This window comes from Polyodon spathula, chromosome 20, assembly GCF_017654505.1.
Source record: "Polyodon spathula isolate WHYD16114869_AA chromosome 20, ASM1765450v1, whole genome shotgun sequence".
NCBI lineage: Eukaryota > Metazoa > Chordata > Actinopteri > Acipenseriformes > Polyodontidae > Polyodon > Polyodon spathula.
The window spans coordinates 26,791,551-26,845,942 of NC_054553.1; the positions used below are offsets into that span (position 1 = coordinate 26,791,551).

Consider the following 54,392-nt stretch of genomic DNA (forward strand, 5'->3'; position numbering starts at 1 on the left):
GTTAGTGGGGTGTCTCTTTCAGTTTCATATGGCATACATACTTTCAGTATAAAGTTGCAATATGTAACAGTGCTTTATTAAAGGCTGAATACATATTTAGTTTAATCTATTTTGTGAGGTTATGCATTAAAGGGTTTGCTCTCCTATCCTAGAATCAACAACTGATTTAGAAATCTGTTGAAAGTTGGAAATTGTGTGGTTTCATTAATCTTCATTACAGAAAACTTTCAAATTTATTGTACTCATATTTCAGGTATTCTTTCTCAGGGTAAAAAAACAACAAAAAGAAAGACAACCACAACCCTAGAGCACTCTGTATGCTTTTGGAATAGTTAAAAGTTGCTTTTAAGCAACAATTAAAAAATCTTTGTCTGCAATTTAAGTCATGTGCTTTTTGTAAACCAAAGTAGTGTCTATGGCTCATGAGCACTTTAGCCACGTCCCTAAAATAAAATTATACGAGCTTCTATTTCACTGTGTATATTTATTTAAAGAATGATATATTTTTTTCCACGGAATGCACAGATTGCACATATTTAAATATAATCATATTTAAGTACCTAATCTACAAAGATGTATATTGTAATGGAATATATTTAACTACGCTGTAGTGTTCCATTAATGTTTGTTTTTACTGGGAGTGTGTGTGTGTGTGGAGTCTGTAGTTGTTATGAATGGCAATATCCAGGACTGCAGACGTCTGAGATTGCAATGCAGAAAGTGTAAGCAGGAATTGTTTAATCATGAGAGCCTGACAGAAATTACACTCTGAGATTTGACAAAGTTACATATTACTCCAGTGCACTTTGCATCATTACAATAATAATAATAATAAATAATAATAATAATAATAATAATGTTACTGCTAGAGTATGAATTGAGATCAAAGCAGTCACTACAGGCATGCTGTGTATCTCTACAGGTGTTTTATATAGAATACTGAATGTCAGTAAAGTTGAATTCTCAGAATTTAAAACACCATTCAGAAATGATACAGAATATACAGTTACCCACAAACCATGGGGAGCCCAAGCATATATTGACGGTGTTAGTTTGCTACTCAATAAAGTGGCTTAAAACGCCTGAAACATTATTTTCCTGTGTTGGGGCAGTATTGCCATTGTTTTTGTTTTTTATTTTTAAACTGTTCTAATTACTTGTAAAAACAAGTATATCTCAGACTGGGTCCCTCTGTGTTCTGTTTATTTACTGATTTATTTTATTTCTTCCTCTTATCTATCAGGGCAGGATACATTGTATAATGTTCTACTGGAGCTCATTCACGTCACAGATGCACTTAATGAGATTGGGGGTAATATAATTTAGCTGAGCTGACCTGGGAAATCTGCAGAGCTCCTGTGATATCCTGAGGCATGAGTACCCAGTGAGGTGGTTACATTCTGCACACATGTTTGCAAGTTTTATCTGTTGGTTATGATAAATGCATATTGACTTTTGAAGTAAAAGTGATCTCTTTTCAAGCTTGGTCCTGCTTTTGTTCCAGTTTTGCAGCAGGAACTGTCCTGCTGTGTCTGCTCAACTAAGCTTTGGTTCCAAACTGGAAACTCCCAGGCCCAAGTGCTGCTCTACATATTGGGCTGACAGACAGACAGACAGTCATTCAATTCCTAATCCAAATGTTTACACTGGGGGTTTTTTATGGAAGCATTTGTTTATATATATATATATATATATATATATCTATATATATATATATATATCATATATATATATATATATATATATATATAATATATATATATATGTGTGTGTGTGAACTTAACAACAAGTCACTGAGGACATATATATTATTTAGTTTCAATAGACAAATATTAATGAATTAATGTTTTGTTTTTTTTTAAAACTAAGTAACTTTAATCTGGTACACATAAATGTAGAGAACTTCAGTATTTTTTATTGCTTATTTTGTTTCAATACAATAAAATCCATTTAGAATTTATATTGTTTCTTAAACTAAACAATTTCAACTTGCTTCACATAAATGTACATTATGATAAGTATTCATTATTTCTACAAAATATTGCTCTCGAGTCATGCTCTTAATTACAAGGTCATTATTGCCAGTGTTGTAATTGCCACTGTGTGGGTGATGTTGCCATGGAGACATGCTCAGTTCCTGCTTAGGAGTGTGAAGCGGTGCAGAGATTTATAAAGTTTTTGTTGAGGTTGTGTTCCGAGCTGCTTTATCATTTAATGGCTCAAGCATTTCAAAAGGGGTTCAAAAAGCGACAAAAATAATGAGATGGCACTGCTTTGTCCTTTCTGGGTTACCTCTGCGGTAAATATAATTGCTTTCTAGTCTCAATTGGAGAATAAATAGTGAACCACATTTTAACACACGCTACCTATTTCCTTCAGTGATTAAAAATTTAGCACTAAATTGTGTTAATCCAAGCTTCAGTACATGCCTCCAATAAATTTGAAAAACAATATTTTAAAAAATGAATTGTGCTTAACTGAAATTTACTTGTGATTACTTCTCCTCAGAAAAATTGAAAACTGGTTTTCATAACATGTTTTCATACATGCACAGCGTGGTGTAAAAGGTAGATGCAGAGTTTTTGCTCAAGCTAAGTGTTGTGAATTACTACCCATAATGTTTTTCGTTCATTGTTAATACAGTATCAATGAAAAGGTAGAACTTGTACTCTGACACCAAATTCGGTTCCATTATATACGTCGATATTGTATATGGTTTTCCTTTTTGTGATCGTTCTGTTTCTTATTTTCTTTTTTTATGGTCATCAAGATTCCATGAGTGACTTCGCCAGATTTTTTTTTTCCTTTTGCATGGAAAAGACCACCCATTGGGATTGGCGGGGGCAGAGTCCCTGAGCAACGTCTGAATAGAATAATAAGAGGGCTCTCCTTGGAAACTGCCCACAGAAAAGGCCGTGGAATAAAATCGCATTTCCAACACTCAGCGATTTGTTTATATGTAAGATGGCCAGTTCCTATTGTTCTACTCATCTATGCTATTTTATAGTCTTTCATATACAGTCATCCTGTGGCTGGATCAGATCCCTTTCAAAACTGTGTTCTTTTATATCTAGTAGTCAGTGGAACCTGGCTAAAACCGCAGGTTTAGTCAAAAGTGTGAGGTTTTCATGATTTATAGTAGGGATGCTTTATTTGTGAAGTCGTTTCCTTCTGGGGCTGAGACCTCTGTTTAGAATGAAAACACAGTGGTGTACAACCCAGAAGGTAAAGTACGTCAGTGTCACAAAGGACCGATGTGATGGAATAATATTACAGATCCGTAACCCTGAGGTTTCATAAGGGGCTGCCAAAAGGTGATTGAATCAAATGTGTTTAGATCACGGTACAGTCACAAAAGATCTCAGTACGATCATACATCTTTAAGAGTCTTCTTGCACTTATTCAAAGAAAAAAAATAAACATTGAAGTATTTGGGATGTTCTTGACAAATGAGTCCATCATCAGCTAAAATGCCATAGATTCCAGTGACTCTTATTTTTAATATTCTACTGTGCATTGCATTTAAATCTTTGAGCTCTTGCTTGCACCTTGCAGAACTGTGCTGGGACAGTGCATGGGGATTTCACAGGAGATGGTCCCGTGTCAGTACATGTGAGTGAACACCTGGACTTGCTGCTTCCCCATGGAAGTATATGGGTGCAAATGTGAACCAGAGCTGACCTCTCCCTAGCGCAGGAGGTGGCCAGGGGGGAGTAGGACTGGAACGGATACTGATTGGCGGAGAACATGGGGTGAGTTACAACAATGTAGAGGGCTGTGGGGTATTTAAAGGACTGCCTGCATGCTGTTTGGGGTGGGATATAGTAGGAGTACATGAGAATCTGTGTATTACTGTTGTGCTGCCAAAAAAGAGACCTGCTATTTGAATCACTGACCTGCTTCAAACTCTTCATTTGTCATGCTTTGTTACAATATACATACCTTTAAAACATAATATGTGAAAATAATAATTTTGTGTATGAGGCTGTTGCTCTACAGACCTTGTCTTAGCCAGATAGAGAGACACGAACAGTGCAGAAAAGCCTACATTCTGACAAATAATGTGTAAACAGAGACATATTAAACTATACAATAGGTGAGCATTCAGCAAACATATACAGTGGGCATGATGCAATTTTTGTATAATTAATTCTTGGAAGCTTGCAGAAGTTATAGGCTAAGTTATATTTCATTTAGGAAGCAGCAACACATCTATCAGTTTATTTGAATCCAGAAATCATATAACATTTTCATCAGATCATAACTCTAGGAGACTACTGTTATTTTGCCCAGAACAATAAAATAAGTTGTGATTGCTTTTTCAGATGTCTTTGAGCTCCTAATTGAAATAATCTCTCTCTCTCTCTCTCTCTCTCTCTCTCTCTCTCTCTCTCTCTCTCTCTCTCTCTCTCTCTCTCTCTCTCTCTCTCTCTCTCTCTCTCGTCTCTCTCTCTCTCTCTCTCTCATGATTTTGAGAAGGTGTTTAGCTGGAGAGAGACCAGAGAAAACTGAACTTTGGGAACTGAAGCCAAGAACAAAACAATTCCAGACACAAAATGATTTCTTTGTACCTGGATATCAGTTGAAAAGGGATGAACTTCAATAGTTTTTAGACGCGTTGTTTAATGTAAAGTTCTTGGTTTTGGTTTGGTTCACTTTGCTTTGTTACATTTTGCTATGCTTCTACTATGAGAAACTTGTATAAGGGTACGACAGCATGTAGTTACTTTATGGCATGTTTGGTCTGTGTTGTTTCTGTGTCTACTCTCTAAAAGTTTCTTTTTCGCTGTGAGTCGGGTTTGCATAGTGAGATGTTCCTTTGAAAAGAGAATTCAGGAAATGAAGTCATATGGGTTACAGTACGGTTCTGGTTGTTGGTTTGCTCTTGTAAAGCACGGAAACGTGACTGAAACACTGTCAGCATGATATAATGTATGTTACTATAATACACGCAAGCAGAGTGCAGGATCAGGTCCAACATACTGTTAGCAGCCCAGTATAGTACAACAGGCATTTGGATCAACTGTGAACGTGTAGCTTTTTAAAATAACAATGGCACATCACCAGTTTCAGCTGAAAGAATATTTTAACTCAGATTATTATTGTTTGTTTATTTTGTCTGTTCGTAACATCTGCAGCTAGTTGGCCCCTGGTGCTCTGTGCTGGCCAAGGCCTGTGTCGTTTGGCACATGGGTGGGAGAAGTTGGAAGCCTTCGTTGAGTGTAGTGATTGATGGCTGACATTTACACAGATGCTGTGACTCAACAGGCCTGCACCTCACGATTTTTTCGACTGTTCCCTGTGTTCTAAAGTGAACATCAGCTGCTGGCATTGGGTTGCAGACACAGCAACACCACTCACTTATATACAGCTCTGTGGAGCTGCCTGCACTATCATGAGGGAGTGGCGACCCATTTAAACGATGTCTATTTAAACCAGATTTGTCATAATCATCTCTAAATAGTCTTGATTAGAAATCATTATTCATTATTAAAGCCAATCAAAAGGTCACATGGCCAAAAGAGAGTTATTTGAACTATTGATGGCTGATAGAAAAAGGGAATTTCTAGTACTGTCTTTTATTTATTGGAAGGAACTGAATGTATTGTAAAATTGCATTTTTGTGAGATTTGGTAGTTGGTAGGTAGGGTGCTATATATTATCAAATTATCGTGATGGAAACCCTTTTATGACCAGGCTGCAAAATGTACTATATATTGTATTTATATACAAGAAAACCTGATTAGAAAGTAGTACAAAATGGCCAACTTTTTACTGTCAAAATGCCGTTTATAGAAAAGGCATTTTGGATTTTATGATATAATACATTTTGCATGTGATATTTTAAGTATAAAAGTATCATTTTATATACACATCTTTGTGCTGTAGAAAATTCAGATATTGTCTTCCTTCTTTTGATTCTTCATATTGAAGACTGCAATTTGACATAATCCTGTAAGGGCATTTAATCAATTTATTTGTATTTTTCCAGCACGAATAAAGATGATAGAGGTCTTTTCACTGAATGCATAATCAAGGTGGTCAAAAGAGGGGCTGGAATGAAAGTTCCACAATTAATGTATCTCACCTGTGATTCTCTTCCCTTCCACAGACAGCATGTTGACCGCTTCTTATATTGAACGCTTTATCCCTTGGGTCTCTCAGCTTATCCAATTCCATACCTTTTTCAAATATACGTATTTCCAAATGTTACAAGAAATAAATAAATGAAGGAAACAGCTTCAGTGAGGAATGCAAATAATTCTACCTGCTAGAAACTACTAATAATAAACATACCACTCTTGTGATGTGAAGTTCAATGTCTCAGTAGTCTGTCCAAATTGTTTCTTATTAGTTTTGTAAAAATAACTGAATAGGGCTCTTTATCTTAAGAAATGGACATCACAGTTGAAACATTGCAACAAGGAAACAAATAGTAAAATTGTAGTAGAATTTATAGAATTTATAGGTTAATATGCAATAGTTGTTTCTGGCTTGTACCACATTAGCTATGTGGTGGTAGATGCATTTTGAGTATGGCCTTTGGAGTGTTTCCAACCATATTTTGAATATGCTTGCAAGCCTATGATTGCATTTACATTACTGATGATGAAATATAACAAGCTTGAACTTTGCTTAAAGTTAATCTAGATGCTTAGATTTGATAAATAGTTTCATGCCAGAAAAGGGAAAATGTTTCAAAGCAATATTATACATCCACATAGAAGCATCAAAGGATAGCTGGTGATCTCATACATTAATCTCTGTATTAAACTACATTAATATAATGCCACAGGTTGTATTCTGATTGTTGTCTGGCATGCTGTGCCCCCAAGTTCGGAATCTTGAAAGAATGCTGGCAAAGCTTATTGAGGTGAACCTGAAAATACAGTGCAGTTTTTGAATGGGTTCAAAACATGTGTATTGTATCTAGAAATTGCCGAAATGAACTGTTTTAATCATTTTTGAGAGTCTTAATAAATCTCAGTATATTATAGCCCCATTCAAAAGATACTACGGTCTTTTTAACTGATCGAAGTAGCGGATCTAAACACCACTTTTGTTTTAATCATTTAATCAGGAACACGTCCATAGATAGGCAGCATGGTGGCGTGGTGGTCAGCGCTGCTGCCTCACAGCCCCAGGGTCATGGGTTCGATACCAGCCTAGGGGTCTGTCTCTGTGGAGTTTGTAAGTCCTACCTGTGTTCGCATGGGTTTTCTCCGGGTTCTCCAGTTTCCTCCCACAGTCCAAAGACATGCTGTTCAGGTTGATTGGTCACTCTAAATTGCCCTGTGAGTGTTCATGGTGCCCTGCAATGGACTGGCTTCCCAGGGTGTAGTCGCGCCATGTGTCTACCTGGTTAGGGTCCAGCTCACCACGACCCTGTGAAAAGATTAAGCAGTTAATGATAATGAATGGATGTCCTGAGATGCACCATTGAATGTTAGGTTTTCGACACAAAGGGACTTACTTTATCACTGCTTATATCAACTGAAGAGACTCCACTACCCCTGGAAAAAATAAAGCAAGTTAGGACAGGCAGTAGCAGTTTGTTAGGAAGTCTATGGGATTTGAACAGATTGCTGCCATGTGTAATCGGGCAGAGGTTGAGTATAAACCAGCAGCCAAGCACACAGCAAGCTAGCGTCTTGCAGGTTATAATGCTTTCAACATCATCTCAGAAATTTCCATGAAAAGGACAGCATTGTAATTTCGGAAGGAGCTCCTGTTTCCTTTCTGTCCTGATTTGACATAAACTCTACAGTGCTGTGTGCAGATATCTTTATATTGGGGAACTGTGTGCCTATCTTGCAATATAGGTATATAGAAAAGTATTTGCTTTTCATGTAAGTAGCAGTATTCTATAAACCATTAGCATTTTGCCTTTGGAATCAAACTAGAAATATACAACTTTAAATCTATTTTACTTGTCATTTTTCATTCAAATGTTTTTTTTATTTTTTTTTAATTGGACTAGTAGCTATTTTTGATGAGTGTTTAATTTTGTGAAATTTATCATCCAGAAAAGTGGAAGACTAATATCACTAGCTAATGTATGATATATTGAGTGTGGTGTGATTATTATCAAATCCTCCCCATTATGGACCAGTCTTGCATTTGTTCTCCTTCTGTTTCTTTTTTGGGGGAGATAGAGGGAGGGTGCTGAGTACTGGGGTTAATGGAGACCAACAGATGTGTTACTAAAGCCTCTTCCTCTCTGGGGTAGTACATTAATCCACCATTTCATTTAACTTCAAATTACAAATGTCATTTTTAATTAACAACATAAAAAATAGATCCAGTATCCTAGCTATAAACAGCAGGGCAAGGCAGTTAAAGCTTAAAAAGAAAGTGCCTTGGGCTGTTTGGTGCATCTAAGGAAGCTACTGCTGTCTATAGAATGTCTTCTAGTGCACAAACGGCAGCAGGGTTCTGCTATGGTATTCTCATTATAATACAGCAACACAGAGGAGAAAATGCAGTGTAGGCATATGAGTGGCTTGCCAACTAATATAAAAGAATAAGGCTGGCACCTAACCTGCATTAAAATGGTCTAGGATTTGCACTTTTTTTGTATAAAGTTATGCTCGCTACTGCAATAACCACACACACACACACAAAAAGTTTTTTTAAATACTTTTTGTCTTTTATTGAAAACAATATAATACAAAAGATAAGCTTTTTAAGACAATGATTTGTTAAAACTCCTAAAAAAAAAAACAAAAAAAAAAAACATGTTTTGTTTCAGTTGCATTAAAAAAAAAAAAAAAAAAAAAAAAGTTGTAAAAATCAGTACTGGGATATATAATAGAGAAAAGAAATAGAACTTTAAAAAAAAAAGAAGTATGCTGTCTTTTATAAAGAGAAGTCTTTACAACGCAGCCACGGCTTGATCAGAGTTAAAAAACAAAGCTGAAGCAGGAAAAATAAATGCAAATCAGTGATACACTACATTTGCAACTGCTGTTTTTAAGAAGTAAAAAGACCTTTTCCAGTTGTTGTTGTTTTTTTTTAAATTTTAATCGTTTAATTACAATTAAAACACATCTGTACACAGCTAGATACAAGACTTTAAAATATTTTTTTTTAATAACAGAAACATTTAAAATGATAAATAAACAATGGTTACAATTTGCACCATATTAAAACAACAAGAATACCCTTTCCATCAACAGTCTTTTTTATATATACCTAGGGTATGTATTACATTTTTAATTAGTTGTATACCGCTGTATATTAAAACAAACACAATACAAATATTTACTTTAAAATAAAATTAATGCTAATAAATAACTTTAAATGGGTTAGGAATAGGGAGGGGAATACTAAAGTAACTTTGTTGTGACCTGATGGAACTTAATGGGTTAAAGATCACTTCCTGTGCCTGTTTAGCATGTGCTGTCAAACAGGAAGTAATATATCAGCTGTGGCTTCTTGGTGTAGGGCTGGTGTGGTGTGGATGTCAATCTAGTAAAACATGGAAATTTAATCTTGCTCCTGGATGCATGGTCCATAGGCACTAGTGGTGCAAAGACAGTCTTGCAGAAAGAAAAAAAAAACAACTTATAATTTTTTTAAGTAATGTAGTAAGGCCCAAGGATGCAAAAACTGTCTTTTCATTTTTTTTAACCATTTCATTGATAACTGGCACCTTTTTTTGTTTGTTTTTTTATCACTAGAACACTATCCAGCATTTTCTTTACAATTTGTTTTCGCTACAAAAAGTTACAAAAGCACAATATATTATTGCGAGACAGAGTAAAAAAAAAAAAGTTTTTTTTTTTCTGTACAAAAATATGTTTGTCAGCAAAAAAAAAAAAAAAAAAAGGCTATAGCAGACTGTACTACCACAAGTGGTTTATATAGCTGATTTGAAAAAAAATAAGAGCGTCTTTCATTTCTCTACAAACATGTATAAACCCCCCCCCCCCAAAAAAAAAGAATGAAACATACACAGTACATACTAAAAAATATTTAGAATTAATAAGTCCTCACAGAGGATTTCTCTTTTAATTATGGCTAAAAAATACAATGAATTATAAGTCCAACAAAAAAAGGCACTGATTGAACCATTCCAACTCTTCAAAGACTGTTCATCTGCCTTTTTAATGATCAAAGCCCAGCTCTTGTTCACTGTTACGAGTTGTTCATTCTCAGATCTGCATTGACACTGAATGAATCCTGGCACACTGGCTCTACAGTAACAGTTTCTGAGATGTATGGGGTTGGCCTCTCTCACAACAGTCACTGCATTCGGTCTGAATGGTTCCTAAGGCCTGGTGAGCTGTGTGTAGACAGGTTGCTCCCAGTGCTGAGGACTGTGGGTCTGGGGGATGGAAGGGACCCCGGTAGGGTCTGCAATGGGGGTGTACATGGGCCTCTGGGCCGGGCTCATGTAGGTGAAGGTGGAGTACAGACCTGAGCCCTGGCTTGCTGCATGGCTGTAGTAGGAGTTGGCTCCCTGGTGTTCTGAATAGTCATACTGGGAGCGTGTGATGGTAGGATATGCAGAGCTGTAGTGCTGCAGGTTGAAGGAGCCGTAGTTGATTGGTTGCGGGGAGTGCTGCTGTTCATTGTAGTGGCTCGGGCTCAGCTGCTCCGTCTTGATGTGTGTTGTCCTCTGCTGCCCCTGTTCGCTGCTGAGGGTGGGCAGGGAGTGCTGCTGCTGCTGCTGCTTGGTCATCCAAGCGTGCCCTGCGGTGCTTGCTGATTGGGCGACTGAGGTGCTGCTGATGCCGTAGCTGCCAGTGTAAGTGACCTGGCCACTCTGGCCGTGAGCCATGTTGGTGACTGGAGCACCTGGGTGACCGTTGGGTGGGAGGTACTGGTCGAACTCGTTCACATCGAATGTCTCAATGTTGGATATGACATCGCTGCTCAGCTCCCCAATGTCCACATCTCTGAAGTCAATGTGGGGCTGCCTGCCACCACCTTCCTGCAGGGGGCGCCCTTCCCGCTTCAGATCTGCTTTTCCAGGCTGCATATCTGTTTTGGGAGTTGTGGGCGGAGTTGGCGGACCTTGGGACTGGCCTAATGAAAAGACAACAACAACAACAAAAAAGTTAGTTGAAATATCAAGATATTTTTGGGAAATTAAACAAATATTAAAAAATAAAAAACACAGTTATATTAGATATGCCTAAATATTTTCATTAAAAGAAAAAAAAAAAAAAACACTAAAAGCGTAGTGCTATTATGCAGTAATTTCCACTGTAGGTTTGTTTTGAATAGATAGGAAGTACAGGTGTTATGTTTGCAGTACTGCTCATAAACTCTATACCGGAGGTGCTGTGCCGCTACTTTTTTTTTTTTTTAATTGAAATTTGAAGGTTGTTATGATTATTTGCAAGACATTTGTAGTGAAACAGAATTGTTAATTATTCGTCCGCTGTCTCACCTGAATGCTCGCCGGGGGAATTCACCTCGCTCATGCTGGACGCGGAGTGAGGGGAATCAGCCTGTTGCAGCGCTTTGAAGATCGCAGTGGGTGAGATGTGAGTTTGCTCAGATCCGTCTTCAGCCTCATTCTGCCCGTTCTTCACAGACTTCCTTCTCCGGGGCTGGTACTTGTAGTCGGGGTGGTCTTTCTTGTGCTGTACCCTCAGTCTCTCTGCCTCTTCAACGAAGGGACGCTTTTCTCCTTCATTGAGCAATCTATGCAGATGAAAGAAAAATGAAAAGTTAAAGCACTGATTAGAAATACACTTTACTTGCATACTATAAGGCAAATCAATTTTCGGTTTTGCAACGTTAGATTCCGAGTGGTGCGTTCTATGACTACTAATGTAGTACATGCAAATTTTGCAAAAAAAAAAAAAAAAAAAAAAAAGGACCTCAGGAAATATCTTGACATTGTGATAGAGCTAACATATAAAACTGCACTAAGAATGTTATTAATGCCAACTTATTTTTCCTCAAAGTAAAAACATTGTAAAACAATACAAAGTGCGTAAATGCGTATCCAGAAATACTGTTAGTTTCTCATAAAGACGTCTAGTTAATGCAAATGTACTAAAAGTTTGTATATCTATCGGAAGTTGCAATATAATGCAATCACATACTCAGCAATAACCAATATACAAGATATCGCAACAGTTGCGCATATATATATATATATATATATATATATATATATATATATATATATATATATATATATATATATATATATATATATATATATAATATATTATCTAACATTACTGCAAAGTATAGTGTTCAATCCTAGGTAGCAAATATATAACAGAAAAAAAAAAAAAAAAAAAAAAAAAAAAAAAAAACATTTTTATATGAAATGTCAAGCTGTAGTCTATACCTAGTATTGTATCAATGATTAATGCAAGCAAAATAAAAAAGAAACCTCACCTCCAAAGTTTCCCGAGTGTTTTGCTGAGCTCTGCGTTGTGAAGATGCGGGTACTGGTCTGCGAGCTTTCTCCTGGCAGCTTGCGCCCACACCATGAACGCGTTCATTGGTCTCTTAACGTGGGGCTTGTTTTTGCTGCTTCCGTTCACCCGCACGGGCATGGGCACCAGGGTCCAGTCATAGCCCTTCAGCACCTGGGAAACCGCATCCCTGATGCAGACGGGGAATTTGTCATCATCGCCCTCTTTTTTGAAGTCCGGCATCTGACTGTCCGGCCCCAACAAGTTATTCTCTGACGGTCTGGTGTTCTCAGCATCGGAGCCAGATCCGGACGGGCACGGGGACCCCGCAGAATCCTCGGACATGCTCGGGCTGGGGGCGTCTGAAAGACATTTCTCCTGGTCCTCTGTCATCTTCATGAAGGGATCGAGTAGATTCATAAGAAAATCGGGAATCGACGAAACTGAGTAGAAAAAAAAAAGTTAGCCTGATTTGGCTAAATGGTAAAATCTCGAGCTGAGTGGAGATACTAAAACGTTGCAAAACTGTGTTTGCTCAGGCAAATAAAGCTGTCAAAGTCCCTTGTTGAGCTGTAAAATAACAAAGATTTTCTTCTAAACACCCGCAAATAAAGTTCTTGTACATCAAATATTGAAATATCGTTGAATTGCATGTGCCTTTTTTGAGGCAAATCATGTGCGATTCAGTTTTCTTTAAAAGTGCAAGTTACTCTTGCAAAAAAAAAAGAGAAAATGTTCCTTTTATTTTTATTTCCAGGTTCTGTTATGGAGCTGTCAAGACTGAACTGCTTTGACTGTCTGCCTAATTCTGTTCCGCACTTTTAAACGAATCTGGAGAAACTACAGGGGGGCTTGGCGCGTCGCTGATTGGACAGGGGGCGGGGAAGGAATCTGATCTTATTTAGAACGAACAAAAAAATAAATAAAAAAATCTGAAGCCAAATTTGCCCGAGGATATTCTACCTTTTTTAAAGGGACAGTTTTTTTTTTTTTGTTTGTTTGTTTGTTTAACTCGAGAAATACAAAGTTTTTAAATGTAGGCTACTACTTTTTTTCTTTTAAATCTGTTCATTATGTTACATTTGCTCTGACAGTAAATGCGATATATTGTACACTGTTTTGATGCTACTCGTATTATTATTATTATTATTTATTATTATTATTATTATTATTATTATTATTATTATTATTATTATTACAGGCATTAGACTTACACTGTGCATATTTTAGTTAGTACGTATATGGGACTTTTTCGATGAGACATATTGAAGCAGTTCAGTAATATATTAACACAGTCTGAACTGATTCAGGACAGTCAACATTTCGTGTTATTTTACACGTGTGTTTTAAAATATGCAATCCGGTTATGTCTATTTTGAAATGGCTTTCAGCTTTGAGTTTTCTCTCTGATTAGTTCACTTTTCCATAGCTTGTATGTAATCAGGAAGGCGCGCTCGGTGGTTCTCGGAGTCATCTGCACACGCTGGTACGTTAAACCCATTAATGTAATTCAACTGATTTGATTGCTCCTCGCTTATGCGTCGTATTTATATCGTATATATTGTTGTCTTAGTTTTCACTGTTTTCAATACCTGTACATGTTTAAGCAGAAAACGTTTTGTTGCAATTTAATTAATCAAGTTAGTTTAGTTAGTAGCAAAATAAAACCAGCTTCAGCTTCGTGTTAAAATAAATCAAACTTTACTTTTATGCCCATAGGGGGCGACAACAGCCCAAAAACTCAAATAAAATGCTGCACCGGTCTTCGGTGTTTTTATCAGCACAGTTGGCCTCTACAGCCTGGCGAGGAGACATTCTGGTGACTTGCTGAAAAAAAACAAACATTTGCCTGTATTAGAATGGCATACTGTATATAACTGTTTGCAATTAATAAAACGCGTTGAGGGTCATGTATGAGCAAAAATAAATAAATAATAATAATAATTCTATTTAAGAACGTACAAAAAATCGAATTTATTATTATTATTATTATTATTATTATTATTATTATTATTATTATTATTATTATTAACAGTTGTATAGTATGTCACAAACACAACCTTCCTATAAGCCTATATGGTTTCTATAGTATGCATTATGCAGTAAAACAGCACATTGAAATACTTTATGCCTGTAATTCCTTTAACGAGGTTTTAAACGTGATATAAAACAACAACAGCAAAATCATGTTATGGATGTGGAATATAATATTGAAATGTTCTTTTTATCAATTATTATGTTCACAATCTGATATGGGAAAACATATTTTAAAAAACCTTAGAAACAGAACCTGATTTAAAAAAAATGCATTAGTTAACAAATTATGTGATCTTACAGATGTCTACTGCATTAGGCTAAAATTGAAACAAAAGCTATGCTTTAAAATGATCTATATAATAATAATAATAATAATAATAATAATAATAATAATAATAATAATAATAATAATAATAATAATAACATGTGTGTGAGGTATATTGAAAGTTAGATTAACATAAATATGTAAACCCTCCAATAAAAGCATAGAATACCACCGAGAACAGTGCAGATTCGGTAGGATTTATTTTCCGTAACCATAAAATAAACAGTATGTTCAGTTTCATAAATATTGGTTCAGAAAATATTTATCAAACCACAGAAAGAGAGCTACACATCAAAACATAAATAAATAAATAAATAACAAAAAAATCAAAACTAGCTCAGCTAATTTGCACATTGTTTACAAGAAAGCTTAAAAGTCAATTAGCTTCTTTATAGAAGATTAATGGGGCCCGTCATCTAAAGTCATCAAAATAGTTTAGGAGCCCAGAACAAATACACATCTTTTTTTTTTTTTTTTTTTTTTTTGGAAGAAAACAAAGACACAGAGGTTCTTGAAACTTGAATCGATTACAGGCATATATTTTTTTCTGCAAGTTCCTTATAAACGATTGGGCGTTTATATACAAATATTTGTGCTCCATGCATGTGTTCTGCGATGAAATAGGCTATATTGAACCTGCACTGTTGTGTTTGTTACAGTGTCACTGCAGCGACTCCAGGTGAGGGAGGAATAGTCAAAAGTACACGAGTTGGTAAAAGCTCGATCGGTGTGGTGAGAAAAGAAAGGGGAATGTTTGTTTCCCAGACTTCATTCGGGTGTTTCATTATATCTTGGCAAAGACGCTGGGGTGTTTTAAATTGATCTGAAAGTGGCTGATCCGTACCACCACTCGGGTCATTAAAAAAGTAGCTTTTGTGTACCAAGGTTATGGAAACCAAACATCTAACAGTGCATAGGTGTCTATATACTGTATATTGTAAACTATAGGGCCTATATAAAACTCACAGGAGGGTAATCCATCCTCGTTTAGGTGCGTGTGTGTGTGTGTGTGTGTGTGTGTGTGTGTGTGTGTGTGTGTGTGTGTGTGTGTGTGTGTGTGTGTGTGTGTGTGCGCGCCTTGAGGGAGATTCTTTCAAAAACTCAAGGCAATCCGTGAACAAAAACATCACGGTAGATATATATATTATATATAAGATATATATATATATATATATATATATATATATATATATATATATATATATATATTATATAATTATCCATACCCCATTGTGTTACGTTTGTCATAATATATGTAGATATGTATCCAATACTCGTATCACATAAATAAACCATATTATTATTCAGGCAAAAGTCACGGGAGGCTCCACGTGTGTCACTAAATTTGTGGAATTTATTGGTAGAATAAAATAATATTCAGCACTCTATTAGATTATAATTAGACCAGTATTTCTAAGAATAGCATGCAATGGCCATCAATTGCGACACATCAGAAAGACATATCTGCAATCTTCTCTTTTTTAATTGCTGCATAATGCTTTTAAATTGCTTTTTTAAAATCGCGTTTAGACATCTGTCAAATGCCATGCCTTCTGTGTGTGCTTAGCTGCCCAACAAGATTTTTTTTTTTAAATAGTCCAAGGTATTGTATCATATATTTCACTAAACGTTTGCTGCAGTGCAACGTTTGCACATAAAAACAAAACTGTATGCGAGAGACAGATTAAGAGAGAGACTAAATCAACGAATAAGACACACCCATAAATCTGACAAAAAGGTGTTGTTCATTCAAGTTTTTAAACATGTATTCATTATAACCTCAGATCAAATTGCTGTTTACATTTTCTTTATAGTTCTCTAGGACTATTTAAATTTAAAGCATGTTCAATTTATGTATGCAGCTAACCTGCACTTTTATTGTCCGACTATGCATGTCGATGGTATCCTGTTGAAGATGTGTTGTTTATAGTGACTGGATGCATGCTTTCATCTATATTAAACAAATCCATGGTGCTAACTGCAGACCTCTATTTTCATGTAATGCACTCCAATCTTTAAATAGCTGAAACGTGTTTAATAATAATAATAATAATAATAATAATAATAATAATAATAATAATAATAATAATAATAATAAAAACAAGCAGAATAAAAAATGAAGATTACTAATTGGGGCGAAAGGATTTTCTCTATACCTGCTAATATTACCAAATGTTTAAACTTGTCAGCAATCTGACTTTACTGAAACCCATCGTCTTTTCTGTTTTTTTTTTTTTTTCTTTCAGCCAATAGGTCAACTAAAATGATTAAATAGTTAGGCTAGGTAGACTAGGAGGAGCGCTTTACACATGTATTGTATTTGAATAATATTTTCAAGTTATTCTTGCAGCGGCTGGCGGCCCCAGCATCCACTAGCATTAAACGAATTTATAAAGCCTATAGATTGCTTCAGTCCAGTTATGGTATTTGGTTAATTTGAGGCTAATTTATCAAATTGTGTTTCCCTGAAAATTTAAAGTAGCATCAGAATATTTCCCAGCAAATAATCCCAATTTACTGTTATTAAACAAGGAATACTGAAATATGAGACGCGATGAGAGACACGTTTTAGTATTGTTGCAGTTTTCATCAGCATTTAAGGGCGAGTAAAGATTCGATTTTTATTGACTCAATTTAAAAAAAAAAAAAAAAACATTTTGCTGATTTCAAATAACTGTTCATGCTGAGTAGAATAATAATTATATTTAGTTATATTTCTGTTAAAGCCTCCTTCATATTCAACATTTCCCTTCATATCTTTCAAAAGAATAACGAAATAGCCCCACATATAGTTTCTAAACAGTCCCGAGTCCTAGTTTCAATGTAAACATATATAAAATAAAACTTTAGGACATGTGCACACTGCAGATTTCACCTTGTAATTGTTTACTAGTCCCCAGTCCTTGTTCAGAACGGGACAATGAGTGCTTTGTTATCGGAAAGCCCCACACTGGATTAAACACAGGAACCAAAACTGAATCTTAGCTTCGGCTCCAGGTACACAGTCCAAGGGTCAAATGCATAAACTCAAAGCTTATAGAAATAAAACAAATATCATCACCACCAATATACTCTGATAACTTCTAGTTTTACGAAAGGCAACTGCTGGACACAATCTTTCATGATAACATTACGATTTTTAAAGGTCGGTTTGCTGTAAATTGTGACAAATCTCTAAATTATAAACTGTACCATTTTATTACTGAGTGTTTATTTTTTTCTGTACCTGTGTTCTATTTATAATGTGTGGTATATTTGTTGTAAAAGTTTCTCTATTGTTTAACTTGTGTTTTCGTATTTATGGTTTCGATTTTAGGACTCTTTCTCCGCTAAATTAATAATAATAATAATATAATAATAATAATAATAATAATAATAATTTGCAATATACTGTACGATAATAACACGTTGTATTCATTGTTATTTTACCTAACAAATTTTGAAGCAGAGACCTGTTTAAAACCTTCATGAATCGTTTGTTAGGATGTTATGATGTATTTTAAACTGATAACTTATTATAACACATTAACAAATACATAAACAGTTGTTATTGGTGGATTACTTTTGAATTCCTGAATTTACTTATAATTATTATAAAAAACACTCAGGTATAGATAACCGCGTTTTGAAGGGCGAATTAAATGTTTTTAAAGACCGATGGTGACCATCACTGTATTGGCATAACCGTTTGTACTATTTCTTTTTTCTTTTTTTTTTTTTTTTTTTTTTTTTAAAGAAAGGGGTCGAGTTACATTTTCCAGCTCTGTGTGATGAGAAACCAGCAGCATCGAACAGTTTCAGCTGAAAATAAAACTTCCATTCTCTACCTGTGCAGCCCCTCTGTTATGCAGTTCCTCGCTAATGTATGTAGTGTGTAATTGTTTATTTGTGTTAGTAAAGTTGTGGAAATTTAATTGTAGGGGTAATGTGGGCAGCATGTGTGCTTTCCTAGCTACCTGAACTTTCACTTCTAATAGCTTGCAGATGTTCCAAAGTCATTTTCCCTAGAAGCCAGCATACTGCCCCATTTCTGCAAGGGGAAATTCAAACTTCTGGAACTTGCAAAATTGTTTGTTTGTGTTGTGTCAAACTCTCCAAATGCTGAATCAGTCAGTAATCCTATCTCTTAGTCAGGTTAATTAGAGCTCTGATTTATTTTTTAAAAATACATCGCCCTATCCTGAGCTTGATTTCGGCTTGCCCCTGCGTTGGGAGTTTATTTACATTGGGCATATGTATTTAAGATATTCATATGCTAACCACTTGAGTATAAACACAGCTAGAAAATGTTCAGCTTTTGTCAAGAGTATCTTCGTCGTTAAACAGACCACGCTATAGGATAATAGCAACATATGCAGTTTATTTATTCAGGTTCATAAATGGGAACTCTTTTAAATATGACACAGATATCTATTCTCTTTAAACGTAACCGAATCCCAAAATAAAGGGTTATATTTGTGAATATTATATGTGATATATATATATATATATATATATATATATATATATATATATATATATATATATATATTCGGTGTTATATAGTATACACAAATCATAGTTCATTTGTAGCCTAGTAATCATTCGGGGGAAAAAAAAAATAACAAAAACAAAACAAAAAATCATCAACAACATATATTATAGGCCTATAGTCTATTGGAAGAAGACAGCAACACAGTTTTTTTCCCCAGACACGCGCATAAGCACATACAAAACCGTTCTGGTAACAGATCTCTATCCATGCTGCGTGCTGCATACAGGAAGGAGACAGATGATCTATGGAATGTAACACGAGCGCAATGAAACTAATCTATACCAACAATAATATGTACCTAGTTCATAATATAGTGTTGATAGACGATATACCTCGCAGGATAGGCTATGTTTTAACTTTTGCAGATTGGCTAGTTTTTAGTTACTTGAGTGGGCGAACTGAATCGTGGCTTTAAACACATTCATTTACCTACATACGTTATGTTTTATGAAATTACTTTAGATACACCTATCGGGCGTCCCCGCACCCCCCCCCCCCCCCCCCCCCCCCCAAGAAAAAAATGAATTAAATTTTAAAAAAAATCACACAAAAGGTATCTTTGCAATCGCGTGATATTTTTGCCAACATTAACAATGTAATAATAATGCTTAAAAAAAACCTAAACCAATCGATACAAAAAAAAAAAAAAACGCAATGTGTTTGTGGTGTGTTGAGCAATCTCCACAGGACTAAAAAGAGAGTCGATATATTGATAAAGGTAATTGTTTTATTACTCACACATAAAGCAGTTACTGTCATGGTCCCATTCACAGTAGCTGTCGTTTTTTATTTATTTATTTATTTATTTATTTATTTAATTTTTTTATATAGTGGTCTAATCTCAAGGTGACAAGGTGAATCTCCAGAATATTACTAATGCTATGTAAATGTCTTACTCCAGTCCATGCCCTACAAGCTATTTTATTTTAGTTGTATTACTAAAACATACCTGGAATGTGTATGTAAATGTATCTATAGATGCACACATCCATGTACTGCACAACAAATGGCCAAGTTGGATGTTGATAAAAGAAGATTAGTAGAGATTGTGATTGATATAACACAGGTTTTAAATGATTGATTCATTCTTACTCCAACCTTATCCTAGCATATCCTCCACATATCTGATTGTTATGAAAGACTAAGCCCAGTACCTAGATCTGTACAAGCACCTGAGGTTTTGAGATGTAAATCACGCTCAATCAGGCCTCCTGCAGAGTCTTACAGACACCACAGCAGCCTACCCAAATCAAAGCACACCGGAGAGGAGAGCAGAGCAGAGCTTTGGCTGAAAGAGCTATGTATTCATAGCCACAGAGTTCTTGAAGTCATAAGAAGCAATACTACATGTTTAAACACTTACCCACCATTTGTTTTTGTTCTTTGACTTGCTTCTGCCAAAAAAAGACTGTCCAGCCTTTGCCTATAAATCAAGAGAGCCATATTGTGGATCTCAATAAGGTACGTACAGCGCTGGCCAAAAGTTTAGCATCACCTAAAATTTTAGGATTGAGACATAATAAAAAATATAAAAAATAAAATATTTTATTTAACATCGTGTAATCAAATAAACTACAAAATGATATTGCAAATGTCTACCGGAGGTCATAATAGTAGTACAGTATTTCATGTTAGATTTCGAAATGTCAGTTTTTTGTTAAGCATATGGAAAACTACAAAGCGGTATGCAATTCAATATGTTAATGTAACATTATTCAGCAGGTTTGATTTGACTTTATGAAGCAAAATGAGTTAATTCTAGGGTGATACAAAACTTTTGGCCATAGCTGTACAGCTCTGGAGTAGAGTATTCCACATATTCAGTATGAAACGTTTAGGAGGTTTCCATTTTTGGTGTATGCTTTGATTTTTAACCAACACCGGCCCTTGTAACTAGTACTGTTTAATTTGTATTATAGACTGCTCAGGATCTTTCAGCCAATCAGAGTGCACTTATTGCCTTCTGTATTCCACGACATCACAGAAAAACCCTATTCATGACATCAGCCGTGCCACTTTCATCTTTTACTGTGCTGTATTCTCCATGCTACCTTTTAAAATGTCATACCTGAGGCTCCTCTTGGAATTCCATTCAACTGCAGAGTCCATTCAAAACAGTGGCGTCACAATCAGCCAAGTACCTCTACCTAACTGTATTCTCTTCGTCAATCTTTTCCCTCTTTTCAATAAAAATGACAACGGACTAAATAAATAAATAAATAAATAAAAATCAATGAAATTGAAATGGACTAAATAAAGTTATTAGTGATTAGAAAACAATTCTAGCTGGATCTTTTAGATTTTTAAGATATCGAAACTTTATTATGAAAAGCTCCTTCAACCTTTATCTTCTCTTCTGCTGCATGCACTTTTGATATGCATAAAATGTTTCTTATCGGTAAAGAGGGACCGGTGCACCAGAATCCCTGGAGAAAACTTCGCCCTGATGGTAAAATCATCACTGTCATATGAATACACACCAGTGTAAGTTGTGGGTAATGCCAGGAGTCAAATACATTAGTACAGAGTCTGTAGATGTAATGGAGTGCCGTGCTTGCTGCCCCAGTAGCTTTGTTTTCAATACAGCTTCCCTCCCGAGGTATAGTTTAATTTGCCTTCCCCTGCTCTCTCTAGAGGTTATGACCCAGCACATTAATTAACATCAGAGCTTGATTAGCTTGTCAGCTCTACCTGTAATTATAGCTTTCAGTTTTAGTTACTGACTGGGAAAGGGTCCTCAGAGCTTACTGAATATTTCGATCTCCCTTATTTTAATATTACAATCTGCACATGTTATGCAACCCCTCTATAAAAAGACTGTAAGAATGGTGGTTCCTAAGACTAAAGTTATAATACATATATATGGTGAAAAAGTAGGGTGATACCAATTTAAATAATATCCAGGTCAGGTCATCTTTCATAAGATCAGATTTCATTTTCATGACCACCCACATTTCTGGTTTGATTTGGATTTTATTTGACTTTTACCTGTGTCAAAATTCGAATATTGGGATCTGCTGTCAGTGTACATCAGCTGAGTGAAAAACAAGCATCTGTCACAAAGTTCATAAAATTTTTGTTGGGTTGCTTTACACATATTTATATGTTTCTGCTCCTGAGACATGCAACGTTCCATTTCTGGACTGTTTCTAGACCTGGACCCCAAATAAAAAATAATAATAATAAAAAAAAACCAAAAGATAATATGAAAACACAGTGCCAGCATCCCGATATATAAGCATAGGATGCACTTCCACAGTGAAATTAACTCTTTTGTCTTAGTAAAAATAATTTTATGTTGCAACAAAGCTGGAAACTATATTGATCATGTGAAAAAAAGTAATAACACAGGCATATATTTGTTGTGAATGTAGGTTGTCAAAAAGCACTCTGTGTTTTGACTTGTTCAGCAACCATGCGACAAAGCAAAATTGATTAAAGAAAAAACAACAACAACAACAACAACAACAACATCTGATTAACTTCTCGTGTCAAACTTTTCATGGTTGATTTGTAATAAAAGTTCAGTTAGGAATTCTTGCATGTTGGATTAAGATTTGGTTCACTTTGAAACAATTCATGTCAGATTGATTTTGAATACAAGCTCAGCTTCAAATTGGGATTTTTGCTTTTTGTACTACGTTTTAATTATTTAATGAATAGGATAAAGCAAAGGCGGAATACTGCATGCACGAGACGAACAGGCACATGTAATTCTACTTGTATTCACAATTTCATCTTATTGACTTACTACAAGAGTTTATCGTTCATTTTGATTGTCCTTTCGCTATAACAGACCCCTCAATATAACGAACGAACGGCTCAGACTGTATTATAAGTTCGTTATAATAAGGGTGTACATGTACTACTGAAATGGAGCTGCGGATCACATTTAAATGTATTCTTTATAAAGAACATAATGAAAATGTTTAATTATGTTCTTTATAAAGAATACATTTGCTAGCCCCACATCCTTTGATCTTTTTAAGTATTGTAAATTGTATTCTATTATTTCATCCTTTCTATAGTGATCAGAGTCTAAGCAAAGACTGATGCAGATTCTCAGGGCTTTAACAGAAATGTGGGATGTTGTAGTCAAGCTATTTAGAACACATAGCTGTTTGCAGGCTAAACAATTGATTTTATTTGTACTTTCCCAGATTAAGGCAATTTTGTAGTTTATTACAGCCTTGGCAGACAACACTGTAAATAAAATGGGGTCTACCATGACGGGAGCAGTGCATTGCTGGGGGAGCCGCGGACCCTGTGATGGTGTTTGCGTGCTGGACACCTGCCCAGAGACCCAGGGCTTGGGAAACTTCTCAGCTCGACTTCGAACTGCGGCGTAAAAATTCAAGACAAACACTGGGAGTAAACTGCTAAATCATGTCTTAGAACCCTCCTCCCAGCTCGGATTCCACTCTGAAATGTTTGAGCAGAGCATTTTTGTGAGTGCGTGCAGTTTTAAATTAGCCCATTAACGATACGCAAGGATACTTCACTCAGACTGGAATCATCTTAAACATACAATAACATTGCAATGCAATATAAAGTAGAGGAGGCTTGACTTGCACCATGACTCCCTGTCCTCATGTGGTGCATATCAGCTTGTATTCAGCACTTGGTTGTATATTTCATATGACAGATTGTGGTTTAAGCAGAAACTGCTATCTGAATCTGGGTTGTGATGCAATTTCAATGCAATACGAGCCATGGAATTTTGGATGGTTCGACTGATATCAATAAGGCTACAAGAACCTCTGATATAGCTGGATAGCTTTTGCTCATGTTTACAAGTGGTTATTTCTTTTCACAAGTTTCTTACCAGTTTATTGAGCAATAAACCAATATTTATTACGGACTGGTACAGCCAAAGGATCAATCAATAACTGATCATTTCTTCTTTAAGTCTAGTATGAAACTGAGAAACAAATTAGCACTAAAGATGCCAAATTTTAATAGTTACATCTTTTGTTTTATATATATATATATATATATATATATATATATATATATATATATATAAATATATATATATATATATATATATATATTCTTTCCTAAGATTTAGGCCAACATAAATCTTTTTGAAAAAGGAACAAAATAAACTGTTAATAAACATATATTAATATTATATTAATAAAAAATAAAGAAAAATTGTCACTCAGAAAAATGTTGCTCTGGCATGTAGAAATCTGATCCTTTGAGTTCATATATGAGACTGGTTTACTTTTTTTTCTTGATCATTTTAGCTAAAGATGGGATTTCCAAAGACTACTCAGTGTGGACACCTTATTTGCCTAACACTGACACTGTGCCTAGACATGGGCTACTTAGGACAAAGCAATCATGTTACAGGAAACTTGAGTGGACAGCTGTGTGGGATTCAAATAACAGAGGAGAAGGTAAAAACACCTGCTGGATCAGTGGGGGTAATGTAAAGACCCACCTCGTAGCAGTAGCAGCTAGACAGTCCATACATTACACTGCCCTTCAGAAGCTGACAAGCTCTACTCCCCCCACCACCCCATCCTATCTCCAGCAGGGTGAAGTTATTTCAGACCACATTGAGAATCCTGACAAAGCAGGGCTAGACCATCTCTCAGATGATACAAGTGATGACAAAAGCAGTGTGAGAGAATGCACAGGTTTGGATTGCTGGGAACTGCAATCACTTGTTTGATTAGCCCCTGTGAAGAATGAGAGGAATTCTCTGGAGTCTACAGCGCTGTGATAAATGACACGCTGGCTAAACAGTGAGAGCCCAGATTTACACCTGTCTGACACTTTCACTGACACCAGCGAGCTTCCCAGAGCGCAGGGAGGGGGGCAGTGGATCACAGCTGGCACTTGATGGATTTATTTATTTATTTTTAATATTAATTAATGCTGCTTTAGATAAAATTGAAATTATGTTAGGTAAGACAAAATAAAACTGCCACTTTTTATTAATAATAATAATAATAATAATAATAATAATAATAATAATAATAATAAATAGCTTTTTCACAGTTTATAGTTACAACAGTAACAACAATAGTAATAATAATAATAATATACTTGCAGATAAATATATGTATTTATTGAATATTATTTTTATATTGTATATGTAAGAGGGGTTGGACTGTACTCAATGCAGCATATTAATGCTCTGTCCCTCACATGACTGACTAATTTGTAATGCAAATATCTGGCATGTATTCTATAATAAATACAAGCTGCATCTTCTTGTTGCAAGTCATCTGGTTGTCATCCACAAAGCTTATCTTCAGCATACAAGGGGTTAAAGATCCCCTGACTGTGCTGTCGAAGCTGGAGTGATTTATTGCACTGATTGGGGTGTTTGCCTGGCCTGATCCGAGCGTTTGGGCACGGGCTCCTGTAGACACATGGTATTTAGTTCTGGGTAAGGCAAGGCTGACTTAATATTATAGCTTTCTCACTCAAAACCAGGACAGTTCCCACTGCACAGTGCAAGAAAAAAAAAAAAGTTTACTTTCTGTTATATTTACCTAAGTTTATTATAATACACTATTTACCAACTTCACGCTGAATCTCAGTTATGAATTCTCACCTTTGCTGCCAGCATCACATTCCAGAGTCAAAAATAATATTTTTCAATAATTAACACCTGAAAGGGGATTTGAGTCATCCTTTGATATTAAATATTTAAACATAACTGAAAACATCCAAGTAGATAAACGTTTCAGCTAGTTCCTTAAGTGATTTGTACATTGTCAGCATTGCTGTGGAATAATTTAGTTCTATAGGATCAAAGAGGCACCACAATCCAGTATAGCCTGCAGTGCCCCACCTAGTTTACACTTAATTTCCAATGGGGTGCAATAAAACATGGACTTCTTTATCTCCCTCTTTTATGGCCAGTGAAAGGTTTGGAGTAATTGCTTTGTGTGCTTTCTTTTTTTTTTCTTTTTGAAGAAAGTTGTGCAGCGCATTAGTCATAGCCTTATCAGTTTTGTTGTTCTACCAGACCGAAACACCTTTTGTGCAGCTTTCCTGTGCACTGATGGAGTGTCAGTGGAAAAGGAAATGTACATTGACCTCACATGTACATAATGTACATTGACCCCCATGTTCAGATGCTGAGCATTACCAAGGGAGCAGGACATTGACCTGGTTTTGATTTTGTCGGTTACCTGAAAGGCTTTCCAAGGTATGGTTTTACAAGATAGGCCGCTTTATAGACCCAGTTTTCTTGTTTTATAGATGTAAACACTGAAATGGTTTTGTATTCTCAGAGTCCTTTTAGTTTATCAGATCACACCATATACAATAAAGCAGTTGATATGAAGTGAGTTTGGGAAATTATTGTTTTGGTGCTTGATATGTTAACAATTTAATGTGTAATTCTTAGTAAATGTGTTGTGCTTATAATACATGGAACCTGTGAGTATTTGGTATCTTTGATATATTTATATATAACTAAAGAACTTTCACACCTTTCCGCTAAACTACTCAAATGTCACTAATTACATTACTTATTAGGGTAGTTTGTTTACCATTTTCTACTAGCAAACAAAATGTTTAGAAAGGAAAACAGCCTCCAGAATAATAAAATGACTCTGCCATTTGAGAGAACGATCGCTGTGTTGTTTATGGTCACCGGTATGAATGGGTCCTAACAAGAGGTGTCCTTGGACATGTGCTTAATAAAGTACATCTCCATCTGTGTGCCGAATTAGATTGTGATGAATAGGAACAATTCCCAAAGCCCTATAAGAGATCGGCATTATTGCTTCGGTCATTTCACCTGTTTTACTCACTTGTTAATGCTGGCTATGCTCACCTGCTGAGGAAATGCCTGTTTGCTGTAAGGACAGCAACTGTGTGTTCTGTCACTTATGCATGTAGAAACAACAGAGCCAGCATTCAAACAACTGGTAGAAGCAGTCTTGAGTATATTGAGATGTCTTTCCAAATGCCATTTTAGTTTATGCAGTAGAAGAAGCTTTTATTTATTTATTTATTTATTTATTTATTTTTCATCAATCATCAAAACAAATGATTGTTTTTGACTCCACCTTTTGCATGTGTTCAGATACAGAATCAGAAAAGAACATTTTGTACTGTTCGCCTGGTTATAATTATTATTATACTTTTTAATTTTTTAAAATTTTTTTTTTTACCAGGAGCAAGTGCAAACACGTTTTGTATAAAAACATTTTAGCTTGTACTATATTGTTTTTCTTACCTGTCCTGACCTTTTTAAAGCTGATATACTTGCATTAGCCACCTGCACAAAGAGCAGCAATTAAGCAGAATTATTTGACCTTTTAATGGAATGTATGTTTAGTGCATATATACTAAGGGGATTACATGCTTAAATTTTAAGCTAAAGCTTCTGACCTGTAAGGATTTTTAATGGCTTTTTAATGATACAGTATATCAATCAATTGAATGTGAGGTAATGGAACCCTTTCATTCTGACACACCTTTATTAGCCCTTTAAAAACATTCGGTTTTTTTTTTCCATGTTATTTGAGTCTATTCGTATTTCAAATTGCAAATGATTTATGGGCATACTAAGAAGATACTCAGTAATAAATTTAGACACAAGAGAAGTCTTAGCATGTAAATTGATAAAGAGATTTTATTACCAAGTTTCTTCTTACTACGCTATATTTTATGACTGAGTGTTTAAACATATTGATAAATTACAAATGAAGTGGGAGGCAACGTATTACTTCTAGTGCCATGACCATTTTGTAGTTTGCTTTACTGTATAATATCAATAAAGGTAGTTTCCTGTGTGTATGTTTCTATGTTTTTTACTGCGCCTTTACTTAGCTTATATTATTCTTTGCTTATATTATGCATTTTTTCCATGGTTATACCTTTGGTAGTATAACACATTTATATTGTGTAGCAATACAACACTATCCAATTTGCAATTACACCATGATGTTCTACAGAACAATGAACACTTTGTGAAATGCCATTTTCACCTGGTGAGGGGGGGCGTATGTGGTTTTGAAAGCATCTTTTTTGATGTTATATAACTTGTTCTTGGACAGGTATCAATGTCAGCAGTTGTCACTAAAGTCAACCTTAAACTTTACTGCAAATGCATTTTATGACAATAATTCTTATATCAATATATCATATATTGTGTAATAACCAGAATAATGTTGTTCTGGAACATTTTTAAATGTATTCCTGTTAGAACAAGGAATCTGGGCAAGTCCAATCTGATTTAAGACACACACACACACACACACACACACACACACACACACACACACACACACACACACACACACACACACACACACACACACACACACACACACATATATATATATATATATATATATATAGCGCTTCAGTCTATAATGTGACAAAGGTAAATCAAAGTCAAAAAGTAGATTTAACGAAGTGTCTATCTTTTACCATTTTCTTACATATACTCTTACACATACTGTTGCCCTGTGCTATATATGGTTGTCTTTTAAAAACACAAAAAAAAATGGTTGTGATTTCAAACACTTAAAGAATTGCAACTTACTGGCAATAGTAAAAAAAAAAACATATATACGAAATGCCTAATTCTGCTGAGACAGTCTGATTTGGTCCTTGTTGGTGCTAACTGCAGTAAAAAAGTAACTACAGTCAGCACCATATAATCTCCCCACTTCCCCATTTATCTATTGACAGGTTCAGTCTCTCAACTTGAGGGTTCTGAGAACCTGCCCCTTTAATTTCAGCTGACGTCATCTTATTTTCAAATTACCCGTTCTCTATGTAAGACATCACACTGACCACTTTTTTTGGTAGTCATACAGTGAAACCAAAGTTTCTAAATATAGCCTGCTGCATCATATTGACGTATGTTTATTCACTGTACAACACTTCCTTCTTCAGTTAACTATTTGTTCCTCTTTTTTTTAAAAAAACTATCACAACATTAAGGTGAAATAATAACTTTTTATTTTTATTTTTTAATAATTTTTAGACTTTTCCTTAAGAAACTAAATGACAACATATCAACATGCTATAAAAAGTGTGTGTCAAGGTGTGTCACGGATTACACACAGAAATCCAGATTTGACAATTTTTTTTATGTGAGGTGGACTCTATTTTATGTTTTTTTTTTTTTTTAATAAAAAGAGGACTTCTCTTTACCATATTTCCACTTGTTTGTCTTTGTCATTTCTGCCATTTTAATCCCTGCCTCAAAGCTCATTAATTCATGGCTGTTAAAAAGGTTTATTATTTTTGCAAAGTCACAGTGATACCTGGAAATGCCAGGATAATGAAGCAGTGTTGACATCCAGACCACTTACTCGTTGCATGTTTTTCTAAGATTACATTTTTTTCCTGAATGACTACAAGCCTAGGATTTTTTTTTCTTCCTTCTGACAGCTTGTTTTGAACAAGAACATCAAAATTTTTTCTGGTTGCAGGTGAAGTAAACTTGTTTTTGGTTTGCCTTGCCTCACCCTCACCACAAAGTGAAATGTACAAAGGAATTAAAAATAAAATGACTTGCAATTCCTTTATTAGGACATATGTACTTTGTAGCTTTAAAGATATTTCAGTAGATTATGACAAACTCTCATAACTTAAAATGGAATTATTTGAATGTGCATGTGATATGCAAATATTGTCTCCAGTGATTTAAAGGGGAGCTCTGAGCAATGCCTAACCCACTAGACCATTCCTCTTAGAAAACTTTACACAATCTGTTATCTTGAAGAAAGTCTTTCTGAAATCCATCCTTTTATATTCTTAATATAAGGTAGGGAGAAGAAAGTGTTTTGAGAATATTTTGTCTGTTACTTATGCCCTGTTTCAATTAACTAACAGTTGTTAATATCATCCCATACAATGGCAGTTCAACTGTACAGTTTATGTATAATCGTACACTCCTCATTGTAGGTCCTCCACAAGCTTTCAATGATCCTGTAGTATTGTTTCAGCTCCCTTTTTTCATACAGCTAGGGGGATCTCCTTTTAACCAGTAATTTGTGTGAAACATTCTTAGCCCTGCCAGCCTGCCATTGTATATAGTTTCTTTCATAGATAACTCATCAAGACGAAGAAGGAAAGTCAGACTGAAGAGTATATTAAGTAGATTAGTTTAAGTAAAACTATACAAACCAAAAAAAAAAAAAAAACCAAAACAAGTAGACAAATAATTTTCTTTATTTTACTCTTATTTATAATAAAATAATATTCTGTAATTTATCTTATTTTAGCAAGTCACTTTTTAATTATGTAAACTATCAAGAGGTATGGGGGTCCTTTACCAAATAAAACTGTCACTATTGTATTAAAGACCTCATGGAGCACTGTAGCCATGTCGGTTCAGGTGGAGCATTCCTACGATTACCCTCTAAAGGCTTCCTTTTGAGACACTCACCACTATCACCGTAGTCACTCTACTTACAGGTAATGCCCACTGCCTTAGACATCGAGGACATTTAAACAACATGCTTTACTCCAGATCTTAGTTCTAACACGTGGCAAATATCGATTTACTCAGATTATACTATACTTAGTTAGAAATTGTAGGTTAGGTCCTGCTATCATTGCTTCCTCAACTTCTTATATCTGTATTAATATGATAAAAATATGATAAAAATCCAGCTAAGAATTCCATGCAAGGGTTCCTTTTGTAAAATAAGATTAAGATTAATTAAGATTAAATTAAAACTTGAAATAAAATGTAGCTCTGTCTTGTTCGCTCTTGGCAATAAGTTGCCTGGGCGATCTGCAGTTAATAAAGCGGTCTGTTTTCTCAGTGCCTAGTCTTCAGCTTGCAGCTTGCACATTGAACATTGTAAAAGTGATGAGAATTGCTGTTTACCCTTCTCAGCATTAACCTTCCACCTGGAACATAAGCTAACCAGAGGAAAGCAATATTTAAAAAAACCTGTAGGAGGTCAGAACACTCTGCTTGTTTATACTAATTCATGTTTTTAATGTTTAAAAATTGCAGGACTTTGTTGTAGTATGAATATTTTGTAGCATGCATAATAATAATAATAATAATAATAATAATAATAATAATAATAATAATAATAATAATAATAATAATAATAGAAAATACATACCAGAGCCCTATTTCTGAAACTTTTAGACTGTTTTAAAGATTTTTATAAAAATGTCTTTATAAACATTCCCTATTGTTAAATGTTGCTTTGAAAAATTAGAATAAATATATTGACCTTTCTAAACTAAACAGTTTAAAATGGGATTTAAAAAAACCTCAACAAAACTGTCCTTGTGGACAGGCCCCATAGCTATAAAACAAATTCAGTGTGCCCTACTCACAAAACTTTGAGGACGGCTAGTTTTATAATGTTAAAAATACTTTATTCCTGAAGATTTGCCTTTTTTTATTGAAGTTGTTAGAAATAGGGAATTTTGAGTCAGTCTGCCATAATGCACACTATATTAATGAATACTATTGTTATATTTTGTGATAAGGGCAGTTAACCTTCTAGTGTGAGACTGAGGGGGGATAAGTGGGCATTAAACTCCTAATAATTGCTTGAGCTAAAACCACATACTTACATCACTTTCTTTCATTGCGTTAAATTAAATTACCACAGCATGTAATGCAATAGGGAGTACAATTTATAACAATGGTGCTGTAGGATACAGTACTAGTTTAGGTGTTTTACAGGGAGGGATACTCCAAAAATGGAAAAGGAAACCAAATGCACTAGAAAAATACGTAAAATTTGAATATGATGTACCAAAATTATACCATTGAGTGGACTGGATATGACAAGAGCTGATTGAAAGCCATGTTGTCTGTGAAAGCCGCAGCCAAGCTTGATATAAATATATTATGAACCCACGCAAGCTGAAACATCTAAACCTTGTCAAAAGAATAAAACAAAACCGGACAAGCTTGGGTAGAGACCAATTCCTTATTAAAAGGCCGCCTGTTTTACGGATACATCAAGTAAGAAGTCCCTCTACCTTGGCTACCAAGTATATTGTATCCAATAATATTGCCTTCATTATAAAGCTTATCTAGTTTTAACACCCAATATCCAAGACTGCTGGTTTGTCAGTCCTACAGTTAACTATATGAGAGAATGTCAGCTTCTGAAGTATAATATTTAAAGCAAAAGATTGTAACTTTTTAATTCAGAAATACCGTATTTAAGAGCAAAGTAAATAAAAATTAAAAACTCTTCCGATTGTGTTAAAATCCTACCTGATTGATATTTACTTGTCTGATTGTTATTTAGAGCATCATATGTTGGTATATATGGGTATATACGTTGGTATATACATTTGTCCGTCAAACTGTATGTACATTTCTGGAGGAGGATCTGGGTAACGCACTTGAAATAACATTGAAGAATTGTGTTTGCATATGTGTAGGTATATCAGATGTATGGCGGGGAAACAACCTTTTTCTTTGTAAGTAACAATGTGAATGAAGAGACAGGCTGCAGCCTGGATTAAGTGCAGTGTGAATATAATGTACAGTACTGAAAGGGCAGCTAGAGCATACTTGTCCCCAGCTATCCTGTATTCAGATCAGGTTCAGCACAGCGGGGTGGCGTCCTAATTGGAGCAGCCCAGTAGTTATGGCCTGGAGCCCCCGGACCCCCGCTTCTACCTTCTAACGTTACACGAAGGAAATTGTCCTCCCCGATTTCCTGAGATCCAATATTTGAACAGCGTGTGTATGATTTCAGTGGGAGGAAAGAGAGTGTAATTCAATCAACTTTATTAGATTTTCTTTGGGATTTGTGTCCTCTACATGTCTGTTGACTTTCTTCATAGCACTTAGATATGAGATTACAGTTTACTTTTTAGTCTTTTTTTTCTTTGCCAAACAATAACTTTTGGTCAATTCTGAAAAATAATGAATATAAAAACATTCCCACTAATATATGCTGTGTATGCACTACCCTCTCACAAGTATTGTGCTACTGTGGTTTTGTATACATTTACACAAACATTTATATGGAAGAAGCTTAGTAAAAGATTACTAAAAAAATCACAGTGGGTACAATTTGCAAAGTTTTGCACCAGTATAAATTTGCATAATTTTTATTAGTGTCCAAAAAATGGGATCCATATACAATAACCAAAGCATTTTAGATACATTTTTTAAGCTTTATGTTGGCACAAAACTATACCCTAATTGAAAAGAGCAATCTGAGAAGAAAGAGGCAAATCAGCCCCGTCCAGCGCTATGTAAATATCATGAAACAAGTCAACACATGAAATATGTAGTTACAGTATAGAAGTCACTGATTGACTCCAAAGAGTTCTTACGCATTAAGGAAAAGCACACATGTTTGTTTTTGTTATCAGTTATAAGCAGTCATTTTTTTTTTCCTGGATCTTGATCACCTTCAGCGCCTCAGGTATGCAGACAGGAGTACCAGAGCTCATTCAGGCAGACAGAAGTAATGGAGTTCATTCAGGAATGCATTCTGTTCGTACTGGAAAACAAGGCAGTGTGACAAACACCAGTGACTGAGTGGGTTATCAGGAAGTAGTGCCCTGCTTATACTACTGCTGAGGCCTATAATTAAACATATAGAATTACCCTTGTCGTATTTATAAACACACTGACATGCTCTTGACCTTCTCTCTAACCTTCTTAAAATGTTTAGTTTTTTTATAAATGACCCAATAAAGGCATTTTGAAGAAGCGCGCCTGTTCATTAAGAAGATGCATGAGTTCCATTTCCTGGGGTATTATTTACTGTAATTGCAGGGAGTGAATGTCACCATCAGTGTAAAGCCACTTCAGGTAAGTTCTGGCCCTGCTTGAATACCTTGTGATATGACTCAGAGAAATGTTTGTTCACTAATTTGTGTTTAGCGTAGGAGCTGTGGACAATAGAGAAGGATCCCTCTTAATAATGCCAACTATTTTTAAAAGGTCAGGCAGAATATGCACTCAATACTGTCTAATACAGCATTTTGAGATGCTTGACTACCCTCTCCCCTGTTTGTTGTACTGAAGATCTTTTTTTTTTTTTTTCTTATAGATTTATCAGACACAGTACTATACAGGTTACCACTTCCTGTGCTTTAGGTCATCTCCTTGCAGTTAGACCATAGGAATCACCTGGCCTTTAATTAATAATTATAAAACAACATCATCTGCTTTAAAGAAAAACTAAATAAATAAATACCACAATCATGCTTCAAGAACAGGGGCTTGACGTGTGCAGTGTTATAATGTAAAATGGTCTTTATTTTTCACTCAGTGAGACAAGTATCCACAACCCAGCCTTGCCAGTTTTGTTGAGATGTGACCTCACCTCAATAATAACCCCTTAACAGAGGTTCTAACTGACAAAATCAGACTGTTGTTGCAAAACCCACTTCGTTGATTTTGAAAAAGGGTTCTTATGGGTTAGTGTTTGGGTTAGGGTCAGATCATCAACAACAACGGCATAAAAAAGTGAGCTCAACGATGCACTGTGAACTGATGTTTAACCACAAAAACAAAAACAAATTATTTATACTTCTGCTCACATACAGTACAGATATGTTATCAAACTGCGATGTGAGTTGAGAGTAAAGGAAAGGAAACTGCAGTTGAAGTTACAGTTGAATTGGATTTCTGCTCTATGGCGGAAAGCTGTCACACGTTAGGTGAGGGTCCAAGTAAAATTAAGGAAGAAAAGAAAAAAGCTATATTGGAATCACAGGTCAAATTCTCCTGGGTCATTACTGAAGCGCGTGTGAGAGGCAGGGAGGAAAGAACAGTTCGGAAGTTTTCTCTGCAGTAATTGATTACCAGGAGGAAGGAAGGATGTATCAGAGAAGGAGAGCCCTTAGAGCTTAAAAATTTACAGTTTGAAGTGAAATCTGGTGAAAGAAAACGCCAGGGTAATGGAAATTGAGTAGACTGCGTGTCAAAAACCTCAGCTTAACCCTTTTCAATGAATAGTTCTTTAATGAGTTGAGCTGAAAAGAAGGAACAACCAATCCTCACTCACATAACTATGTTTGATTTAATAATCTGTGCTTTTGATGCAATTTTTAGCAAAGAACCTTGAAAGTCAGTTTTTGGGGGGGCTAGTTTGAGAGTTAGTTAATGCCCTGCCCTTTCACCTGGGTTCGTGTAAGGTTATATAGGTCCTGGACTGTGAGTGATTGTTAAAGTCAGTATTATCCACAACACCCCCCTTACCCCCCACCCCAAAAAAATTTGCTGATACCACGGTTTAAAACTTGCTTGATTTAGCCTAATTAATGCATAGTTTATTAACCCTTCCTAAAATATCCTCAACTGAGACTTTGTGGGGGGCAGTGAGATTTGTGACCCCACATTACGGCAATCCAAGCGAGCCCACTGATCTGTTTACTGACCACATTACACCACAACACCAAGACCACAATCAATGGTCACACCACCAAGTAATGGATGGGTATGGATTCATCTTGAGCTGGGTATTACTAGGCAGTGTGGTAAGCTGCCTGTGCAGTGACTTGAAAACGCATAGTAGAAGTGTTCATGCGACAACATTTCACTTCTAAGCTTTAAAAATAAGGGTTTACATCCAGTCCAATGTCACTTAACTGAATAAACAAGCACTAATAAATGTAACTTTGTTTCCAAACAGATTTTGTGGTGCCTCACACAGAAGTAAAATATGCCCACTATAGGGTCACAAGTTGTTACAATAAAATATCATTTCAAACCCTTACGGAAAATAAGATGATTTAAATAATTATAGTATACTCTTCCCAGAAATCCTCTTTCATGAATAATTTCTTTATAAATACATTTTCACTCAATTCATTATGTGTTACCATTCATCTCATAATGTAAATGCTTAAATAACAGTGCCTTTGTAGATATAATATTGTTTATTTCAATTCAGGCTGTAGCATTTTTGGTACCCGGATAAAAGCCTTCAAGGGGTCTGACCCAATATTTATTTTCAAATTAATTGGCAAAACCGGCCAGTTCTCAGAAAATGGAAATGAAAGCTAAAATGTATATATATATATATATATATATATATATATATATATATATATATATATATTATTTATATTTTTCCTTTTTCATTTGTGGTTTATTAGCATCCTCCTCTCTCAGTTTGCCAGTAAATAAAATAAAAGCATCTCCTCAGTGCGTGCCAACTGATTTTATCCCTTCAGGAGAGATGCTCGCTTTCATGTAAAGCTGCTCTTTGCCATTTTAATACATTTTGAATTGACATGAATCAAAATAGGTAACTATATAACTTAATGAAATCAACTATCAACATCTTCAATTATAAAAGTTTAATCTTCTAATCTTTAGTCTAATCTTTATTAATATATTACTAATATATTATGGGAAGAGGGCAACCAGTCGATCTGGTGTTTTAAACTTCTGGTGGGAATACAGAACAATCAGCATTTGTAATTAAAAATAAATAAATGTTTACACCTGATTTAAATGTCTAACCAAACAAAATGGCATGTAAATGTATATATATATATCCTTTTCCTTTATACCTGACTTTTTTCTCCTTATGTTATAAAATATTATCATATATATATATATATATATATATATATATATATATATTATAATATATATATATATATATATATTTTATAACATATAAGTAACATAAGGAGAAAAAAAGTTTTTCAGTCCATATTTCCTTTTCCTGGAAGTTATGGGCTTTTTATATCCCCTTCAGTGAGGAATAAATAAAATGCTCATTCCGAGTGCCAAATAATTTAAATAAAGGGCTAATCAGACCAGTCAACCAACTCTCGGCAATGCTTTTGAAGGTTAACTCTATCTCAGTCCTATTCGTTTGCCTTGTTAAAGTACCTTGACCTCCTCATTCCTTTATTTCAGCACTGCTCCCCATTCCCTGAGCTGATATCTGAGACGGTATTACATTGGTTTGATTTGCAGAATTTATGTATTTCTCGAGCTACTTAGAGCTGCTTGACTAATACATTGTGATGGTTACTGACTGGCGAGTGACCGCGAATTAATGCGCCGCAGAACTCTCTGTTTCTCTAAAACACTTTTATTTGTATTTATTTTTTACTGCTGTATTCTTTACCAGCTGTGCTTTTATATCAGTAGTTCAGCACAATTCATTTATTTTATTGATTTATTAGTGTGTTACTTTTTGGTCTAAACTAGCCATTTGTGTCATAGTGAGTTGCTACAAGAGGATGAAGCTTGGGAATGAAAACCTACTGGTTATCTGATGAGTGGCATAGTGTAAAATACTAAAATATGGGGAAACTAGGAGTATTTGTAGACTTTTAATGATGCTCGACCTGGGATACTACAGGACAGTACAGTACTGTACACACAGTGTGTCTACTTTACTCAAATGTAACTTTTAGAGAACTAACTGGAGACCTTTCCAAGTTCAACACTGTTACCAGGAATATGTTTCACTGGACAAGCTTTTGTGGCAGTTGTGTTGCCAGTTTTTTTTACATTTTTTTAAAATAAAAATACAGTGATAGTTTGTTTCTTTTGTGCTCCAATTCAACTTGCAGGGCTAGATTTTCGAAACTTTTGCATTTTTAAAAAAAAATTTCCTAAAAGAAACCGCAAGCTGTTGATGTCATGCATACGGATAAGAAAAATGTTTTACATTCTGAGTTCATTTCTGATTTCGACTTTGACATTTTTATATTCCTTTCAAGGCAAACGAAGAGTGTGCAAACCTAAAGCTTAGTAAAGTACAAAAAAAAAAAAAAAAAAAAAAAGGCCAATAACGGAGACAACAAATACAAAGCACATGGCTTCTTTTTTTCTGTAGGAAAACAGAAGTCAAAACAGGAAAATGTATTTGTTTGAAAAAGCACAGTGCCAATTAAAATGTTTAAGGCTACATTTTGGAGCTGTCAATGCAAGTACAAAAAGTATAGATCACCATTACATACATATACATTAAGGCCCTGGCAAGCATACAGTGTAGTAAGACTGACAGTTTGTTCAAGAGCAGGGGGATACATTTCCATGGAGCAGGGCATCCAGAAGAGATCAATAACCTGATAGCTTCTTCTGCACACAAAGTGGTTGTAATGGTTTGCTTTTGATATGTCAATGGCGGGAAGATAAATAAATAATTGAAGGAATCCCTTCAACGTTCCTGAGAAGCTCAACTTGAACTCTTCATTTTGAATGTACTCCAATCCAAAGTGTATGATTAAGAGATTAATTAGATTGGATAATGTGTGCAGCTAATAGGTTTGAGGCATTTTAATCTTTGTAAAGTGCTTTCTGTTAGTTGCATCCTTAACTACCGAAGGCTTCGGCTGAAGGAAACAAAAGAGAAGTCTGTTTAACCCTAAGACTGCTGACCTTGTACATATACACTCTAAACATACTTCTAAATAACTTCATGTCACTTATTTTAAATAGTAAATATGTCACTCTGCAAAGCGAATAGCTTCTTTAATCCAGGCTACTTTATCATGTTCCTACCAGAGCCACTGCTTCTCAATTGGGTGTCATGTGATTTTCGACTTGACAGAATTCAGTTCTTTGATGCACCGCGAATGCAAGGTTTCTGTGAGGGCTGAAAATATAAATGCAATTAATTCTGATATGTGTCAAATTTCAGCACCTGAATGAGGATCTCACAGGTTACCATATACTGATGTTATACCGGAAGTGAATGTGTCTCAATTTATTATTATTTTTTAAATTAACTTTGTCCTTATGATGCTAGAAATGTATACAGTATATCCTTTTTTCTTTTTTTTTTAATTTTTCTTTTTCTTTTTTTTTTTTTATTTTTCTTTTTTTTTTCTACACAGGTTGTTCATTAACAGATACATTACAGATGACAGCCACAGGTGGATATATGGATATGCTAGCTTCCAAACGGTTAATAGTTTTATACATTTAAAAAACTATTTATAATTGCCTCTGAAACTGACCCTCATGTATTGACATCTACCCATGACCTTTACAAGACTGACTGGCAATAAAGTAATCTCCCCTTTTTATTATCACTTCCCAAAAACACCTTTAGTACCATATTTCCAGTTACTGTATTTACTGTGTTCAAACTCAAATTGCTGGTGCGCATGCTTGTTTAATTATTTATTTTCCTTTTATTAAAAGCTGATTAATATTCAGCGGCTGAAGATTAATACCCTATTCATTTTATTCCCCTACATCCTGCAGACAGCCTGCTTTCACAGCTCCAATTGGGCTCTGTGTTATGACAAATCTGGTTCCAATCAGGCCAGGACAAACTTACTGAATAAGCACAATTTATTTCAAAAACGACCAAAACACCCCCCCCCCCAAAAAAAACATGATCTTCCAAATTTGATATATGTTTTTCACCTGGGTACATTTACACAATGGTTGGTTGTCATGTTTTTTTATTTGTTTTGTTTTGTTTTTTACCTTTACTGATGGCATTAACATCAAGTAATTTAGGACACAGTTTAAAACACATCATCTTTCTACTTTTTGTTCTTTCCTCAAATGCAGTACATGCAATGTTGGGTGTGCGGCAGGCGTTGGGTTTCTGTTTTAGAGAATGCACAGTACACATGTCAAGCCAACATGCTAAAACCCTTTCTGTGTACCAGCATGCCGTGTTTCAATGGAAAGAACCAGTCGGGATCCTTTCAGCACCTTTTTTAGCACCTCTTGGAAAATTATTTAAATCAGAGACAATAATGTTGAAGATCCAGCACTTGCCATCTGCAGCAATCTTAATGATTTATCAACTGCCTGAACCTTTCCTTCAGATTATTATTACTGCCCTGCTTACATTTCCTTAGTCAGTGGTTGAACTATTGCCCTAACATCCTTACACCACCGGGCAAGAGTCTCCATCTGTCCTGTGATTGGTTCACATCATTGTCAGTCCCACCCCTTTTCAAAGGAACGCTCCATTCTAACAACAAGATAAAATGGCTGAATGAAGAAACTGCTGAACGGTGATTTTGTGACTTAACAGAAAATTAATTTCAAAACATACTAAAAAGAAAGAAAAAACCTACAGTATGAACTTCAAAAACATGTTCTATTATTTATTTATGTTGTTTTATTATGAATCAGCTATATGTAAACAAAATACTGTAAAGCGATAACTGTTTGCAACCAAAATATATGGCAAATCACCCCCATAAAACCTATTTTGCTTCAGAAATGTTGACGACCTGTTGCACTGATGGTAGTATATTACTTCATTATATGTACAGCACTAAGATATTTGTGCCAAAAATGTTTACCTTTTTTTTTCATAAGCAAAAAATGCACAATAAAAGGCTCACAAATATTTATGGATATACAGTATATAAAGTCATATTTACTACTCAACTGTTCCCCTCTTATTATTTTGACTGACTCATATATTAAATATGTACTGCAGACTCAGCTCATAGTGGAAAATTAAATCACATTTTGGAAGACTATTGTTATCTCCAGGGTGCAATGCCCTCACCCTGTGGCTTCAGGCATTATAGCCCCCTATTGGTAACAATAGTCTTCCCTCTGGTCAATAATGTTCCACTATAGCCCTCCTCTCCAGTCCATATATATATATATATATATATATATATATATATATATATATATATATATATATTATATATATATATATATATAGATAGATATATATTTGTAATTTTTTTTATTTAGTGACGGTCGTCAATGTCAAATTTTATCAGTTTAAAAAGGCAGTACAATTTGATTTTTGTTTTATTAGTTTCACAAATCATGTTTTCCTTTATGATACAGTACATCTCCTAAACATTATCAAAGTATTTGCAGGGTTCAAACTCTCTAAACCACATAGTCTACTCACAAACATATATGCATGTGGCAGTGTGACTCCAGGGATGTGATAAACAGTATTCTAATCTCACATGGCTTCTAGTATTCAATGTGTTCCAGAATCCTTACTCACCAACAGCTTAAGCAGTCCTTGCAAGTGCCATAAACTTCCATGTAAATCTACAGGGAATGGCTGTATTTTATATATGTTTTACAGTTTAAGAAATACATCTTATTCTTTGCTTTTACTACATGTAAACTCCAATAAACAATCATTTCTATCACCTTGTTCTAGTATAAAACATGAATCAGTTGTACTAATGGTAACAAATCAATATACTTTACATATACATCGAAGTCGCCACTAGGGTTTTTCAAAATACATTAGAGATAATAACATTAGACACATAAACCAATCCTCCTAATGACCATTAAACTCCAACAGTAACTACCTGCTAGAAAACACATGCAAATGGAGAATAGAGAGTGTAAACCGCATGCTCGCAGTTTAAAGAAATTACTGTGGGTATAAATCAGTGTTTTGATTAGGCAATCAGCCTTCAGCAGTGTTTGTTTGTAAAAGTTTAATCAAGGAGGCATGCTTTCCTCCCCTGCTTGAGTCCGCTGCATGTCTCCAGGGAATAGTTGAACAGCTCGACTGGAGTAAATCAAATTTTATTTGTGCAAATCTCCCTTTACAAATTGTTATGATGAAATCAAAGAGGTTATACCCCTCTGGGGTCCCTGGGGAATTTCTGCGCACCAGAGTCAGTTAAACAGTGAAGCAATATAACACTGCAACCAGAATCTGCTGTCATGTGGTTTAGATAACTGAGCAGTAATCAATGTTTTATAGCTGTCTCCCCAATTACTGGATATCTTTAGCAAACTGGAGCAAATCTGTATGAAAGTGTACTGTAATAACAGTTTAAAATAAACAAGTAAATACACACCTTGATAAACAAATGCATACATACATACGTGCATGGATGAATGCTAAACTTCTGTTCATGTTTCTTTCTTGCCTTCCTATTTTATGATCTGATAGCCATCCTGAAATACTGTGTAAGGCCTTGTGGTTTTACTTTTCCTCTTGCTAGTGTTTCTGGTACAGTCACAGTGAGTGTACGATGGGTTTTTCCCACTGTAACCCTTAGCCGACCTTTTGTTACACAGCCACATCTAATGTCTCTTTGTGTACAAAAATATGTGGGATATTGCGTCTGTATAAGTACTTGTTATCCCTGAATGTTAATTAATCCTCTTGAATTAAAACATTATTACTTCTGAAATTCCACAATAGTTACTTAGGCCTAGATTATTTTACAATAATTACAATTTTAACTCCACTATAGCCATTGATTAATCTTAATTAATGGAACCACAGCATGTGTGCTCACAGACTCAGTTAAGTGTCGTAGAAAGTATCAAAAGACATCAATCACCACAGTATGATGGAAGTAAAGCCAATTGAATGCATGTAGTATTAAGTAAGTGTGTGTGTGTTTCTTTATTTTATTTTTATTTTTTTAATTATGGTGTTTTTTAAAATAATTTTTATTTTAAGCTTTATGAATGCAGACTACAAGAAGAACTGTTCTGTTTTACAAAGAGGCAGAACTAAATTTAGATTGATTTTCACTTGAGAAGTAAAGTATACATATTCAATAAGATAGTAGCTTTTGATAGAAAATAAGTATTTCATGTGAACAATTCCAGCGTGAGCTTGTCTGGTCTCACTGTGAAGGGTTGAAAGCCTGTTGTTTCAGTCTAATTGAATTAAACAGTGCCAAAAGGGGCCTGAATCTTTAGGAAGAAGGGAGCTCATGTACACAATGATCACACAGATTTTTGATTTCTTGTAGCTGAGTTTTAGTTGGCTGGGTTTTCAAATTTAAACCTGGTTGAATGAATGCAGGTTCCGTGGTGCAGATCCAGAGATCCAATTGCTTCAACAGGAGTCTACTTTAACTTCAGTTTGTCTTCCTACATTAGTCCTGCATTTTCTCTTATTTCAGCTTATTCTATTACAAAGAATAGAGTTGGAGTGTTGTTTGTAATTTGGTTTTAATAGCATTTTTATAGCATTTAGCTTTCTCCTAGCTAGCTGAGGTAATGTCCCAGCACTGGTAAAGCACACCCCTCTGAGCATCACGTTGGAGTATTGCAGAGAGTCATGAAGTGTAAGGCTAAACACACACACACACACACACACACACAAATATATATATATATATATATATATATATATATATATATATATATATATATATATATATATATATAATATATTACATTTACATGCCATTTTGTTTGGTTAGACATTTAAATCAGGTGTAAACATTTATTTATTTTTAATTACAAATGCTGATTGTTCTGTATTCCCACCAGAAGTTTAAAACACCAGATCGACTGGTTGCCCTCTTCCCATAATATATTAGTAATATATTAATAAAGATTAGACTGTCAATGACTTCAGTTCAGCTATTGAACCAGTGATAAGCTGCAGGTTGTGGATTCGTCTGACCCACATCTCTCCCTGGGGCCTTTACAAGACAGGCCTGACTTGCGTGACATCCACACTGTCAACAGCATCTGTTGTACAAACAAGGGGTGAGGCTGTGTCTGAATGTGCCATACCAGTAGAGTGGATGCCGAGGTACTGGCATCGGCTTCTGTAGAGTTCTATTAGTCTAACCCAGTTACTAAATGCAGGAGAAAACCATGTTAAAATGCCACTCCTTTTACAAGGAGGTGTCACATTGCAAATGTGGTGTAGTCCAGACCACTATGTCATTGTAGCCAGTGTGATGGCAGACATTGCACATTTATCACTGTCTATAACCCTTGTGTGCAGCAGACTCCTTCTGCAGAAATCACCTCCCCCCCCCCCCCCCCCCCCCCCCCACACACACCTTTTTCAACTTTTTAGATACAAAAAGAAGAAATCAATTATTTATTTTGTGAACACGATTCAAAAGAATGAAGAAGAAAAATGTTGCAGGCTGTAACTAAAGTTGAAAATAATGCAATTAGTCTCAAATATATCCTAACTATGGGGAATGCACTTTAACTGCGTGATTTTGTATGGCAGGTAATTCAGCCTCGTGCAAAGTCAGAAATAATTTGAAACAGGTTTAAGTGAGGTAGGTAAGAATTGTGAGGGGATTTTTAAACAGTGCCTTTGTGTCAGAGGTATAACTGCACTGAATTGACTCCATAGGTTCTGTGTGACTACATTTCAAATTGAAATTGGCTGTACTGAATGCACCCTTTGCTTCTGTGTGTGGTCAGCTTTTCTTTCTTGCACTTGCATCTAAATGGTTAAAAACAGGACTCCACAAGTGTGATAGTAAACCCAGGACAGCATGTACACTTCACAGCCAGTTTCTCGTAAAGTTGCCACGTCCTGTTAAAACGCTGAAAGGGATACTTATTACAACTTTATGCATTAGTGAACTTTATTTTTATGAGGTTTTAATATGTTTCCCAGTGGCTGTTATAATTTTGCGGTTTATTTTCGGAGCAGTTTTTATTTTTGTACAAACTTTTTTTTCATATTGTTAGCCTTTACAGTGAGAGGCTTGGGCTTGCACCAGCTCCATGCCCCAACAGCCCCTCCCTAAACACTTATGACACCTTTGGCGACAGTTCTGGGTGGTTAAGGGGAAAAAAAAAAAAGGTACGGCTATTTCTGACTGTGGCAGAAGTAAAATGGTCCCTTTGATCCCCTGTGACCCTAACTATTTTCTCAGCAATGGGAGACCGCATGTAATTGGTGTTCGCAGTGTTTTGGTAGCCTGCATTTCTAGAGAGAGGGAGAGGGGGTCCTTTGTGTGGCCTGTGCTTCGTAAACTGAGTCGAGAAGTTTCCATTCCTATTTAATGTGGCCAATTTACGCAGAGATGCTGTTAAAGTATGTTTAAAAAAAACAAAGCAAACAAAAAAAAAAAAAAAAAAAAACAAGCTGCCTGTTTTAAATGTTTGAAAGACATTTCGAGATTAGGGGGCATGTTTTCTGTGTGCACCTTTTATATTTCAGTCTTCTTTTTATACTTTCAAGATTTTAAAAAAAGGTTGCTAAATTGGATTAATACAACCTCGGACCTCTTCAAAACAGCTAAATAGTCAGTTAGATTACACATTAATAACCCATTAATACCCTATGAGTACTGAGCCACTTGCCACTGGACAGCAATCATTCACGCTATCGAAGTTAGCAATTATGCCATGCAGACCATCTGGGACATTGAACAGATATCTGAACCACATTAAAGTTCTAATCTGTTGAAGAATTGATTAAAACACAGTGAAAACACATACACTGTTGCAGGGTTAGACAGATCAGTTTTGTTTACATGAACAGTTGATCCATACACTAATTTCAAATTATAAAATATCACTCACATATAATAATGTAGTATGCACAATTCCAGTGTTCTAAGGTGACAGTCAAGCTGTCCAGTTGCACAGTGTAAATGATTTTAAAGATGTGAACACTTATCCTGTGTGGGGTGTTCCTGTGCGCTGTATTTTTTTAATTTAATCTACAAACTTCATTATCCCAACTGCCACGTAAAACATTACTCCTAATACACCTTCTTAGGTCCCACTCCGAATGTGCACACTTTCAGACTTTTTATAAGAGTTCTTTTGTATTTTAAAAACGTGCTTTATTCAAACACTAAACAGATTCAGAGTTTAAGTAATGTTGCACATCAATCAATTCCAGCTTTCGAGGTGTTTTGTGGTCTTTTCTTGTAACACGTTAGGATTTTGGAGTCCCCAAGTGCTTGGTCCCAAATTAAAAGCAACTCTGAAAGTGAAAAGTCTGAACAATATGAGAACAGTAGGGGTTTAAGACAAAAACTCATACAAACTAAACCATTCTTTTTTTTTTTTATCAGATTGTACAAATCTTGTCACAATTGTTCCCCCCCAAAAAAAACCTTTTTTTTATATTGGTATTGTATATATGTTATATAAATTAGATCCTTAGTCATCATCTGTCTGTTCTTTAAAATGGATGGAGTATGAAAATAAAATCCATATGAGACTAAAAAAAAGGAATCAGTGAAAAACATTACATGCTGTATAACATATCCAGACTTGAACACGCTTGTATCCATGACATCCGAGAATGCTTTTTCTGAATGCCAATGACATCATTAGACTTATGTTTATGGTTGGTACCATAAGCCCTCTCACATGAACCAAAGGTTTCTTGTTAAGTTTCGATATACCATAGTAATGCAGTCATCTATGCATTTAAAAACCATTACATTTGATTCCTTCCAGACTGTTTCTCTTGCCGATGAATACCAGAAACTTCTTGACGTCTGCCAGTGTCATTTATCTCTTCAAGTGTTTAAGATAGCACTGTTCAACAGTTTAACATTTTACTGTTGGTTGTTTGGACTAAATAATCCCACAATAAACTATATGTCAGAGAGGGTAGTCCAAACAATGCAGGCATAGTATGAGGCACGAGTCACTGAAGTACACAAGCCCAGTCCTAGAATCTATCCAGTATAACACCAAACAAGCGGCCATAGTCTACATTTAAGGTTACATTTAGTTACATTTGATTAATGTTACATTTTTGTTTTAGGCATGAATGTTTTTGTTTGCTTGTTTATTTTCTATATTTGACTTTGAAAATGATCTGAGAAAAAAGATTGCAATTATAAATCAAACGAAGGGAGTGGCGAATGGTTATTTTCAAGCGTCCAGCATGCTTCCTCGAGATTTATTGACATAGCGTTAACTTGTTTTTGCCAACACAAACTCCAAAGTGGAAAGATTTGAAAACCACTCTTCTGTACTGCAAGCACTTGAGAGATTGAAATGGTGGTTCCTGAATGGAGGTGAGAGTTGGTGAGGAGGGGAGTGTTTCATTAGTACCTTTGTATGAATACACCTTTATGTGCAAAGTTAGATGATATTGACATCTAGTTTTGGATCCAATATTTTGGATAAGTACTCCTAGGCAGGGCTGTGAGAAGAGGGGTTCCAACGGTGCCAGTGAAACCGGACCGGGCCTGTCAGGTGCCCACAAAGAACCATTTTATTTATTTATTTATTTATTTATTTATTTTCATCGGGAGTCCCCCACTTTGCTTCAGGAAGGTCCCTTCTTAAAAATACCTTGCATTGATTATGTTTTTCAGTGATGTGTGTGAGGGGGGCTGGGGGCCGGGACCCTGAATTTGAGTCTTCGAACCAGGGCCAGAGCACACTTGGCATGGCAGTGCTCCTAGGGAAGACACATGGGCTATATTCACTTACTGAAAGAAAAGATACCTCAAACTTATGAATGAATACAACATTACCTGAGAACAGTTTTTGGATTGGTAAAGCGTATATTTGTTTTCTAGAATGAAGTGGTTAATAATCTATTTACATACATACAGTATATAACATTATTTTGTAATTGAACTTCATAATCAAACAGCAGACAACATTAAGTTAGTGAGTATATTCAATTGATCTAAATGTGGTTTCAATCAGTAAAAGGACCTAATTTGTATTTTAACAATATCAGTATTGATAAGCGCGACTTGTTAGATAAGTTGAACAGTAGTGTTAGTAATTAATTTAACAAAAAAAAGAAGAAAATAATCCGCATACTCAAAAAGCAGTCGCTTTAAAATAAAATAATTTTGTTTAATTAACCAACGTTTCAGTACGAAGTACCTTCAGCAGGGTAAAGAAACAAACACACACGCACACAAGTCTTTAACTAGAAGTTATAGGAAGATAACTGAATACCAGTGATGGTGTATTACTTACAAATTAAATAATTATATAGAGAAACAGCATACATTATTAACATACAATGTATATAAAATATATATAACGAAAAACAGATAATTCATTTATTATTTTAAAAAAAAGTCAAATATGAATTGAATAACATACATCAAGGAAACTTTGATAAAATTAAATAATAAAAAAGTTATGTTATACTGGCATTTCAATGTAAGAGGGCCATTAACCTCAAACCGTATTGCCCCATGGAACTTGTTTTGTGTAGTTACAATAGCTTGCATATCTTCAGATAAAGCTAGCTAATGCTGTTTAACCTTCAGGATTCTTGCTTCTCTGTAACACAGGAAGCCCTGCTGCGAGAGCTGGCTCTGCAGAACTGAGTGTCTGCCAGTGACAGACATGTAGTGCCAAAACAAGGTGCATTAATATCCTGTACCGCTGCCATCCCCCAAAAGGGCAAGGAAATTAAACCCTGCTGCATGAGACAGGGGTGAGCTCAAAATATCGTGCTGCTACAGTGAAGGGTAAAAAAACATCCAGGTGTGTGGAAGCATTGTTTGTCCTTTAGGACAGAACAAGAAAATTCTACTCCTGCCACAACACTGTCAGTCAAGCTACCACAGGTTAGAACGCTTGTCCTGGAGGGAAGTAACTGTGGCCTTCATCAGTGTAGTGAAGTAAACACAAATGTTAACTAGTAAGGTCCAGCGGTAAAAGAAAAGGCCTTGTAACCAGGAGGTCCCTGGTTCAAATCCCAGCTCACTCAATGACTCACTTTGTGACTCTGAACAAGTTACTTATCCTCCTTGTGCTCTGTCTTTTGGGTGAGACGTTGTTGTAAGTGACTCTGTAGGTAAAAAAAAATGTATTGCACTGGTTTAGCTGCTATTTACAGTGTAATTAACGGCACTTTGGTATTACCATAAAATCATAAGCTCTAAAAACTGAACACCTCTCCTCTTCTCTATGTGTTCACTGCAAGAACACCAGTGTCCAGCCATTCACACGCCTACCAAATGTGGGGTTAGTATCGCTCTACAATATTCTGTGTACAATACATACTTGCACAGATGTGTTCACTTAAGTTGTGGTCACTGTTTTAAACAAGAAACCAAATAAATGTTTTTAACACCAGTAAAACATTAATCAAATTCACAGGTTTTGCGAAATGAAATGGTTTGTTTTGCCAGGGATTGTAACAGAGAGAAGCCACACAGACATTGATTTGGCATTTAGATTCCACCCACCCTGAACCAGATAATTTTGGGTCAGTCTAATCACTGGCTGACAGACTCTACCTGTTAGCCAAAATTAATTTAGTGGGATGGAGTAGACAACTTGAAGAAAACAAAAAACTGTACAAATGCGCTGTCACACACGCAACACTGCAGACAAAGGGACTACAGACCTATAATCTCATTGAAATCCATTCTGGGCTAGAAAACCAGCTGTTATAAATAAAATGTACTTTATTCTAAACAGCTAGTAAAAAACGTTACCAAGCATAGTGCAAAAATGAAACGAAGTCAGCTCAAATCAAATACTTCACTCGGTCGAACAAGGTCCTTAAATATATTTAAAAAAAAACATATAAAAATGTATATATACATGATATTGCATTGCAGTCCTTGTTATCAGCCTACACCTAATTGGTCTTTTACAGGTACTTGGGTTAAAAAAAGTATACTGAAGTAAAAATACTGCTGTACGTTTCAATCACGCAGTACAGTATTATGCACATTTATAACAAAAAGATTGAAAAACACAAACTGCAATACACCCAGTTCAGTTGGAATGAAACCCTAAGTATGATGGATAGCTGGCCTTGGCTGCTGTTTGTGTCTCCCCTTGAAACAGATGTTTTGGGGTCCAGACACTCATGTCAAACTGTATTGACAAATAATCCACCGTGATGTTTTTGTTCATTTTGTTGCCTCGAGTGTTTTGAAAGAAATCTCCTTCAAGGCACACACACACACGCACGCACACACACACACACGCACACACACACACACACACGCACACACACACACACACACACACACACACGTAACTAGAAATGATATGCCAAATTCTGCTTGCCAAGTGGTAATTGTTTCCATACTCTATAATATATTACAAGCATTTTTCATCCCTGTACATATTGTAGCTTTCCTTTACCAGACTTACTTACTCAGATTCATTTGCCTCTGGCAGGGACGTCTTAATATTATTTAGATCATATTTGAGTGTGAAATTGGAAATACATTAGTCACAGTAGTAAATGCTGGCTACTTTAGCTTCCTTTTGTTTGCCAAAAAAGTGATTAAGTGGTATGCTTAATATTTCAATTGTCTGCATGCACAGAGGTTCTCAACAGTGGTGCAGTCCTAAAACTGAAGGTGCCAGAACGTCATTAAAATATTGGGCAACTTTGCCTTACCCAGAACCACTGTGTTAAAAATGGCTGCAGATTAACTACAGTAAGCTAAAAGTTTTATTACCACTTTACATTGTATCTCTAATTACATATTACTTGCATGTGTACTTACATATAATTACAATGCTATTCTGCATAGTTACAATGCACTTAATGTGTAAATCTGTTTACATCACATAACTCTAACCCTAACCCTTTTCTGATACAATTGTGTGCTTACATATATTGTTGAAAAAGATTTACACATGAATATATTGTAAATATGCATAATAACATTGCAATTATCAGTAAGTACACATGTATTTACTAAGTTAATGTAAAGTGTTACCAACGTTTTAGGCTTGCACCATCGTACAGCCCTTATAAAAGCTCATCACAATATTTTTGCATTGTATTTTTTCTATGGCTATATTATTAATTTACCATAGTTCACCCTGGTTTGCTATGCTTATTAATATGCTTTACCATACCTCGCTGGTCTTTACAATGCTTACCTGCACTCTACCATGCTTTCACTGTGCTGCGGGAAATTTGTATAAGGGAGAGCCATGATGACCTGACCTCTGCTTACAAATGTGGTGAATGTAAAGTTGTTAATCCCAGAAAGCAGGAGGTCATTCTTCTTGGAGACAGGGTGTGCACGGGGAGCTCGCTCTGCACTAACAGGCCTTGCTGTTCTGAGCATTTGCTGCTACTCTGCTGCTCAGCTTATAAGCTTTTCCAGATGAAGATGCTCTTCCTTAATCCATAAAAGTGTCTACTTAAAGAACAAGTAACGCGTATTTGCCAGTAAAAGCACATTAGTACTCTCCCGTTATGTTTTCAAGCTGTTTTCAGGTCATTCCGGGTGCTTCATTTTAACTGCAGTTCCCCTTTCCAGATAACCATTCACTATAGAGAAAAATGGTTTTGCCAACAATCCATCTACAGAACCACATTGCTTAAGCCCTTTAACACAGCAGGCAGCATAGAGTTTAAAATTAAGAGAAATACTCAAACTGCATACCGCCAAAAGTTTGGCAACACCCTATAAAAATGGTAAACTTACTTTCTAATCACCCTGTAATTATTTTTTTTCTTTATAAAGTCCAATGAAACCTGCTGAATAATGTTAAGTTAACAAAAAAAAAATTACTCTTTGTAGATTTGCATATACTTAACTGACAAAAATGCAAAAATGGGACATTTTTAAAGCTAACATGATCTACTGTACTACAATTATAGGGTCCACTTTTGCAATATCATTGTGTAGTTTCTTTGATTACATGTTAAATAAAAGATCTAAATTATGTTCTTTTCATTTGTTTTTTAAATTATGTCTTAATCCTAAAATTCTAGGTGCTATAAAATAAAATAATCGAATGTTGTTGATTATCATTCAGAACTTGCTCAGAGTTCGGAATATAAACCCTCACAATCCGAAGGGATCCACTTGCTCAGCCTCCCACACATAGTATATTTTAAACCCGTAAAGGCAATAGTCAGTATATTGTAATCAACTGGTGCTGATGTCTTACTTTCCCTTTACATGGCACTAGGAGTGGTCTGTTTTAAGAGATCACTTTTTTTTCACCTTCATTATTGCTGTATTTTCTGTTATAAAGTGTAACTGTAAAGTTCACCTCTTCTGGTCAGTTTAGAAGTTTATTAGGAATGGGCAGAGGGGGATGTCTTGTCGTTTCTAATCATGTCTGTTTTAAAGGTGCATTACAACCATGATGTAATTTAATAGCAGAACCCCCCCCCCCCCCCCCCCCCCCCCCCCCCCCCCCCCCCCCCCCCCCCCCCCCCCCCCCCCCCCCCCCCCACCCCCCCCCGCCCCCTCAGAAGCTACTTAAAAAGTTGCTGGCCAGCTGTGAATTACGTAGACAATGACTAAGGGCAGAGAACGTATGTTTCTGCTGCTTCTGAAGTGGCGTGTTTTGGTTTGCTCAGTGATGACTAAATAAATACCATTTCAATTGAGCGAATACCAGTAGATATCAGCTATGTGTCAAATAAGAATGAATGTGTTTGAAAGCTGTTTCCGTTGGGTTTTGTTAATTGGAAAAGCTTGTGATTTACAAGGTGCTGGGAGCTGAGGGATGTCCACGTTATTATGTAGACTTTGATCAGGTGGGAGAACCGACAATAATGTTTCTTTTCATTGTTGTTTTTTTTTTTGTTGTTGTTTTTTTGTTTATACATCATTTCAAGTACATTTTAACGTTCATGTGGACAGGTTAGATGTTAAAAGATTTATTTTACAGATCTTAAATTTAACATTATAGTCATCAACCAAACATTTTAGTATTATTAAAAACATATAAATCATACTACAAATTAATTGTACTACTACTACTACTACTACAACTATATTTTTACATTAACATATATTCAAGTACATACTATTATTTTGTTTAGTGATAGTTAAAGCAGTGCTTTTAAACTTTGAGAAAACCAGAGGAACTTGGTTGCTGTCAATCCTAAATGATATTTTATACCTGTCCTCATAATATAAAACACCAAATAAAAATGTGATACTTTTCTATTTCTATGCATATAAGTACTGGTTCATATTATTTTTTCCACCAAGGAAAAAATGCATTGTTCCTATGGGTAGTGTTTCAACACATGTGTCACACATATAATTGTTCTTGACTTCCAAAGCTTAAACAAGCTGTCTTTTGTCCCACTCCATATATTAAGGTATCTCAAGGGACCCACTTAGCTAATTTCTATTAACAGGATGTCCATCTAGTGTAAAATGAAGACTGTTGCAATTGTACAGGACCTTTAATACTCGCCTATACAGTGGCCATATGTAGTAGCCATATGCTTTATATTTATACAAGTTCTTGTAAGACAAAAGTTATATTTACTGTGAGCACATCTTGCAAACAAAGCTACTTTTATTTTTCCATCTTATCTTTCTCCTCCTCAACATATGCCATATGTGCAACAACATATGATGTTTACACTTTATTAAACTTTAAAAAATATCACTGCAGTGTAGTAAAAAATACTTATGAACTACAATTGCATGTAAGTACATAAAAAGCTACTGTGTACGACATACTGTGCTGTACTGAATAAAATGCAGTGACACACACTATAAAAAAAAGTCAGTTTGGGTTAATATAGTTAAGTCATGGCTAATGTCAATAGCTCAGACCATAATGCACCGGTTTCTCCTTCTCGCCCTTTTCATGTCTTTTCATGCTTTATCTCTGCCACCTGCAGACCAGCTGAAGTTTTTATTGTCCTTCAGCCTTGAAATTTTGCCAGTTACATGAATAGACTTATCTAACCTCTGTGAAGACAGCATTAGGGGGTATTAGTCCAGTGTCGGGACATTTAGACTGCAGTTTTGTGGAGGAGGATAAAGACCAGATTAATTTGCAATATTTATGTCCACATGAGATTTTTTGCAGAGCAACGGCGTGTAGAAAAGGGGAGGGATTTCTTTTTGAGACTAGTCTTGCACAGACATAAGTGGGGAAAAAAAATTCCTTTGAATCATGCCAGGCATGCCTTATTTCATATACAGTATTGAAACAGTTGTTCAATATTGAATGATACACTATTGCCAATGAGACACGGGGGAGATAGCACGCTGTAAACTCAATTCCAGAGGCACACACAGGACTGGATTCCAGAACTTTACAGAACATCTTCTTCAGCTGAAAATGTCGGCGTTCTCTCTTTTGTAAAACTTCTTTCATGTCAGCTGGGAGACTGACGGACTAATCTTTTTCACACAGTTAAGTTATTAATATGTCATTTTTTAATTGTCAGTATCTGACTTTGACCAACTTTACCAAAAGGATCATGCTTATGTTAACTTAAATTAAGAATTAAAGTAACACACATTATCCAATAGATAATTCTGCATGTCTGTAACTCCGCTGGCAACCACTGAGATAAAGCTGCTACTAGTACAACTAAGTAAGGCATAACAAGCTTATCAGTTCAGATCACAAAACAGGTGATAATTCCCCTAAAGCAAAGATCCTCAAACAAGATTCTCACACCTTTTAATTGCCTCTTTCCACTAAAGCCTTAAATCTGTTTATAGAGGCTTGCTAAACAGCATGTAATCTGTCAGACACTACATATCTCAAAAGTGGTCTGAACACCTACTTAACCCTAAGAAGGATAGTTCTGAATCTCCTTTGTAACCTTAACATTGTTTGAAA

At 35.5% G+C, this 54,392-nt stretch overlaps 1 protein-coding gene across 1 annotated transcript; it reads right to left on the reverse strand.

Annotated features, from left to right (window-relative positions):
• Positions 1 to 9,117: 9,117 nt before the first annotated feature.
• LOC121295577 (transcription factor Sox-9-B-like) lies at positions 9,118 to 13,208 on the reverse strand. The gene is made up of 3 exons (XM_041220392.1): positions 12,370 to 13,208; positions 11,402 to 11,658; positions 9,118 to 11,034 (listed from the first exon to the last, which is right to left on the reverse strand). Exons 1-3 carry the CDS (start codon positions 12,807 to 12,809, stop codon positions 10,274 to 10,276), a joined length of 1,458 nt encoding a protein of 485 aa, XP_041076326.1. The 5' UTR covers positions 12,810 to 13,208; the 3' UTR covers positions 9,118 to 10,273.
• Between the last annotated feature and the right edge of the window lie 41,184 nt (positions 13,209 to 54,392).

Excerpts from the sequence above, each read along its gene's own strand:
- LOC121295577 (XM_041220392.1), bottom strand. The coding sequence starts at position 12,809 with ATGAATCTACTCGATCCCTTCATGAAGATGACAGAGGACCAGGAGAAA. Across the intron at positions 11,659-12,369 it reads ACACTCGGGAAACTTTGGAG|ATTGCTCAATGAAGGAGAAA; the intron begins GTGAGGTTTCTT and ends TCATCTGCATAG. Across the intron at positions 11,035-11,401 it reads TTCCCCCGGCGAGCATTCAG|GCCAGTCCCAAGGTCCGCCA; the intron begins GTGAGACAGCGG and ends TCTTTTCATTAG.